The 72,089-nt window shown below is 46.0% G+C and overlaps 1 protein-coding gene across 1 annotated transcript; it reads right to left on the reverse strand.

Moving 5' to 3' along the window:
- Nucleotides 1-8,554: 8,554 nt before the first annotated feature.
- LOC141166915 (neurotrimin-like) lies at nt 8,555-54,596 on the reverse strand. Its single transcript, XM_073654095.1, has 5 exons — nt 54,375-54,596; nt 30,403-30,678; nt 11,945-12,178; nt 10,480-10,752; nt 8,555-8,752 (listed from the first exon to the last, which is right to left on the reverse strand). The coding sequence occupies exons 1-5, from the start codon at nt 54,436-54,438 to the stop codon at nt 8,637-8,639; spliced, it is 963 nt and encodes a 320-aa protein (XP_073510196.1). The 5' UTR covers nt 54,439-54,596; the 3' UTR covers nt 8,555-8,636.
- Nucleotides 54,597-72,089: the final 17,493 nt, after the last annotated feature.

Here is a 72,089-nt window from a genome sequence, read left to right on the forward strand (position 1 = left end):
AGTAACTGCTGTGTGTGTTTCTGGTTGTCAAGAGCCCAGTTCAGGGTTTCTCATATTTTTTTAATCTGCGTTGCCCAAAGAAATTCATTTCCAAATATAAATACAGAAGTTCACCGACGTTCCATGCATGGGAAAGTGATCTACAGTGTGCACCATGACTCCCACATTCTCAGGATCGGTGGGTTTTCATCAGTGGACACTGTATGTCATAACATAACCTAATCTTTGATAATATCCAGTCTTAAAGGGAATCTGCCGTCTGATTCCATGAACCTGGTTTTGTTGCATTATTGCAGCCATGCGCATTCTACTATGAAACTCTGCGGCGTTTCAGAGAAAACATACTGTCTCATCTGATTAGTCCAAGCGGCAGATCCCCGGAGGCTTTCCGCTCCCCGATCACTTTGGCTGAAATCTCTCTATACACCTGTCAGCCTATGGGAGCGGGGTAGGGAGAAACGGCATGTCACCTGCCTCGAACTAGTCAGCAGAGTCAAAAAGTCCTTGTCTGACTTTTCAAAGCTTTTTTTTCTATGAAATGCTGCAGTGTTTTAGAATAAAACATACACAGCATAAAACTCTTGATTCATGCATCCCATGGTTCAGGCAGCATGAATTAGATGACAGGTTCCCTTTACTTGCAACTATGTGAACAGCCATTCACTTAAGCTGCTCTGTATTCCCCTATCATAGCAGGAAGTCACAGCACAACCTGAAGATACAATTACATTCCGGCAAATGTGATTGATGAACTATTGTTGATTTTAGGCTGATCTGATTTTTTTTGTTGTTGCCTGAAGCCAAATATTCCTCTCTCCCTATGAAAATAAACCAGCATAGTATGTCGCCGCTCAATTGTATATCTTACTTCAAGGTAGTTTCTACCGCCTACATGGGATACGCAGTCATCTACCACTTTGAAAGTTGAAATTGTCATTTTTTTTTGTAAAAGTTTTTCTATCATCTATTTTATATGTTAAGTTGTTGTATTCATATCTCAGGGGTGTTTTTTCTTAATTGCCTTTGTCATACATGGAGTTATGAGCTATACAGATCAAAGGCTGGGGGCATTGGATCGCTGCCTGCATACCCAGGTTTTGAAAAGTGTTTTATGAGATTTTTAAAAATGTTCTTCTGGCGTAATCGCTTTGATAAATTGGGGCGTGTACAAGTATTATCATCACTGCCCCCATTGGGACTTGCAATCTAAATCAGTATGTCTTTGGCATGTGGGAGGAAACCCACGCAAACACGGGGTGAACATACGAAATGCACGCAGATGTTGTCCTTGGTGGGGTACATCTAAACAATTATAATATATGCACCTGTTATATATCGGACATATGTGTACAACTGCTTCTATGATCTTTTTAGGTACAAAAAATATGGTCTGAAATGTGGTCAATGTTGGAATATCCCAAAAAAAGATGGGAAATCATGCTCCAAATACTGTGGATGTGGTGGCATTTTCGTATAGAATCAGGTAACTTTATGTTTTGTCTATCTGAGCCCATGTTATACCCTAGGGATTGTGTACTAGCAACTCAAAGAAGACTGACCATAGTAAGTTTTAATGAATTTTATTTTAGTGTCCGACATATCTCTTCTCGGATGTTTCTAAGACAAGCCAGTGCAGCATAAAGGGGCAGTGTCCTGTATAACAATACTTCTGAAGGCCTCCTATGAACCCATAGCTGCCTATAGTGAGAGAAGGTAGTCCTAATGGTGTTCAGTTCTGGGTTGTCACTCTGGGAATAGTAACCTTCCTAGGAGAGTAACCTCTGTAACTTACAGTGTAACTTGCAATGAACTGGACTCTCGATATAATAGGCGATGCCGATTTAAAGAATTTTGCCTCTCTCAGTTGTGGAGAAATTGGTGAACAAATTATTTGGCACCTAACTAGTTAAGTAAAAGTGGGTGTTACCAGAGAGCTTTCACTAGGGGCGTGTACTTCTTGCTCTTTCTGATTCTGACAAGCAAACAGCAACACACAGGGGATAAAAGATCATGCCCTCACAATATCATTGACAGTTTGCTGAGTGATGACTTGTACCAGAACACAGCAGACCTGAGAATGATTTCAACTCTCATCTCTGGCAGTCAGTGTGGGGGGAGGGGCAGTGCTGCCAAAGTTGAGTCTCATTACAAACACTTCTGGTCTCAAATTCAAATGAGCTTTATTGACAGAAGGAAATACACATTTGCATTTCCAAAGTACAGTAAGTGTAGTGCTATCAACTCTGCCCCTCTTCCCACACTGACTGCTGGAGATGAGAGCTGAAAGCTTTCAGTTAATCACACTCCGATCTGCTGTGCTCCAGCACATGTAACTGACGCGCCCCCTGGGACATATTCCTTTCTGAGGGGAATACCCGGCACCGGATCAGATGGGGGGTTGTAGTCTCCGAGCGGCTGTGACCCGGTCCCGTGCCCAGGGCGTCAAGCTCAGTGTTATGTGGCAGTCTTTACTGATGTTGTTAAAGTTCGTTGTGTCGACTACGCCACCCGTTGTGATGCGGTCACTGTGACCGCCGCTGCGGCAGGGTCCGCTGAGGCTGATGGTGGACGCGCAGCTTGGTGGGATAACCCCCAACGGGAGGGGTATAGCCTCAGAGGGGACAGGCGCAGAGGATGGGGGTTGTGGTGGTGCGGTGCAGCCGGTAATGATCACAGACTCGGGTTGTGCAGTTAAGGGTCTTTACTTACTGCAGATGTTCCTGGTCACTCTAGCTCCAAGTGACCTCCCGAGCCGTGCTGCGTCCACCAGGTCCTGGATCCGGCCAACCCCCAAACAAGTCCGGAGCGTGGCCCTGAGCTCTCCCTCTGTCCTTTCTTCTGCCTTCCCCACCAGTGATCCGCCTAGGTCCAGCTCCCTCGGGCCTTCTGTGGGGCAACCTTTGGCCTCAGGTTCCCTGACCCTTCATGTGGTAAGCCTTCAGGGTGGATGTAGTGGGTGGCCGTGGCAGATGCTGCCCACAGCCTCCGGTCTCTGGCTAGGGATGTGTTTTCTGCCCCCACCAGTTTGGGTTCCGGTACCCTTGTGCTGACTCCTCACCCGGTGATCTGATTTGGGTTCTTGGGTCCCTTCTTTGTCTTCCCCCTCTGGGTCCTTCTCACTGCTCCTCTCTCTCTCCAGGGCTGTTGTTTCTTTCTCTCAGCTGCTCCTCTGCCAGCTTCCTCTCTGCGTCTGACTTGTCCTCTGCGTCTCACCCTGATCTTTGATGGTGCCCACCTTATATACACCCTCTATGTGTGAGCTCAGGTGACCAGCACCCAATGAGCTCCTAACACTACCCAGACTGCTCCCCCTATCTGCCCCTACACTACATGGGATGTTCCTCCCCCCTCCCACTCCAGCCAGGAACAGGCTCGGTCGCACCTGCACATTTCCAAGTGGGAGTGCCGTCGGCCTGCTCCTCTGGAATGGGATGTATGTAGTGCATGCAGTCTATCTGAGCTCAGTTCCACACTCCTTCCTTACCCGGGAGTGGAATATCACACCTCTGGGTTGAGGTGCAATACTCCTGTAGCAGCCGAATCCTCAGGGTGCTACATTCCCCCCTGGTAAATCACAGCACGTCCTCGGGCTGCAAAGACAAAAAACACCAAAACATACAACATTTTTATAAACATGTAAAACATATTAAATATTATACGAACTACTATATAAATATATATATAAACTTTTTCAGGTAAACAACATTCTCGTCGTCTCTTTCTCTCTTCTGTTCCTCTGGTCACCGTGCAACTCGTGACCAGGTAGAGTGCGACAGTCTTTTGTAAAACAGTTTCCCAAATAAAACCGGTAGGGGGCGCTTTAGCAAGCGCAACTATGTACAGGGAAATTTTGGCCGTTCTCAGTCCCCGGCCAGGTAAAGGGAAAGGGATGGCTGCTCACAGTCCTCAGCCTGGTATGGAAAGGGTTACAGGTAACAGTTCGCTGGTCCCAACGGGGACTATTTTAGCAGCAACAACAGTTCCAGTTTCAGTTTCAGTTCCGATTCACTGTGCCCCGACAGGCAACTATATACAGTCTCCTGCTCTGCCGCACTCAACGGCGTCTGCCTCCTGCTCTTATCTTACGGCTGGTGGTTTCTTCAGACCCGTCCGGGTCCTCTTGCTCCTCCTCCTCGCACCGCAACTCCTCCTCCGTCAAGCGATGCACGTGGAGGGCGTAAGGTCCCTTGGCACACTTGTGCCGGGTGAACGTTACCTCGTCACCGACGTAGAGGTCACGGCCTTTGTGACCCTCTGGCAGGTGGGACTCGACGTCCCGTCGTGTAACGAAGACATCACCCATGGTGTTCCGGTCCCTTATGAAGCCCCACCCATGCTGCGCATTAAACTTTATTACCGTCCCAATGGTACGGGGACGATCTGCTGCACGGGGGTCCCTTCTGGTCCGACTCTTTTGCTCCGCGCTGCGGGTCTGGGCCCATTGCTCTTTGGCCTGCCTCTCCTCCCGCTCTCTCTTGAACTCTGCCAGCTGTTGACGGCAACACTCTGTGCGCGCTGCTGCAGCTGCCCGAGTCTCTCCGGTGAACCCCATCAAATCTTCTCCCGTGGGGTCCCACACGAACTGGGCTTCCTCGAGTGGAGGCGAGACCCGAGTCACGGGCTTCGGAGCCGGGATTAGGGGCTCACACAGGGGACCTAGTTGCTTCTGCCGCTCCAGCTCCAAGAATCCTTCGGGCCAGATGAAAGGCCGACCGTCCGGCCACGTTAGCTGGCTGAAGGGGTCCTCTCCCAGATGTGGCACCCTAGGTATTACGGGCGCGGGCGCGGTGGTGGTGGCGCCCGGGTTGCCCAGGCCTTGCGGCCAGGCCTGGGGCACCTGGAAGGTGAAGGGCACCGTTAGGACGGCGGCGCCCTGGGTTACCTGGCCTTGCGACCAGGCCGGAGGCTCCGCGGAGGTAGATGGCTCTGCTTTGGATGCGGCGCCCGGAAATGCTAGGCCCTGTGACCAGGCCGGAGGCTCCTCTTCCGGCGCCACGCTCCGGGTCACGATGCGTGACGTCATCGGGGTCGCGACGGCGGCTTCCGGTCGGGGCCTAGTCGGTGGCGGTGTCATGGCGGTCTCGGGTACGGCCGGGGGACCTTCGGGCTCTGCGACGGGGAGCTGGGGCAGGTAAGCGGTCTTCCGGTATGGGGTATAGGCATCCCCCTTACCTGCTGCCATGCGTCTCGCTCCCTCTTCTGCGCCGTCTCCGGCCTTGGGTCCTCCCGCGTCATCCGCAGAGGCAGTCGATGTCTTCTTCCAAGGGAGCGGGTTAGGTGGACAGGTTCCAGCTTGCTGGGCCATCTCCCGGCCCCACTCCGCCAGGATCTCCCTCTGCACTCGGGCCATCCTTCCCGCGAGGCCCTCCAGGGCACTCCGCGCGCACTCCCGATCTCGGGGAAGCTGCGCCAGGATCTCCGCTAAGCCTAGCGGGGTTGTTGACTCTAGCAGGCTCCTGACCATCGGGTCGGTGCTGCTCTGCTCTTCTTCCGGCAGGCTCCTGGCCAGCGGGCCGGTGCTGCTCTGCTCTCCTCCTTCTTCCTTCTGCAGGCTCCTGGCCAGCGGGCCGGTGCTGCTCTGCTGCCGCTCCATTCCCGGGTCCACTCTTTCTCTCCTCAACTCCGGGTGAGCTTCTCCGCTACTCCTCATTAGACCTCTTGCCTCCGGGTGCGCTCGTTCTACACTGCTCCAGGCGACACCCATCTTCTCTCCTTTCTTTCGTCTCCTCCCACTTCGAGGGCGGTCCCGGGGCAACTCGGTGACTGTCAGCTCCAGGGGGAGTTCTTTCACGCTGACAGACACCTCCAGCATCACAGTCTCTGTTGGTGGGGGCGGTTTCCACTTTTGGCGCCATTTTCTGTCCCGGCCCACGATGGGAGGTGGCCTCTTGCTCTCCTTTGGCACGCCCATAATGGCGTCCGCTGCTCTTCCAAGGCGGGAAATCTGCGGTTTTGGCGGGAAGCGTCGCCCAGTGGCGGGAAACTCTGCAGATGGCGGGAACAAGCTGGAAATGGCGGACAATCGGCGGGAAACGACTGGTGATGGAGTCCAATGGCGTGGACCCTCCGGAACCGGCGGGAGACTTCTTTCTGAGGTAAACTTGCACTTTTCTTCAGGCACGCAGTACCCGGGTGTTGCGGGCACGTAATCCTGCCGACTACGCCAAAGTTGACGCGCCCCCTGGGACATATTCCTTTCTGAGGGGAATACCCGGCACCGGATCAGATGGGGGGTTGTAGTCTCCGAGCGGCTGTGACCCGGTCCCGTGCCCAGGGCGTCAAGCTCAGTGTTATGTGGCAGTCTTTACTGATGTTGTTAAAGTTCGTTGTGTCGACTACGCCACCCGTTGTGATGCGGTCACTGTGACCGCCGCTGCGGCAGGGTCCGCTGAGGCTGATGGTGGACGCGCAGCTTGGTGGGATAACCCCCAACGGGAGGGGTATAGCCTCAGAGGGGACAGGCGCAGAGGATGGGGGTTGTGGTGGTGCGGTGCAGCCGGTAATGATCACAGACTCGGGTTGTGCAGTTAAGGGTCTTTACTTACTGCAGATGTTCCTGGTCACTCTAGCTCCAAGTGACCTCCCGAGCCGTGCTGCGTCCACCAGGTCCTGGATCCGGCCAACCCCCAAACAAGTCCGGAGCGTGGCCCTGAGCTCTCCCTCTGTCCTTTCTTCTGCCTTCCCCACCAGTGATCCGCCTAGGTCCAGCTCCCTCGGGCCTTCTGTGGGGCAACCTTTGGCCTCAGGTTCCCTGACCCTTCATGTGGTAAGCCTTCAGGGTGGATGTAGTGGGTGGCCGTGGCAGATGCTGCCCACAGCCTCCGGTCTCTGGCTAGGGATGTGTTTTCTGCCCCCACCAGTTTGGGTTCCGGTACCCTTGTGCTGACTCCTCACCCGGTGATCTGATTTGGGTTCTTGGGTCCCTTCTTTGTCTTCCCCCTCTGGGTCCTTCTCACTGCTCCTCTCTCTCTCCAGGGCTGTTGTTTCTTTCTCTCAGCTGCTCCTCTGCCAGCTTCCTCTCTGCGTCTGACTTGTCCTCTGCGTCTCACCCTGATCTTTGATGGTGCCCACCTTATATACACCCTCTATGTGTGAGCTCAGGTGACCAGCACCCAATGAGCTCCTAACACTACCCAGACTGCTCCCCCTATCTGCCCCTACACTACATGGGATGTTCCTCCCCCCTCCCACTCCAGCCAGGAACAGGCTCGGTCGCACCTGCACATTTCCAAGTGGGAGTGCCGTCGGCCTGCTCCTCTGGAATGGGATGTATGTAGTGCATGCAGTCTATCTGAGCTCAGTTCCACACTCCTTCCTTACCCGGGAGTGGAATATCACACCTCTGGGTTGAGGTGCAATACTCCTGTAGCAGCCGAATCCTCAGGGTGCTACATAACCACTCTGTAGTGGGCAGAACAGACTTTTTGTCAATGGCATAATAGGGGAGCAGTATAATTTTTTTTTTTTAACCAATTTTGTTACTGCCTGCTTATGATTGGTCAGTGTCAGAAAGAGGAAGAAGTACAAGCCCCCAGTGAAATCTCTCTGGTAACACCCATGTGGATGTAAAAAAAAATTAACTGTTTGAGTGCAAAATACTTTGATTGATAATATCTCCACAACAGAGAGGTGAAATGAAGAAAAAAAAAAAGTTTTATTCTGCTCTGCAGCCACTATTACATTGCAAGTCTAGTTCAACATGAAAATATTGGTGAAAAGTCCAAGAGGCACGGTGTGCATAATTGTAATCCTATTTTCCATCTTATTGATTTTAAAAGGGTTTGAATTACCAATGTTGAACGCACAAAGGAAAGTCTTCCACTATTAGCTAGAGAAGAGTGCAGATACAAAAAACATTTTTCACTTTGGAGGACTCAGCGTATCAATGCTTTATTTCCCCTGTGGTGGCGCTGTAGTGTAATTAAACACTTGTTCTCAGGTTCCCCCTCTAATTGATTGATTGATAGAGGTCACAGTAGCAAAAAAGTGTTGTCCAAAGTGACCCCTCTAGGCATTGAGCACTGTTGCACCTTCTCAGTAGTTTTCTATATACCCCGCTACAATTCACTTTTTCCCCAAAAACATTTTTTCTCTTTCCGTTTTAGGAAGACGAAGGCTCCCGTGAATTTTTGAGGCATAATTTGTGTTCTCTTGCTGCTGTTTTACATAAGTTTACAAAAAAAAAGAAGAAAGAACAATAATATGAAACCGAAAAAGCAAATAAAATGTTTAATATCTGTTAATTCTACCAATAAAGTTAATTTATATTGTTATAAATCTCTTCTTCTATACTGACACAAAACTGGAAATATCACCTCTCTTAAGTCACGGGTTGTGTTTCCTTGAGCTGCAATACCAGACAAAGCCTATAGACCTGTGTGGCGCTGTTTCATAAAAACAAAAATAATCCCTTTTTTTTTTTTTTGTAACCTCCTGCAACCCTCTTTATATTCCCAGTGTAACCTTAATTAATGTTACCGTGTACAAATCTCAGGCGTGATCCATGGCACTCTATCAATATTATTCCGTACGCTAAAGAAAAAACGTTGCAAAATATTTTAAGGGAATGTTTAATTCCATTTTGTAGAAATGTAATAGTGCACATCGCTCTGTATGTCAACCAATAACACAAAGGATTAAAGCAAATAATAGACACTTGCACATGTCAGCACCGCTGAGATTCCAAAGTACGCCGCTCTCGTCCTCTCTGCGCCGTTTCCTTTGGTTAATTTGCCGAGATCAGTTTCTGGAACTGAAATAACGAGGACAACTTTAGAGTTTGCACCTCAGAAATACATAATATAGATGCTGCCACTACTTGCTCCCCGCAGGTCCCCCTTTTCAGTACACAGATGGCATAAAATCCCCACTCCCCACTTTTTCCTGCATATTTAATATCCTGCAGCTGCATCATTTCTTGTGCGCTCTCCGCATCTTTCATAGTATTATAGTTATCATAGTACTTGAAACCTGAAACAAGTCTGTGTAGCATGAGGGGGCAGTCAATTGCACAGCAAATAGGTCTTCTTGTGACCACTTCAGTAAACAATGCTAATTGCATGAGACTAATCGCCCCAAAAAATCAGCTGATTTGCGCCCCAATAATTAGAGGGGTTGTCCGGTCTTCTGATAGTCACCTTATGTGACTGCAGACTTCTGAGTCATGACAGCATGAGGATTCACTGATATTGCGAGCAAGAGCAGGCAGTCATTGGACCGCAAGTTTGCGATTTGAATACATGCAGTCACATGCTGACTAGACGTGCTTAGCTTCTCTCAATCCACTTGTATTGAGAGGCTGAGTACATCTAGTTGGAATGTGGCTGGAAATATGTTAATCGCATACTTGCAGTCTCCTGACCACCCACTGTCGCCAGCAATACTGGGAAGTCCTGACAGTGTGTGCGCCGCATGCTGTCATGACTCAGAAGTGTGCAGTCACATAGGGCGACTACAGACTTTTGTGTCAAGGCTGGACAACCCCTTTAAGGGGGTCAATTTCCACTTAGACATAAGATGCAGTCCTTAATGACTTTTTACAATTTCTTTGGTCTGTGGCATCATTGTATGTTTCTTTTTTCTGTACTGTGATGTCACAGCAGACACGGTGACCTTTCTTATATTATAACTGTGCTATGAAGTCATGTCATACATTATACCTGTGACATCACTGTGTGTATTATCCCTGTACTGTGACATCACTGTGTGTATTATCCCTGTACTGTGACATCACTGTGTGTATTATCCCTGTACTGTGACTTGACTGTGTTTATTATCCCTGTACTGTGACATCACTGTGTTTATTATCCCAGTACTGTGACATCACGGTGTATATTATCTCTGTACTGTGACATCACTGTGTGGATTATCTCTGTACTGTGACATCACTGTGTGGATTATCCCTGTACTGTGACATCACTGTGTGGATTACCCCTGTACTGTGACGTCACTGTGTGGATTATCCCTGTACTGTGACGTCACTGTATTTATTATCCCTGTACTGTGACGTCACTGTGTGGATTACCCCTGTACTGTGACGTCACTGTATTTATTATCCCTGTACTGTGACGTCACTGTGTGGATTATCTCTGTGCTGTGACATCACTGTGTGGATTATCTCTGTGCTGTGACATCACTGTGTGGATTATCTCTGTGCTGTGACGTCACTGTGTGTATTATCCCTGTACTGTGACGTCACTGTGTGTATTATCCTTGTACTGTGACATCACTGTGTGTATTATCCCTGTACTGTGACATCACTGTGTATATTATTTCTGTACTGTGACATTACTGTGTGTATTATCCCTGTACTGTGACATCACTGTGTATATTATTTCTGTACTGTGACATTACTGTGTGTATTATCCCTGTACTGTGACATCACTGTGTGTATTATCCCTGTACTGTGACGTCACTGTGTGTATTATCCTTGTACTGTAACTGTTAGGACATATTTGATTGACGTTTCTAAACACTTACCGATCTCCAGTTCATTTACAGTGATTTTCTGTTTTAGCATCTGGATCCCGTGTTTGTTCTGTGCAATGCAGACATAAAATCCATCGTGTTCACTCTTCACATCCTTAATCTGTATGGTCCTGTTGTCCTGATCATAAAGGAGCTTGGCGGCGGGGGTGTGCCAGCTGTAGGATGGAGGGGGCACAGCATCCGCTTCACAAATCAGAGTCAAATTTCCCCCTTCGTCTACCGAGGCCGATGGCTGAACTACGATCAGCGATATTCTGGGCTCATCTGTGTGTAGGAAATATATAAGACACTTATAACTGAGGCTAAGGAAGGGCCCAGCCCCCTTTATAGACTGCTCAGACTTTGTAGATATACTATAGGGTAATGTGATTTGTCAGAACAGACCATAGTGGCCATAAGAAGAAACAAAATGCAAATGTTTTGCTGGGCTTTGAAGTCCCATTAAAAGGCCTGTAATTATCTTTAACTCCTTTTTATAGGCTCTCTAAATATTCATAAACTGCCTCGGTCGCGAAAAATGTCCTCTAATGTAAAATAGTAAATAGGACACACAGAAGAGGGGAGGAGGGAGATGGAGATGCAGCTGCTGATTCTCACTCAGTGTTACAATGAAGCAGTATGAGGAGGAGGCGGTCTGGAAGAAGACAAACCATAAGAATAAGCTGTGCTGCCAGTGTTCAGGAGAATTAAGAACTCTATTTTTGGTTATGTGACTTGTATCCTACATTTTTCACCGGTTTTCCGCTCTGCAGGTGGAGACTAGTTGCTATGATGTCTCCCATGCACAGCACACCCAGACGACAGCGATTCCTACTCTTCGGTCTCTTTTTTTTTAGCACACAATCAGAAGCCTGGAGGACATTATACAGGATTTAGCTGTGAATAAAGTACTAAAGTGAGATGAAACACTTACTAGAAAGAACCAGCATAGGTCTATGTGTGTGTGTCTGCGCTTTTCACTCTGCCCTCTCCCCCCCCCCCCACTCTCCATTGACTTCAATAAGCAGCTGTAACCTGATCTCTCAGTCTCTCTTGTTTTGAGTAAAATTTATTCTAGCTGTTTTTTTGGGAATTTATAATGAGTTTAGGAGGCGGGAAAAAGAAGTAGAAATGGCTTATAAGTGGAGATAGAAGCTGATTTCACTGATAATTTACAAAATGTCTTCTATTCGCCTTTTCTATTGCGTTACGCAGAAGACCGTGACAATTGCGATGTACCATGTAGCCACCATGTTTTTTCTTACTACTATACAGCATATCTGCAAGTAACCAATAAGGCTGGCACCTGTGTGCCTACGTCTAGGTCTTACCTACGTCGTCCTAGGAATCATACCAGGATAGGGTTTTGGAATTGGAGTGATAGGAAATGATGTCCATACTGATCTAGATGCTGGTGCGGTGACTGATCTAGATGCCACCTTCAGCCATAACCCATCTCCGTCATGCAGACACTTACATTGCACAGACACCATTACTTTCTTGGACACGACATCAAAGTTTGCGGCTCTGCAGTAGAAGTCGCCGGACATATTTCTCAATGTGGTGAACGTCTCCCCTTCCATGTACACCATGTTGTCCTTCATGCAGGTCACGGTGGGAGGTGGGTGTCCCGTGGCCTTACAGTGGAAGCTGTTTTCCTCCCCTTCTATCCAAAGCAGCTTGTCGGGACAGTCTGTAAACTCCGGTTCAGCTGGAAAAAAAGAGAATAATAGTGTGATTAGATCGTGTATGGAATTTTTGGTATTTGAGGCTGGCTATAGGTCTCGTAGAGGTCCCCCCGGCCACATCCCAACCAGTCAGATAAGATGGGTCAATACACTTTCTTCATGTACCTGCGCATCCTCAGTGACATCATTGACCCCATCCTCGTCAATATTCACATCCTAGAGGGCTATGAATAGTACGGTGTGTGTATAATGTGTACGTGGACTCTGATGGTAATCCACACATACTCCCCATGACTATATTGAACTGCCTGGGTACAGGCAGGAAGTGTTGTCATGGGGGCTTTAGAGCAGAAGAGCGTTGGTCCTTGTGCTGTTTGTATGCTACCCATTTTGTGTACGGACTGCATTCAGACTCATTATAGCTTTGCTCGTCTGAACAATCCCTAAGAAGTAAAGCAAAGTAGGTTCCAGAGCCCATTGTGCTGGTAGAATGCTGATGAAGAGGAACTGCTCAATCAAAGTGGAAGGCAAGTTACAGAGCTGTAGAATCAGGGCTGTTCCTGGGAATACATTCCTTGTATAATCCATAGGCTTTTCTACTTTGGGGACCCAATGAGGAAACCTGGCAGCAGGTGTTAAATTTCCCTGCAGCGCCACCACAGGGGACATAAAGTAGTGCACAGTTCCTATCGGTATGAATGGCCTCTCTCTTTGGAGCTACTTTCTTTGGGTCCTGATCGCTTTGGTAACTCAGATTTCCCTAACAGGACATTTTTATTTTTTATTAGTTTATTTTATTTTTTTATTAGTTTTATTTTTATTTTATTTACTTTTAGTATTTTTTAATTTCTGTATTTTCTGTTTTTTTTTTTAATTTATTTTTATTGTGGTCCTGTCCCTTAAAGGGACTTTCAGGGTGTAGTTTCATTCCTCATCCGGCACACTTAGATGTTGTTCAAGGGTTTAGTGATATAGGATGAAGAAGTCACAACCGGGTCCTGGTGCCCAGAGGGGCCCCAAAGAGCAGAGCAGTATTATAATTGATGGGTGGCTCAGGATTAATGTCTGGGTCTGGCACTGATAATACAGCATGGTGCACCCCCCCCCCCCTCCCGGTGTCAGTGACGTCGTCTGGCCTTAATCCAACCACTTCATCAAAACCTTTACAAGGAAAGCCGCATCCACAGTGAGTCTTGGCCTTTTTCGGATACGAGCTTTCTCCAAACTAAAGAAATCCTAAAATAACAAAAAAGACTGAGAAAAAAAAAATCTGCAACAGATGAGAAACTGGTCTGCAAACAAGTTGTGCGTGAGTCATGTCCTCTGCTCCGTGCCAAGATTCCCCCACACTGGGGCCGGTGCCCGGCATTGTATGGCACCCTGAGCACTGTAGAGAATAGCAGCGTTGTGCCACCGTGGAGAGAGAGCGACCTAGGGAGGGGGATTCAGGGATATAGCTAAAGGGGGTGCAGAAGTTGCTGTCACACCCTTGTCTCATGTCTTAGGGACCCCAGTGACCCCTCTGCCACAAAACTAGGAATCTATATTATAAAAGGCATAGAAACAGTTAGAGGACCTATTAAAGGCATGAGAAATCCGCAAGCCCATTGATTTGAGTTGGAGCAATGCAGTACTTCTTTTCTCCTGTGGTGGCGCTGCAGGGGAATCAATCACTTGTTAATCAACCTGGACAACAGATTATATCTGATCACTGTGGTTCCCAGCAGTACTGGATAACATAAGTGCACCGGGGGTCTCCAAAGCAGAGAACTCATTTAATTTCTTAAGGAACGGACACATTTTCGTTTTTCTCTCCCCTTTTTTACTCTTCCATCTACATAGCCATGTAAGGGCTTGTTTTTTGAAGAAAAAGTTCTAGTAATATACAGTGGCTTAAAAAAGTATTCACCCCCTTGGCTTTTTACTTATTTTGTTACATTACAACCTGGGTGTAAACATTTTTTGTAATCTGATTTGTGTGTGATGCATCAGCGCTAAATAGTCTAAGGTGGTGAAGTGAGAAAAACATAGGCAGAAATTACATTTATGGGATCAAATAACTAAAAATTGACATGTGCATATGTATTCACCCCTTGTTATTAAGCCCCTAATAATTTCTGGTGCACCTGTGTGCAATATAAGTGTCACATGTCTGTCAGTATATATGTGGCACCCCAGGAGTCCAGTTGCCACAGTGGCATTGCCTCCCTCACAAGAGGTAATGCCATGCCTGGAAGCAAGCAGGGGTCCCCTAGTCAGGTTTTACTAAGCATGCAACACTTTTTTGGCTCCAGACCAGCAAGGGGAGCTCCTCCCCTTAGCAACGGGGATCTGGGGGCGGGGTTAGTTAGTGTGAGGAGAGCAGAGAGGAGTTGAAGTCAGGACATTGATCAGGAAGGACCTAGGGAGTGGAGCTGCACGGCAGTCCACCCCTGAGGATAGGAGCACAGAAGAACCGGACACAGGAGTCCGAGGTTGTGGGGCACCGAAGGCCCAGCAGTAGAAACCAGAGGGCAGGAGACTGCAGGTCTCCTGGTCCCACCAGACGCCCGGAGGCTCAGCAGCACCGCAGGGTCCAGCACCGCCACGTGAGAGCGACGCATCAGCAAGGCCCGAGCTGCCTGCGATACGGGTGAGCACAAGGACGTTGTACTCAGGGACGAGGGCCACAGCACAGCTACAAGCAGCAGGGCCAGAGAGATTAGTGCAAAGGGAAGGCCTCCAACTCCACCTGGTGAGGTGGATTCCTTACTTGCTTCCAGGCTGCCCGGACTTCCACTTCTAGCAGCACCCATGTCCCGGTCTGCCTAATCACCACAAGTAAACATAGGAGGAAACCGCCATTGAGTTGTGGACTGATTATTAACTGCGCCATCACCCCTGCACTACACCGTCCAGCATCATCTACTTCACTACAACATCCACACTGCCCTGGAGCTAAGCTCTACCTGTGGAGAGCCAAACCAACTCTGCTGCATTAAACACCAGCTTCAGAGCACCTGCTCCGCAGCGGCGGCTACCTATAGCCGCATACCACAGGTGGCGTCACGAATTGCATACATAAAAACTATAAAATCCCCCTTTTTACTGACCGCCCTGGGTCACGGACCGGGTCACCGCCACTGTGACATCTCCCCTAGCAACGACCGGCCCGGCACCGAGTACCTCATGGCCCAGGGGGCGCGTCAACTTGGCGTCACAAACAGGATTCATGAAGCCCGGTATAACCGGGTCCTGTGTGCCATAGACTTTACTAAACGGTGTTATCACGTGGTTTGCCGCTCGTCGAGGGGAAGCAAGAAGCCCCGATCCGGAACCGCCGGGTAAGAGATCCTTCCGCCTGCAGGGCAGAATACTGGTACGTCAACAGATGCCCAGGCCCTGGCTGAGGTTCACTAGGGGGGAGGAAGATGCCCAGCATGGGAGAGGATTCAGCCACGGGCGCGGCCACTGCAATGCCATTATCAATGCCATATATACCGGGGGCGGCGTGGTTGCCCCAGTACTCAGGGGAGTCGCACACCCTGACCGACTTTGAGGAGAGACTGCGCAGTTTGTTTAAAGTGTGCCCCCTGTCTGAGGAGCAGAAAGTTTGCATCCTCATAGGCCAGCTAATCGGTGCAGCCCAGAGAGAGGTGAAGTCCTGGCCGGGCAGAGACAAAGGCACTGTAAAAGAAATACTGGCCCGGTTGAAGGATACCTTTGACACCCGCACCGCAGCAGAAATTAAAATGAAGTTCTACGGGTGCAAACAAAGGGTGCAGGACAGTTTACGGGACTATGCTCTAAACCTGCAGGAGGTGCTGCGGGCTATCAAACAGGTAGACCCCGACAGTGTGTGAGATGAGGACAGATTGCTGACTGAGCAGGTTATTGAGGGGCTCCTGTCTAACGCTCACCGGACACAGCTGCGCATTATGGCTCCGCAAAACCCTGATCTGGACTTTGCACAAGTTAAAGACCGAGCCCTTCCGGGTGCTGCGAGAATCAATCCCAAGTGGCACTGCATCCCTCCGGCGTCCAGCTATCACATACCATCAGGAAGTGGCGCCCTTTCCCCCAGCACCTGTGGAGGCTGACGCACAGACCCTAGATAATGATCCGTCTGCGGACCTACGCCTTCAGGTCCAGGGGCTGACCAAAAGTGTGGCTGCGTTAACCAAAACCGTGCAGGCCATGCAAGTGACTCCAAAGGAAAAGATCCAGCTGGTTTCCAGTCCAGATGACGTCCCGTGGCGGCGACAGAGAAGAATTCCACCGACCAGGGGTAGGAACAGCGATCGCTACGACCAGGACGGACAACCCATCTGCCGCCGCTGTCAAAAGGCCGGGGCACTACGCAAGATTCTGTAATTTAAACGAGCAACCCCTAGGGCAGAGGGCCAACCCCCAGGAGTAAGGCGACCAGGCCCTCAAAGCTGGCGAGACAAGTACGTGGGAGGACGACCGGTCTTACCTGTTGTGCTTGATGGCATCCCGATGAACGCACTGTTGGACACTGGCTCCCAGGTGACAAAGATGCCATATATCCTTTATAAACAATACTGGACTGATTCAGACATTATCCGCCGTCCAGATGAACATCTTAGTATCTATGCCAGCTATGGTCAGCCCTTGCCTCAGGTGGGGTATAAAGAGGTGACTATAAAAGTTGACAAAGTAGAAAAGCCATCACAAGGAATGATTATTGTTGATATTGATCGCCGAGAAAGTCACCCTATGATAACCTTAGGCACCAATGTGATAGAAAATTGTCTTGGAGAAATTATTGTTTTGTTACAACAGGTCGCAGAGACTGCCAGTTCCAGTCAGCAGCGAGTTCTGCAGAAGAAGAACAGAGCCCTGATGAAAAGACATCAGGTAGAGCTGTCTGGAGGGGAAGTCGGCAGTGTCAGGATGAGTGATCCGTTCCCCATTGCAATGCCCCCTAGGAGTGAAATGTTGATATGGTGTCGGGCAGCAATAGGTCTCAGGGGTCAAGATTATCAGGCCCTGGTAGAATCCGTGTACTCTGACAGTAGGCCCACCACCTTGACAGCCAGGGGGGTAGTCGATGTCCGCAAGGGGAGAGTATCGATACGCATCCTGAATTGTGGGGAGAAAGAGGTCCATTTACCCCGGTATGCTACCCTTGCTAAGCTGTTCACTGTCTGTAACAACGCAATAAAGGCAGTGGAACCCTTGCCTCCGTCCAAACCGGCGGAGGATAATGGCTCCAAGGGGCAGATGGAGGATTGGTGTCAGAAGCTACAAGTGGGCACTGACTCCACCCCTTTGCACCAAAAGCATGGTGTATACCGGGTGGTTCAAGAATATGAGCGAGTCTTCAGCAAACACCCACTAGACTTTGGGCAGGTAAAAGGGATCCAACATCATATCCCCACGGGAGAACATCCGCCCATTAAAGAGAGGTACCGGCCTGTACCCCCAGCTCACTATCAATGAGCCAAAGAAATGTTACAGCAGATGAAGGAGGCTGGGGTGATCAGAGATAGTTGTAGCCCCTGGGCAGCTCCATTAGTTCTCGTCAGAAAGAAAGATGGTACAATGAGGATGTGTGTTGATTACAGGCAGATTAACCGCATTATACATAAGGACGCCTACCCATTACTCAGAATTGAGGAATCATTAGCTGCACTAAGATCTGCTAATTATTTCTCCACTTTGGATCTCACCAGTGGGTACTGGCAGGTTCCAGTGGCAGAGGCGGACAGAGAAAAGACCACGTTTACAACACCAATGTGGGCCTCAGCGAGTTCAACTGCATGCAATTCGGGCTCTGCAACACCCCAGGAACCTTCCAGCGGTTAATGGAGTGTTGCCTAGGACACAAAAACTTCGAAACTGTCCTGCTGTACCTAGATGATGTAATTGTCTACTCAAAGACATAGGAAGACCACCTGGAGCACCTGACCGAGGTGTTCGAAGCCCTATCTGGTTATGGCCTGAAAGTAAAGCCGTCCAAGTGCCACCTGTTGAAGCCCAAGGTGCAGTACCTAGGTCATGTGGTAAGCGCCGAAGGTGTAGCACCAGACCCTGAAAAAGTCACCGTGATCAAGGACTGGCCAAGACCCTCCACTATCAAGGAAGTGCGGCAGTTCCTCGGGCTGGTAGGCTACTACAGGAGATTCATCAAGGGTTTCACCAAGATAGCGGCACCCATGCAGGACCTCTTAGTGGGCCAGTCCAAGAAGGCCAAGAAACCTCTGTTCAGATGAGGTAAACCAGAAGACGAATCTTTCACTCGACTGAAAATGGCTCTTACTGGAGACGAAGTCCTGGCCTACCCAGACTATGGCCAACCCTTTATACTTCATACTGATGCCAGCAACATGGGATTGGGAGCGGTGCTGTCCCAGGTACAGCAAGGCAGAGAGAGAGTGATTGCCTGCGCAAGCAGGAAGCTCCGGCCCACGGAAAGGAACCCCGACAACTATAGTTCCTTCAAGTTGGAGTTTTTAGCCATAGTCTGGGCTGTAACAAAGCGCTTTAAACATTACCTCGCCTCCACCAGATTTACAGTCTTCACCGATAACAACCTGCTGACGCACCTGGAGACTGCGAAGCTTGGTGACCCCAGAGCAACGATGGATGGCCCGACTGTCTAACTACAAGTTTACCATCAAGTATTGGGCGGGGCATAAAAACACTAATGCTGATGCGCTGTCCAGGATGCCCAACTTGCCAGATGGGGGAGAAGACCCGGAAGATCTGGAGGAGATAGAGCTACCCGCTTTCCATCGTCACGAGGTGACCCAGTGCTCCCACTGTGTGAGGGACAAGCGCTCCGCCAGCAGAGAGGCCACGTTCAACGCATTGCCCCATCATGGATGGGCAGAGACGCAGGATAGCGACCCAGCTTTCCGCCTGGTAAAGGAGTTGCTGACACAAGCTGACTCGCACCCTGATCCAGATGCTCCACAGGAGACCCAACAGTTGTGGAAGGAGAAGGGCAAACATCTACGAGGGAAAGCTGTGTCAAAGAAGTATCAACTCCTGGACACACGAACTGGTCTGGCAGGTGGTAGTCCCGAGGCGGGATGCGCCAATGGTCTTAGAAGCGTACCACGATGGAGCTGGACACTTCGGGTGGAAGAAGTTGGAAGTCCTGCTACGTGAGCGATTCTACTGGGTTGGCATGAGGAAAGCAATCGAGAGATGGTGTCGAGAATGTGGTCCATGCAACCTGAGACTGAAAGACCGTGATAGCCAGAGGGCTCCCCTGCAGCCCATAATCACCAAACAACCACTTGAACTGGTAGCCTTGGACCACGTGAAGCTAGCCCCAAGCCAGTCAGGCTATGTCTATGCTCTCACTATAGTAGACCACTACTCCCGGTTCTTGGTAGTAGTGCCAGTGAAAGACCAGACAGCTCAGACGGCAGCCAAAGCATTCCAACAGCACTTTTGTCGCCCGCACGGTTACCCTGAACGGGTGCTTACCGACCAAGGTCCAGCGTTTGAAGCAGAGGTGTTCCAGGAATTCTGTAACTTGTACGGCTGCAAGAAAATCAGGACGATGCCGTATCATCCCCAGACCAACGGGTTGTGTGAGAAGATGAACCAGGTGGTAATAGACCTGTTGAAGACGTTGCCCCTTGAAGAACGTAGCCTGTGGCCAGAGAAGTTAGCAGATTTGGTGGACCTATATAACCACATCCCGGTGAACTCCACCAACTGTACACCCGCGTACCTGATGAGAGCAAGACCTGGTAAGCTACCCATCGACTTAGACATGGGAGTCTTAACACCAGGGACGACATCACCAGATGCAGATTGGGATACAGAGTGGCAGCAACAATACCGTAAGGTGCAAGAATGTGGGGAGAGAAGTTTGTCCCAGGCGAGACAGAAGCAGGAGAAAACTTACAATCAGCACGCACCTGCCGTTCCCTTATCACCTGGAGAACAAGTACTCAAGAGGAAGAGACGAGGCCATAAATTAGATGACCAGTGGGAGGTTGAGCCATACACCGTCCTACCTTCGAATTACGATAACCACAAAGTGTGCCTCATCAGTAAGGATGGAGGAGTAACTTCAGCGGCAGTCTCAAGAGATCACTTGAAGATATGTCCTGAACAGTTGAAACACACAGAAGAAGATCAAGGCAGCCCTCGGCCCACAGAAAAAGTGGAAGAAACGGTCCAGACAGTCCTCGGAGAATTTTCCCGGTCTTGGACGCAGGTGAACAAAGCAATTGTGGTACCTGTCCTAACCTTTCTCCAAGCGGCCTCACCGGAAACTGCAGAGGCTTCAGAACATCTGGAAGACCAGTTGGCCCCAGAGACAGATGCTTCATCAGCAGCAGATCAGGAGAATCTACCCTCTGCTAGCAGTGAACCTGTCATACCCATGGTGAGTCAAAGAATTCGTAGGAGATTACCCAGCCTACCCGTGTTACCTCAGACTACCCGTAGTGTAGTTCACACTGAACCCACCACACCAGGGGTAGACACTAGGGACCAGCGTAGGTCAGTGACAATAAATGTACTACGTAGATCGACCCGGAGTACTAAAGGTCAGCTCCCTGCCCGCTGGAGGAACTAAAGTGTATGTTATAAATAGCTGTAATCGTTAAATGATGTTAGAAATATATATTTGTTAAATTTATGGACAATTGGACCACAGGACTAGGTGTGGTCAGGACAATATTGAAAATAGTTAATAAGTGGCCTTGAAAATAAACAACAGGCGTGGCCGAAGACCAGGCCCCACGACAGAGTGCCCTGAAGCCACGCCCAGGGACGATACACAAAGTGGGTTGATGCGGTTCCCACCAGCCAAATTTCGGTTACCCGGGTTGTGGTGTAAAGATTAAGCGCCGCAAAGACTGTTTTCAATTCTAGTTTGGTTTTTGTAATTTTTGACTTGTTACACTTTTTGTAATGTGAATTATTGACTGTTAATTTTAAAAGGTATCCTCAGTCAGGGAGTACTGAAGTTAACTAGGGGGGAATGTGGCACCCCAGGAGTCCGGTTGCCTCCCTCACAAGAGGTAATGCCATGCCTGGAAGCAAGCAGGGGTCCCCTAGTCAGGTATACTAACATGCAACATGTTCCTGGCTCCAGACCAGCAAGGGGAGCTCCTCCCCTTAGCAACTGGGATCTGGAGGCGGGGTTAGTTAGTCTGAGGAGAGCAGACAGGAGTTGAAGTCAGGACGTTGAAGAGGAAAGGCCTAGGGAGTGGAGCTGCACAGCAGTTCACCCCTGAGGATAGGAGCACGGAAGAACCGGAGTCCGAGGTTGTGGGGCACTGAAGGCCCAGCAGCAGAAACCGGAAGGCAGGGGACTGCAGGTCTCCTGGTCCCATCAGACGCCCGGAGGCTCAGAAGCACCGCAGGGCCCAGCACCACCACGTGGGAGCGACCCATCAGCAAGGCCCGAGCTGCCTGCCATATGGGTGAGCACAAGGAGGTTGTACTCAGGGACGAGGGCCACAGCACAGCTACAAGCAGCAGGGCCAGAGAGATTAGTGCAAAAGAGAAGGCCTACAACTCCACCGGGCGAGGTGGATTCCTTACTTGCTTCTAGGCTGCCCGGACTTCCACTTCTAGCCAGCACCCGTGTCCCGGTCTGCCTAATCACCACAAGTAAACATAAGAGGAAACCGCCATTGAGTTGTGGACTGATTATTAACTGCGCCATCACCCCTGCACTACACCGCCCAGCATCATCTACTTCACTACAACATCTACACTGCCCTGGCACTAAGCTCTACCTGTGGAGAGCCAAACCAACTCTGCTGCATTAAACACCAGCTTCAGAGGACCTGCGCTGCAGCGGCGGCTACTTATAGCCGCATACCACAGGTGGCGTCAAGAATTGCATACATAAAAACTATAAAATCCCCCTTTTTACTGACCGCCCTGGGTCACGGACCGGGTCACCGCCACTGTGACATCTCCCCTAGCAACGACCGACCCGGCACCGAGTGCCCCACGGCCCAGGGGGCGCGTCATATACACTTTACCTTTTCTGAAAGGCCACATAGGCTGCAACGCCATTAACAAGAGGCACCACTAACCAAACACCATGAAGACCAAGAAGATCTCCGAATAACACCATGAAAACCAAGGAGATCTCCAAACGACACCATGAAGACCAATGAGATTTCCAAACGACACCATGAAGACCAATGAGATCTCCAAACGACACCATGAAGACCAAGGAGATCTCCAAACGACACCGTGAAGACCAAGGAGATCTCCAAACGACACCATGAAGGCCAAGGAGATCTACAAACAACACCATGAAAACCAAGGAGATCTACAAACAACACCATGAAGACCAAGGAGATCTCCAAACAAGTCAGGGACAAAGTTGTTGAGAAGTACAAGTCAGGGTTGGGTTATAAAAAAATATCCCAATTTGATGACCCCCCTGAGCACCATCAAACCCATTATAATCAAATGGAAAGAACATGGTATTGCAACAAAACTGCCAAGAGAGGGCGCCCACCAAAACTCTCAGCCCAGAGAGGTGAGTATTGTATTTTTTTAAATCAGTGAGCATATGGTTGGCATAATACTTTATATTCTATGGGGGCTGCATTTTACTATATGGGGGCTGCATTATACTCTATGGGCGCTGTATTATACTCTATCAAGGACTATGGGGTGTGCATTATACTATATGTACTATATGGGGGCTGCATTATGCTCTATGGTTGAATATGAGGAGCGCATTATACTATATGGAAGACTATGGAGATTGCATTATACTGTATGGAGGACTAAGCGTGTGCATTATACTATATGGAGTACTATGGGGAATGCATTATACTATATGGAGGACTATGGGGAGTGCATTATACTATATGGAGGACTATGGGGAGTGCATTATACTGTATGGAGAACTATGGACTGTGCATTATACTATATGGAGGACAATGGGGAGTGTATTATACTATATGGAGGACTATGGGGAGTGCATTATACTAAATGGAGGACTAAGCGCGTGCATTATACTATACGGAGGACTATGGGGAGTGCATTATTCTGTATGGAGGACTATGGGGAGTGTATTAGTTATTGGATTGTTTATGCTGGAACAAAAATCATTGTTCTCAGCAGCACACCTCTGGGTGAAAACTGCAGATGTGCTGCTGATACCATGATACCGACCCAGCACCGAGTGCCCCACGGCCCAGGGGGCGCGTCATATACACTTTACCTTTTCTGAAAGGCCACATAGGCTGCAACGCCATTAACAAGAGGCACCACTAACCAAACACCATGAAGACCAAGAAGATCTCCAAATAACACCATGAAGACCATGGGGTGTGCATTATACTATATGTACTATATGGGGGCTGCATTATGCTCTATGGTTGAATATGAGGAATGCATTATACTATATGGAAGACTATGGGGGGTGCATTATACTATCTGGAGGACTATGGAGAGTGCATTATACTGTATAAAGGACTAAGCGTGTGCATTATACTATATGGAGGACTATGGGGAATGCATTATACTATATGGAGGACTTTGGGGAGTGCATTATACTATATGGAGGACTATGGGGAGTGCATTATACTGTATGGAGAACTATGGACTGTGCATTATACTATATGGAGGACAATGGGGAGTGTATTATACTATATGGAGGACTATGGGGAGTGCATTATACTAAATGGAGGACTAAGCGCGCGCATTATACTATACGGAGGACTATGGGGAGTGCATTATTCTGTATGGAGGACTATGGGGAGTGTATTATACTATATGGAGGACTATGGGGAGCGCATTATACTATATGGAGAACTATGGGGAGTGCATTATACTATATGGCGGACTATGGGGAGTACATTATACTATATGGAGGACTATGGGGAGTGCATTATACTATACGGAGGACTATGGGGAGTGTATTATATGGAGGACTATGGGGAGCATATTATACTGTATGGAGGACTATGGGGGTGCATTAACCTATATGGAGGACTATGGAGAGTGCATTATACTATATGTAGAACTATGGGGGGTGCATTATATTAAACGGAGGACTATGTTGAGTGCATTATACTATATGGAGGACTATGGGGAGTACATTATACTATACGGAGGACTATGGGGAGTGCATTATACTATATGGAGGACTGGGGATCATATTATACTGTATGGAGGACTATGGTGAGTGCATTATACTATATGGAGGTCTATGGGGAGTGTATTATACTATATGTAGAACTATGGGGAGTACATTATACTATATGGAGGACTATGGGGAGTGCATTATACTATATGGAGGACTGGGGATCATATTATACTGTATGGAGGACTATGGTGAGTGCATTATACTATATGGAGGACTATGGGGAGTGTATTATACTATATGTAGAACTATGGGGGGTGCATTATACTATATGGAGGACTATGGGGAGTGCATTATACTATATGGAGGACTATGGGGAGTGTATTATACTATATGTAGAACTATGGGGAGTACATTATACTATATGGAGGACTATGGGGAGTGCATTATACTATATGGAGGACTGGGGATCATATTATTCTGTATGGAGGACTATGGGGAGTGTATTATACTATATGTAGAACTATGGGGGGTGCATTATACTATATGGAGGACTATGGGGAGTGCATTATACTATATGGAGGACTATGGGGAGTGTATTATACTATATGTAGAACTATGGGGAGTGCAAAAAACTGTATGAAGAACTATTGGGCACATTATACTATGTGGAGGACTATGGGGCACATTATACTATATGGAGGACTATGGTATACATTATACTAAACAAGCAAAATGCTGCCTATTCATCGAGTTATTGGATTGTTTATGCTGGAACAAAAATCATTGTTCTCAGCAGCACACCTCTGGGTGAAAACTGCAGATGTGCTGCTGATACCATGATACCGACCCAGCACCGAGTGCCCCACGGCCCAGGGGGCGCGTCATATACACTTTACCTTTTCTGAAAGGCCACATAGGCTGCAACGCCATTAACAAGAGGCACCACTAACCAAACACCATGAAGACCAAGAAGATCTCCAAATAACACCATGAAGACCAAGGAGATCTCCAAACTACACCATGAAGACCAAGGAGATCTCCAAACAACCCCATAAAGACCAATGAGATCTCGAAACGACACCATGAAGACCAAGGAGATCTACAAACAACACCATGAAAACCAAGGAGATCTGCAAACAACACCATGAAGACCAAGGAGATCTCCAAACAAGTCAGGGACAAAGTTGTTGAGAAGTACAAGTCAGGGTTGGGCTATAAAAAAATATCCCAATCTGATGACCCCCCTGAGCACCATCAAACCCATTATAATAAAATGGAAAGAACATGGTATTGCAACAAAACTGCCAAGAGAGGGCGCCCACCAAAACTCTCAGCCCAGAGAGGTGAGTATTGTATTTTTTTTAAATCAGTGAGAATATGGTTGCCATAATACTTTATATTCTATGGGGGCTGAATTTTACTCTATGGGGGCGGCATTATACCCTATGGGCGCTGTATTATACTCTATCAAGGACTATGGGGTGTGCATTATACTATATGTACTATATGGGGGCTGCATTATGCTCTATGGTTGAATATGAGGAATGCATTATACTATATGGAAGACTATGGGGGGTGCATTATACTATCTGGAGGACTATGGAGAGTGCATTATACTGTATGAAGGACTAAGCGTGTGCATTATACTATATGGAGGACTATGGGGAATGCATTATACTATATGGAGGACTTTGGGGAGTGCATTATACTATATGGAGGACTATGGGGAGTGCATTATACTGTATGGAGAACTATGGACTGTGCATTATACTATATGTAGGACTATGGGGAGTGTATTATACTATAAGGAGGACTATGGGGAGCGCATTATATTATATGGAGGACTATGGGGAGTGCATTATACTAAATGGAGGACTAAGCGCGTGCATTATACTATACGGAGGACTATGGGGAGTGCATTATATTGTATGGAGGACTATGGAGAGTGCATTATACTATATGGAGGACTATGGGGAGCGCATTATACTATATGGAGAACTATGGGGAGTGCATTATACTATATGGAGGACTATGGGGAGTACATTATACTATATAGAGGACTATGGGGAGTGCATTATACTATACGGAGGACTATGGGGAGTGTATTATACTATATGGAGGACTATGGGGAGCATATTATACTGTATGGAGGACTATGGTGAGTGCATTATACTATATGGAGGACTATGGGATGCATTATACTATATGGAGAACTATGGAGGTGCATTATACTATATGAAGGACTATGGAGAGTGCATTATACTATATGTAGAACTATGGGGGGTGCATTATACTATACGGAGGACTATGGGGAGTGCATTATACTATATGGAGGACTATGGGGAGTGCATTATACTATACGGAGGACTATGGGGAGTGCATTATACTATATGGAGGACTGGGGATCATATTATACTGTATGGAGGCCTATGGTGAGTGCATTATACTATATGGAGGACTATGGGGAGTGTATTATACTATATGTAGAACTATGGGGGGTGCATTATACTATATGGAGGACTATGGGGTGTATTATACTGTATAGAGGACTATGGGGAGAGCAAAAAAACTGTATGAAGAACTATTGGGCACATTATACTACGTGGAGGACTATGGGGCACATTATACTATATGGAGGACTATGGTATACATTATACTAAACAAGCAAAATGCTGCCTATTCATCAAGTGATTGGATTGTTTATGCTGGAACAAAAATCATTGTTCTCAGCAGCACATCGCCAGGTGAAAACTGCAGATGTGCTGCTGATACCATGATACAGTATGGAGACAAACTGATCTACTAGTGATCGTCCTGTGACCATCATTCTTCCTCAGCCGGTGTAAAGAGGCCGGGAAACAAGCACCGAACGACTTCAATATTGTTGATCGCGCTTGTTTAACAGCCTGAACTCAGCCCATGTAAATACAACCAAAATGTATCTGTGATGATGCAATATGTGAGCGTTTGGGGCCCCACTATAAACTTTTGCCCATGGCCCCACTTTGTCTAAAACTGGCCCTGGCAGCAGGGACAGGGAAAATAGTCAGAGTTGAGGAGAAGATGGATGGTGTGAAATAAATGGATATTCTTGCGCAAAACCTGTTTCAATCTCTTGGAGATTTGAGCCTGGGACGGAGGTTCACCTTCCAACAAGACAATGACCCAAAGCATACTGCTAAAGCAACACTCCAGTGGTTTAAGGGGAAATATGTAAATCTGTTGGAGTTGCCTAGTCAAAGCCCAGAGCTTACTCCAATTGAGAATCTGTGGTCAGACTTGAAGATTGCTGTTCACCAGAGGAAACCATCTAACTTGAAGGAGCTGGAACAGTTTTTCCTTGAAGAATGGGCAGAAATCCTAGTGGTAAGATGTGGAAAGCTCATAGAGACTTATGCAAAGCGACTTGCAGCTGTATTTGCTGCAAAATGAGGCTCCACAAAGTACTGACTTTAAAGGGGGTGAATAGTTATCCACTCTGAAGTTTTCAGTTATTTTGTCCTATTTGTTGTTTGTTTCACAATAAAAAAAAAACAAATGTTCACAGTTGTAGGCATGTTCTTTACATGAACTGATGCAAACCCTAAAAAAAACAGTGAAATTCCAGGTTGTGAGGTAGAAAATCACGAAAAATCTCAAGGGGGTGAATTATTTCGCAAGCCACTATAGAAAAAAATACGATGTACTTCTATGAAGTTAAGCCTATGGTTGGGCTTCACAGGAGGTGTAAGATGGCAGTGACAGGGGCCTACAGGAGGCCTTTGACTGCCCTGACAACCTAATGATAACATTACAGGGTGCAAATGGAAGCAGGCACACCAGCAATTGTGTCATTTAAATGCAATTGTCAGTGATTGACAGTGGCATTTATATGGTTAAAGAGCAGTAGTCAGAGCTAGCTCCGGTCTCTGCTGTTACAGGCAGATGCTGGCAGTGTAATACTACCAGCATCTACCTGGTATAATGTGGCCTCTGCTCCTTAGTCCACTGTATACATGGGGACCCGATGTAGGACATTCAATGTATGACATACTATTACATTCTTTGTCAGGAAAGTGTCAAAGGCTGCTGTCACGCTTGTCAAAATTTCAGAGGAGTAACAGTTCTAATCGGAGCTAGCTCCAATCGTAGCAGTTTCTCTCAGGTGCCAGCTGTATAGCACAGCCTGCACCAACACTGTATGGAACAGGCTCAATAAGTGGCGTTACTAGAGTCCAATGGGTCCAGTACAAAATTTGGACCCTGGCTCCCACCTGCATATTAGTTAGATGTATGGGCCCTTGTTCCATTCTTGATACTATAGAGACATATGTGTTCACCCCCATATAATGATGTCCCCATATTGTCACCTTCCTGTAATAATTTCCCCCATCCTGGGCCGCTTCTTGGTATAATGTCTCCAATCTTAAGCCCGTTCCTGGTGTAATGTCCCCCATCCTGAGCCATTTCCAGTATTAATATTCCCCATACTCGGCCCCTTCTTGGCATAGTGTCCCCCATCCTGGATTTCTTATTGATATAATGTCCACCATCCTGGGATCCTTCATGGTATAATATCCTCCATCCTGTTCTCTTTCTTGGTATACTGTCTCTCATCCTGGTTACTTCCTATAATAATGTCCCCCATCCTGGTCCCTTTCCAGTAATAATGTCCCCCATCCTGAGCCCCTTTCTGGTATAATATCCTCCATCCTGGACTCTTTCTTGGTATACTGTCTCCCATCCTGGCCACTTCCTATAAAAATGTCCCCCATCCTGGGCCCCTTCCTGGTATAATATCCTCCATCCTGTTCTCTTTCTTGGTATACTGTCTCTCATCCTGGTTACTTCCTATAATAATGTCCCCCATCCTGGTCCCTTGCTATAATAATGTCCTCCATCCTGGGCCCCTTCCAGTAATAATGTCCCCCATCCTTGTCCCCTTCTTGGTGTAATATCCTCCATCTTGGGCTCTCTCTTGGTTAATGTCCCCCATCCTGGCCCCTTCCAGTAATAATGTTCCCTGCTGAATTAGGCACTGGCGTCGGCGGGCCCCCTGGGCTCAGCCTCTGAGCCTGCTTCATACAAGTAGTGCACACAGCAGCAGTGCATGTACATCACCAATGAGTTAATTACTACATAGAACGTAAGTGTATCCTTTTGTTACCACCATTGCTGTTGTGAAAGTTTCAGTTCTGGGAACATTAAGAGAACATTGAAGGAAAATCCTTTCCAGAGGATTGAGGTACTAGTTGGCATTTGGGCACTGATGTGATCATTTCTTCCATGAAAGGCAAAATGCACTATGGGACCTAGCAAAGGAAATTTTAGGGCTTCCATTTATTTCAATGGAAAATGTGTGATATTTTGGACACCTGAAACTCCCTTTACAAAATGCTTGCCCCTGGCAGTGGTATGGACTGCTATGGACCACCCTGCATCCTCCTCGGCTTGGGTTACTGTAATGTAAACATTAAAATGGATATTTTGAGTCCATACTGAAATATAGAGAATGCATTCAAACCAGCATTGGTCTGGATAGATATTCACAGATAGATAAGGCTCATTCTGTTTTAGCCTTACCTGATGTTTAGACACACATTGTCTGAAAGTTCAACTATCAAATAGTGCTGTTTATTGTTTGTTATTGTAAAACATGAAGATTTGTTTAACCTTTGTCTACAGTTTACTTAGGAGACTCCTGAGAGCTTTTGAATTGTGTAGGTTTATTGACCCCATTGTCTGATGATAGCCTGTATCTCTCATTCATCTTATGCCGAAGGCCGGCCACTGGAGGTTAAAGGTGAACTAGACTTACTAGTGTAGATTCACAATTTATGGGGCCGGAGAAATATTAATGAGACAGAAGCCTTGTTCCTGCACTGATGTGTAGTGTTGAATGTGATACCTGCCCATGCAGTGTTGGGATATTTCCAGGGGTTCTCTGTCTTGGTGGTTTCTTCTCTGATATTCCAGACAGATGATGTTTAAAAGCTCCTTGGTGATGACGTGAGTATAATATATATATATATGTACTTAACCTTTGTATGTTAACATATACAAAAGTGTACGCAATATCATAATATCATACTATTCCTTTAATTGTGTATTTTATCTTTTAAATCAACTATTATAAATAAAATGGCGTTATATTGCAAATGGTTGCCTTCTTTAAAACCGTATCCAAACCTTAGTGTTAAAAACTTGGCAAAACGGTTACATACATACTCTGAATGTTCAGCCTTTGAGGTTTGCTCTTGGTCCTGAACTGAGCCTCGCAGGATAACTCCACCTCGCGCATGTCTTTGGTGACTTCCAGTGTGCAGGTGACATTCGGTAAATTTCCCTTGTGAGAGACACAGTTTGTGAGATTTTCCTTGGTGATGATCTTTAATTCCACCTCCAGACATTGGCATTCGCTGGATGGCAGCATGCAGGTCACCTTCGTTTCATTATTCATTTTTGTCCTGTCTTCCAAGCTTACGATGGGAATTGGAAGTATAGCTGTCGGAACAAAATAAAATGGAAATAATAAAAGTATAAAGTAATAATACACATAACGTTTACAGTAAAAAACATCAAAAGTTATTTGGCAATTAAAGGGAATTTATCAGCAGGTTTTTGCTATGCAATCTCAGAGCACCATTTTGTAGGGGCAGAGACCCTGATTTCATCAATGAATCACTTACTGGTCTGCTTTCCGTTATTTTGATAAAATCACAGTTTTCTCTGCTGCAGATCCCGTAGAGCTCAGAATGCTGAGCCCTGTATAACTCCACCTCCACCACTGATTGGCTGCTTTCTATGTGACAATGGACAGAAAGCTGCCAATCAGTGGCGGAGGCGTGGTAGCTCTAGGAGGCACAAGACACTGAGTCCTGTAGTGATAATCTCCTGCTGAAAAAACACTGATTGTATTGAAACAGCAAAAACACAGCCTAGTAGGTGACACATCACTGGAATCAGCATTTCTGTCTTTACATTATGCTGCTCTCGGATTACATAGCAAAAACCTGCTGACATATTCCGGGCCATTTTTACCTCTTTCATTACCAGACATTTTATTTTTTATCATTCATGTAGGTTTTAAAGCTTTTAGTTTCAAATTTTTTCTTGTTCGGTAAGCCAAATAATTTTTGTGTCTTATTTAGTAAATAAAAAAGGAAATATATGCCTGTTTTTACATTTTTTTTATAGTACTAGGTGATACTATAATTATATTTTAGGGAACCTGTTAGCAGCAGCAGCAAAAAAAAAGATGTCCGTCACCTGCAGACTTGGAGGAAAACTGTAGGTAAATAGAATTTTAAACATGTGCAGCAGAAAGTGGAAATGCAGCTGCAGGGAGAACATGAAGTTATATTCTCCTTGCAGCTGCATTGGTGAAAAGTGCACAGGGAGTAATCACTCTGCCCAGTGTTTGTGCCGGTCAGGATGTCAATCGAGGTGCAAGAGAAATGATTACTGCGTGCTGTTACAGTTCACTGCCCCGTTGACTGGGAGAAAGCGGCTGCAGGGAGGATATAACTTCATTTTCTCCCTGTAGCTGCACTTCCATGTAGACTGCTGCACATGTATGAAACAGTATTTGCCTGCAGATTTTTAATGTGTCTGCAGGTAAATGCCGTTTTTCTTATGACAGGTTCCCTTTAAGTTATGATCATTTTTATATAGATGATATATAGTTAAGTATCATCAATTGTGGGGCTATAAACTGCAGTTTGGACAAGCAGTGGTGTCTTCTTCTTTCAATTTGTTTTATTTCTTTTTTTACTTTTTGAGATTTTATTTATTGCTTATTAGCCCCAGTTACAGGGAGAACACCACCTCCTGATTGTACCTGCATTTTTTGTCCTGAAGAAGAATTATGTAAACTTCGAAACGCATCAACAAAACAAAACCGCATACCTATCCTGTGTGCACCTGGATTTGTTATTTTACCCACCGACAGCGCGGAACATCCACAATTCCTTCATGTTTTTATCTGGTCTCCGGACCCGTGGATCTGCAGCTGCTGGGAATTTATGCTCTAATATTGTTGTGTGATCACAACTTAACTAGGTTAGCATAACCTTTATATCTCTTTAAAAATTTATCCGGATAAAACCCTATTGCACTTTTTTTCCTGCTCCCTAGTTTTCTATCAAAGCCGAATCCGAACATCTGTGTTTCGTAGTATGGACCACAATGCACGGACCAGCCGTGGTTCTCCTGACCTGATTTCGGCATCCTAATGGACCACGAGACACGGATGTGTGAATCTGGCCAAAAGACCCGGCAGCTTCTCCAGTTTTCCGCCAGCCCGTGATCCCCAGAACTTGAGAAGGAAGTGTCATGGTTGCTTCTTAAACCGTATACACAGGACTTAGTGATCAGTGTGCACACAGCGATCAGGAAGGGAGAAAGGGTAATAAATAGTGATGAGCGAGCACTAAATTGCTCAGGTACTCGTTGCTCGGGTCGAGCACATTGGAATACTCGACCCGAGCAACGAGCCCAATGTAAGTCTATGGGAAACTCGAACATTTTTCTGGCGGCTTCCCCCGGCGGTCTGCAGAGGGCCTAAAAATTGCCCAAATCGATGGGAACAGTGCTCAAATGACATGGGAACAGCATGGGGAAGACCCCTGGAAGCAGCTCTGACTCCCAGATCACTGCTGTCAACAACGTGGTCAGAGTATTACGCCACTTTTACGGACTCACAATAAAACATACAAAAACGCAACCAAAATGGATTTTCCTGGGAAATATGTTAAGGAACATCCTTTCCAGGGTAATGACTTGTATATAAGGCAAAATAAATAACCAAAACAAAAATACTCCTCCACACCTTGGGCTATGTTCGCATGTAGTGTTTTTGATGCGTTTTTGCATTGCTTTCAACCAAGACAAATGCATTCACCAGGAAATGTAATTTTAACATTTTACAACCTTATCTGGCTATGTGGTGTGTGACACATCATCAGACACATGCATACAGTGCCGAAAAGACATGGGAACAGCATGGGGAAAACCTCTGGAAGCATCTCTGACTCCCAGGTCGCTGCCTAAAAGTGTGCCCATCATAAGTGATCCTTGGCGCATGCGAAGATGCCTCCCGCCATGCACCTGTCGTTGCAGACAGCAATCACCGTCCACGTCCTTGTCCCAGTGCAGCGTTCAGTTGTTCCTGCCAATTTTTTGACAGCTGCTTGCACTTGAAATGTGGCCTTTTAGGCTCGTGGAGGCGGAAGCTTTTCATAACCTCATGCCGGCAGCGGCCGGGTGTCCATACTCGATCCCCAGCCGCCACTGTTTCTCCCGGTGTCGTCTCCGCCTTCCACAAGCACGGGTCCCACAACATTACTCATGCCCACCCCAGTGCACTTACTGGGAAGGACTGCCTAACCACAAACACGTGGACAGGTGAATGTGGCCAGGGACGGTACGGAGCCAGTCCACAGCTTTTTTTGCTGAGAGTTGTATTTAGCTCGGTGAAAGGACTGGCATAGAGGGAAACCGTATCTACTCTAGGTGTCATTTCTCCATCACCAGGTTCCGCCCATTGTCACACACGACCATGCCTGGCTGTATGTTCATCGGTGAGAGCCACAGATCAGGCTGCTGTGTTACAGCTTTCAACAACTCTGCAGTGCTGGGCGGTTTGTCAATTAAGCATTAAGCATGTTATCTTCAGCACAGCCTGTTGCCGCTTGGGCAAGGCAGTGCTGCAGTGCTGTCAGCTTGTGAATGATGTGGTCATTTCGGAGATGGAGGAGGAGGTGCAGGAGCTGAACAATGTGATTACATTGAGGTTAAATTGGTGACGCTGTTTTTTATACTAAAGAAAGATCCTATTGTTTTGTTTTTTTTATGTTAATTTTTAACACATGCATTCACCAGGAAATGTTATTTTAACATTTTACAACCTTATCTGGCAATGTGGGGGCATTTATGCATATAGCATTTATGCATACTTTATCGAAGTGCCATAATTTAGCAAAGTGCCCTGGCAGTTAGAAAATGGCACTGCTAATATTCATCTTTCTTCTCTTCTTACAGGTATATATTTTTCACTGCTTGTGTGATCTGTCCTGAAAACTGCATTATATCTCCATGCAATGCTCTGCAGCCTATCAATTTCTGGTATATATTTTTCACTGCTTGTGTGATCTGTCCTGAAAACTGCATTATATCTCCATGCAATGCTCTGCAGCCTATCAATTTCTGGTATATATTTTTCACTGCTTGTGTGATCTGTCCTGAAAACTGCATTATATCTCCATGCAATGCTCTGCAGCCTATCAATTTCTGGTATATATTTTTCACTGCTTGTGTGATCTGTCCTGAAAACTGCATTATATCTCCATGCAATGCTCTGCAGCCTATCAATTTCTGGTATATATTTTTCACTGCTTGTGTGATCTGTCCTGAAAACTGCATTATATCTCCATGCAATGCTCTGCAGCCTATCAATTTCTGGTATATATTTTTCACTGCTTGTGTGATCTGTCCTGAAAACTGCATTATATCTCCATGCAATGCTCTGCAGCCTATCAATTTCTGGTATATATTTTTCACTGCTTGTGTGATCTCTCCTGAAAACTGCATTATATCTCCATGCAATGCTCTGCAGCCTATCAATTTCTGGTATATATTTTTCACTGCTTGTGTGATCTGTCCTGAAAACTGCATTATATCTCCATGCAATGCTCTGCAGCCTATCAATTTCTTGTATATATTTTCTCACTCCTCTAGCTTTTTTATTCCATGATACTTAAAGGTCATCACACTTACTTTAAGAGTTTATGATCCATGCCGAGTTTACTAGTCTGTTTTTTTTTTTTTTTTTTTTTTTTTTTTCCCTGCACTTTATGGTCTCCTGTTGTCTTTTAAGCTAGTGATTGATTGTTAATGAGTTAAATCTGTGCAGATCTAAGCAGATACGTCCCTATATATTGAGACTTAGTTAAGGGGAGGCATTTATGCGGGGGCATTTATGCATATAGCATTTATGCATACTTTATCGAAGTGCCATAATTTAGCAAAGTGCCCTGGCAGTTAGAAAATGGCAGTTGGACAGGGCAGGAGACAGGTAAGACATGCAAGACAATTAAACAAACTTGCTTCCAGGTCATCTTTTTGGCAAACAGTATTCACCATTTGTATCTGTGCCATTTATACTCTGGTTGCTACAATCATCCACATTCACCGTTCACCCACAAATGCGGCACACTTCATCCATATTAATCCCTCACTCCTCTCTTCTCCTATGTACAGTTGTCATGCTCTCTTCACAATGTTATACCACGCAGATCCATTCATTCCCACCATACAACGCAGGAAACGCTCTCACAAATCACTCGATCATCTGCTCACTCTCTGTATCTTCCTTCTATTAGTCGCAGGTGATATTTCTCCCAACCCAGGACCCTCCAGTAATAATAACACTAACTCTTTCCCTGTTACATTCAGAAACCCTGCTAATCTCATTAATATTCCCTGCATATCTTCTGTCTCATTCAACTGTGCCCTTTGGAATGCACGCTCAGCTTGTAATAAACTCTCTTACATCCATGACTTTTTCCTCTCTAATTCCCTCAACCTTCTGGCTCTCACTGAAACCTGGATCCAGCAGTCGGACACCACCGCCGCTGCAGCTCTCTCCTATGGTGGCCTACATTTCTCTCATACCCCGCGACCTGACAACAGATCAGGTGGAGGTGTTGGTCTGCTTCTTTCAACAAAATGTACTTTTCAGGTTATCCCCCCTGTACCCTCCCTTATCTTCCCGTCCTTTGAGGCCCACACAGTCAGACTCTACCGGCCCTTCTCCCTGCGAGTGGCGGTTGTCTATCGCCCCCCAGGTCCCCCCCGTCAATTCCTGGATCACTTTGCTGCCTGGCTTACAAATTTTCTATCCTGCGACATCCCCACGATAATCATGGGAGACTTTAACATCCCAATTGGCGATCCTCTTTCCCCATCTGCCACGCATCTTTTATCATTAACCTCCTCCTTCGGCCTTTCACAGCTTGCTAATTCTCCTACACATGAGGACGGGAACACATTGGACCTGATCTTCTCCCGGCTTTGCTCAGTACATGACTTTACGAACTCTCCCCTTCCACTCTCTGACCATAATCTTCTTTCATTCTCTGTCAAGAACTGTGACTCTACTCAAGACACTCCCACCGTCCACACTTATAGAAATTTACGCGCCATTAACACCCAGAAATTTATAAAAAGGTTGCAATCATCATTGGCCCCAATCTCCTCCCTCTCATGTCCCGAATCTGCATTGAAGCATTATAACAAAATAATGCTATGCGCCCTGGATGAAGCCGCACCTCCTACACAAAGAACAATTCGGCATAGACGGCGACAACCCTGGCACACGCCTCAAACACGTCTTCTCCAGAGGTACTCCAGGTGCGCTGAACGGCTGTGGAGAAAATCAAATCTGCCCGAAGATTTCCTCCACTATAAATTTATGCTGAAAACATATAACTCTGCCCTTCACCTCTCCAAACAAACCTACTTTAACAACCTCATCATCTCACTTTCCAATAATCCTAAACGACTCTTTGACACGTTTCATTCTCTCCTCAATCAAACAGCACAGGCCCCGACCACCGACCTCAGCGCTGACGATCTGGCTAACTATTTCAAAGAAAAAATTGACCATATCCGACAGGAAATTTTCTCCCAATCCCCAAATGTTATGCATGCTCCCCCCCGCCACATTGTATCTTGCTCATTTTCTGACTTCGAACCAGTCACGGAAGATGAAGTGATCAGGCTCCTTGCATCTTCTCGCCCTACCACCTGCACCAGCGACCCTATTCCCTCACATCTCCTTCAGTCCCTTGCTCCAGCTGTCACCTCTCACCTAACTAAAATTTTCAACCTTTCCCTCTCATCTGGTATCTTTCCCTCTTCTTTTAAACACGCCAGCATACAACCATTACTTAAAAAACCATCCCTCGACCAGAACTGCACAGCCAACTACAGACCTGTTTCCAATCTTCCCTTTATCTCTAAACTCCTGGAACGCCTGGTCCACTCCCGTCTAATCCGCTATCTCTCAGACAACTCTCTTCTTGACCCTTTACAATCTGGTTTCCGCTCTTTACATTCTACTGAAACTGCCCTCACTAAAGTCTCTAATGATCTACTAACAGCTAAATCTAATGGTCACTACTCCCTGCTGATTCTCCTGGATCTCTCTGCAGCATTTGACACTGTGGATCACCAGCTCCTCCTCACTATGCTCCGCACTATTGGCCTCAAGGACACTGTTCTCTCCTGGTTCTCCTCTTATCTCTCTGACCGCTCCTTCTCTGTGTCTTTTGCCGGCTCCTCCTCCTCCCTACTTCCTCTTACTGTCGGGGTTCCTCAAGGATCAGTCCTAGGCCCCCTTCTTTTCTCCTTATACACCGCTCCTATTGGACAAACAATCAGTAGATTCGGTTTTCAGTACCATCTCTATGCTGATGACACCCAATTATACACCTCTGCTCCGGACATCACCCCTGCATTACTACAAAAGACCAGTGATTGTCTTTCTGCTGTGTCTAACATTATGTCCTCCCTCTACCTAAAACTGAATCTGTCAAAAACTGAACTACTCGTCTTTCCTCCCTCCATTAATCTACCTGTGCCCGATATTGCCATCTCCGTTTGTGGCTCAACCATTACTCCCCAGCTACAAGCCCGCTGTCTTGGGGTCATTTTTGATTCAGATCTTTCTTTCACTCCTCACATCAAATCACTCGCTCGTTCATGTCATCTACACCTCAAAAACATCTCAAGAATCAGGACTTTTCTCACCTTTGACTCGGCAAAAACTCTTACTGTCGCTCTTATTCATTCTCGTCTTGACTATTGCAACGCTCTACTAATCGGTCTCCCTCTTACTAAACTCTCCCCTCTCCAATCCGTCCTGAACGCAGCAGCCAGGATCATATTCCTCGCCAACCGCTACTCAGATGCCTCTTCCCTGTGCCAGTCATTGCATTGGTTGCCCATCCAATATAGAGTTCGTTTTAAACTTATCACGCTTACCCACAAAGCGCTCCATGCTTCAGTACCCCCCTACATCTCCTCCCTTGTCTCAGTCTACCACCCTACACGTGCCCTCCGTTCTGCAAATGACTTGAAACTAAAATCCTCCATAATCCGAACTTCCCACTCCCGTCTCCAAGATTTCTCGCGTGCTGCGCCAATTCTCTGGAATGCACTACCCAGGACAGTTCGATTAATTCCCAATACCCATAGTTTCAAGCGAACCCTAAAAACACATTTCTTTAGACTGGCGTATCACCTAAACACACTCTGTCCATCCCAGCTTTCCCCCATATTAAAATCTTCTTCAACTTCGGGTTCAAACCAACCATGCACATAAAAGCCTCTGTCAGGACTGCACACATACTGGCTGGCGACCAGTCCATGTATTATTATTTATCCTATTCAGTATATCAAGGCTGCATTATACAATATATGTACTTTTTACCTTTTGTGTCTCCCCCACTTCCTCATAGACTGTAAGCTCGCGAGCAGGGCCCTCACTCCGTGAGATATGCTTATTCTGTATTGTCTGTATAAGTCCCCCCTAAAATTTGTAAAGTGCTGCGGAATATGTTGGCGCTATAAAAAATAAACTATTATTATTATTATTATTATTATTAATGTGGTGTGTGACACATCATCAGACACATCCTGTTTTGTTTATGATGGAGGGACCATGAAAGTCATCAAGCCTATTTTTATAGGGCCATCAGACAGCCCTTACTATTCTTAAAAGGCCAGCAGTCGGCCCTCGCTATTGTTAGAGAGCCATCAGCCGGCTATGCTTTGTTGTTCTCATTATTAACAAGTGGGTCTCTTATACTGTTATTGCGTATCCAGTGACTGCAAGGGCTGCCAAAAATTTGGACGCAACCCAATACCCCTTTGAAGATACAAGAGACCTGTAGGAGGGTCTCAGTAAAAAAAAATGTTCCCATTATAAAGGAGCGGGTCTCCAATTGTGGTAATGCCCATGCTGTGACTGCAAGGGCTGCCAAAATTTGGGAAAAACTCCGCTAAGAATTTAAAGACACATAGAGCAGGGCCTCGGTAATGACAAATTCCCATTAGAAAGGAGAGGGTCTGCTATACAGTTATAGGGTATGCAGTGAGTCCAACATCTGAACAATTTTAGGAAAAACCCCACTAAGAAATTAAAGACACACAGAGCAGGGCCACACTAACAAGTACGACATGTTCTCATTAGAAAGGAGAGGGTCTGCTATACAGTTATAGCATATGCAGTGAGTCCAACGGCTGAACAAATTTAGGAAAAGCCCCACTAAGAAATTAAAGACACACAGAGCAGGGCCACAGTAACAAGTAAGACATGTTTCCATTAGAAAGGAGAGGGTCTGCTATACAGTTATCAGGGTATGCAGTGAGTCCAACGGCTGACCGATTTTAGGAAAAACCCCACTAAGAATTTAAAGACACACAGAGCAGGGCCACACTAACAAGTAAGACATGTTCTCATTAGAAAGGAGAGGGTCTGCTATACAGTTATAGGGTATGCAGTGAGTCCAACGGCTGAACAATTTTAGGAAAAGCCCCACTAAGAAATTAAAGACACATAGAGCAGGGCCACAGTAACAAGTACGACATGTTCCCACTAGAAAGGAGAGGGTCTGCTATACAGTTATAGGGTATGCAGTGAGTCCAACAGCTGACCAATTTTAGGAAAAGCCCCAATAAGAATTTAAAGACACACAGAGCAGGGCCACAGTAAAGACAAATTCCCATTAGAAAGGAGAGGGTCTGCTATACAGTTATAGGGAATGCAGTGAGTCCAACGGCTGACCAAATTTAGGAAAAACCCCACTAAGAAATTAAAGACACATAGAGCAGGGCCACAGTAACAAGTATGACATGTTCCCATTAGAAAGGAGAGGGTCTGCTATACAGTTATCGGGTATGCAGTGAGTCCAACGGCTGACCAATTTTAGGAAAAACCCCACTAAGAATTTAAAGACACACAGAGCAGGGCCACAGTAACAAGTAGGACATGTTCCCATTAGAAAGGAGAGGGTCTGCTATACAGTTATAGGGTATGCAGTGAGTCCAACGGCTGAACAATTTTAGGAAAAGCCCCACTAAGAAATTAAAAACACATAGAGCAAGGCCACAGTAACGACAAATTCCCATTAGAAAGGAGAGGGTCTGCTATACAGTTATAGGGTATGCAGTGACTCCAACGGCTGACCAAATTTAGGAAAAACCCCACTAAGAAATTAAAGACACATAGAGCAGGGCCACAGTAATAAGTACGACATGTTCCCATTAGAAAGGAGAAGGTCTGTTATACAGTTATAGGGTATGCAGTGAGTCCAAAGGCTGAAAAATTTGAGGAAAAACCCCACTAAGAATTTAAAGACACACGGAGCAGGGCCACAGTAACAACAAATTCCCATTAGAAAGGAGAGGGTCTGCTATACAGTTATAGGGTATGCAGTGAGTCCAACGGCTGACCAAATTTAGGAAAAACCCCACTAAGAAATTAAAGACACATAGAGCAGGGCCACAGTAACAAGTACGACATGTTCCCATTAGAAAGGAGAGGGTCTGCTATACAGTTATCGGGTATGCAGTGAGTCCAATGGCTGACCAAATTTAGGAAAAACCCCTCTAACAATTTAAAGAGACATAGAGCAGGGCCACAGTAACGACAAATTCCCATTAGAAAGGAGAGAGTCGCCCATAGTGTTGGCCTATGCAGTGAATGCAAGGGCTGCCAAAAATTTGGAGGCACTTCAATGCCCCTTGGAAGAGACATGGAGGTCAGAGGGCCTCCTCAAAACAATGTTCCCATTATTAGGAAGTGGGTCTCTCATAGTGTTGGCTTATGCAGTGAATGCAAGGGTTGCCAAAAATTTGGAGGCACTCCAATGCCCCTTGGAATAGACGTGGAAGTGGGCCTCATAAAAAATGTTCCCATTAGAAAGGAGCGGGCCTCCTATACTTGTAATGCCCATGCACTAAGTGTATGGGCTGACAAACATTTACCCCTGGGGGGTATACATGAAGATACTGTATCATTTTTTTTTTTTACGGCCATCATAAACACCCCTAAAAAAATTATGTGGGTGTTGCATCACGGACCACGGTCACCCTGGTGATACGGTGGTGGAGGATGAGGAGAAGGAGGAGGACAAGAGCAAATAGACAAAATCAGGAAGCGTATACCCATGTCTGGGTGTGAAGAGGTGCATGGGAATACACCTCCCAGAAAAGACACTGGATTTGAGTTTATGTTACGCTGCTATCATTCGGTGGTGTTGAGAAGTCTGGCCCAATCCAGCCCTTGTTCATTTTTATAAGAGTCAGCCTGTCAGCATTTTCAGTTGACAGGCGGATGCGCTTATCAGTTATAATTTCACCAGTGGCACTAAAAACCCACTCTGATAAAACGCTAGCGGCAGGGCAGGTCAGGACCTCCAAGGCATAGAGAGCCAGTTCATTCCACGTATTCAGCTTGGATACCCAATAATTATAAAGCACAGAGGAATCACGGAGGACGTTGGTACAATCGGCAAGGTACTCCCTCAGCATCTTCCCAAACTTTCCACTCCTTGTGAGAGTACCCCGTGCCTCAGGGCCTGTCCGATGGGAGGGTCTGAGAAAACTCTCCCAGAACTTTGACAGTGTTCCCCTGCTTCTGCTAGATTGAAGTTGTGTCTCTCTCGCCTGTACTCCTTGGTTGTCCAACGAAGTGTGCCCTCTGCCGCCAGCGTTTTCAGATGGGAATTTTTTTAATAATTCCGCATCAAGGGCCTTCTGGTACAGCCCCATTTTTGCAGACCTGTCCGCCTCAGGAATAAGAGATATAAAGTTCTTCTTGTAGCGTGGGTCTAGAAGTGTCACCAACCAGTAATGACTGTCACCCAAAATTTTGAGAACGCGAGGGTCATGGGAAAGGCAGCGTAACATAAACTCAGCCATGCGTGCCAGACTACTAACAGGCAAGACTTCCGTGTCCTCACCAAGAGGATGACTGACCATGCTCTCCTCCTCCTCCTCCTCCTCTCTGTCCTCTGGCCATCCACGCTGAACAGACGGTATGACAGCTGTGCAGGTAGTACTGTCTATAGTGCATGAAACTAGCTCTTGTCCTTGGGATGAGATGAGGCTTGGCTGTGTGTAATCACCCTGTATGGTTCCTTGCTCCATCTCATCGTGCTCCGCCTGCAATGCATCCTCTTTGATTGTGAGCAGAGAGCGTTTCAGAAGACAGAGAAGCGGGATGGTGACGCTAATTATGGCGTCATCACCGCTCACCATCTTGGTGGAGTCCTCAAAGTTTTGGAGGATGGTACATATGTCTGACATCCATGTCCACTCCTGAGGTCTTATGTGTATAATCTGAACTGAATACCGACGGCCTTGTTGATGCTGGTACTCAACAACTGCCCTCTTCTGCTCACAAATCCTTCCCAACATCTGCAGTGTAGAGTTCCAACGTGTGGGGACATCACACACCAGTCTGTGAGCCGGAAGCTGCAAACGCTGCTGAAACACGGCAAGGGCGGCGGAAGCTGTAGATGACTTTCTAAAATGGGCACACAGGTGGCATACTTTAACAAGCAGATCCGGCAGCTCCAGGTAGGATGTTAGAAACCGCTGAACCACGAGGTTAAGCACATGGGCCAGGCATGGTATGTGTGTGAGCTCGCCTCGCCTCAGAGCCGCCACCAGATTCCAGCCATTGTCACACACGACCATGCCTGGCTGTAGGTTCAGCGGTGTGAGCCACAGATCTGCCTGCTCTTTCAGAGCTGTCCACAACTCTTCAGCATTGTGGGTATGTCACCTAAGCATATTAGCTTCAGCACAGCCTGTTGCCGCTTGGCCGAGGCAGTGCTGCAGTGCTTCCAGCTTGTGACTGATGTGGACATTTCAGAGATGGAGGCTGAAGAGGAGGAGGAGGCTGAGGAGGATGAGGTGCAGGAGCTGTAGACCGTGGGGGCAACCCTGATTGACCTAGGGCCCGCAATCTTTGGTGTCGGGAGGACGTGTTCTGTCCCAAGGTCCGACTGGGTCCCGGCTTCCACTATGTTAACCCAGTGTGCAGTCAGCGAGATGTACCATCCCTGCCCACAAGCACTTGTCCACGTGTCCGTGGTTAGGTGGACTTTCCCGGTAACTGTGTTGTTGAGGGCACGGCTAATGTTTTGGGACACGTGCTTGTGTAATGCGGGGACGGCACACCGGGAGAAATAGTGGCGGCTGGGGACCGAGTACCGAGGGACGGCCGCCGCCATCAGGTTGCAAAATGCTTCCGTCTCCACGAGCCTAAAAGCCAACATTTCGAGCGCAAGCAGTCGTGAAATGTGAGAATTTAGTAGTGTGGCCTGTGGGGCGTTGGCTGCATATTTGCTCTTACGTTCCAAGGACTGGGGTATGGACAACTGAACGCTGTGCTGGGAAAAGGACATGGACGTGCTTCCTGATGCTGCTACTTGAGAGTGTGCAACGACAGGTGCAGGGCAGGAGACGTCTTCGCATGCACCATGGACAGGGGATTGGCTTGCATGCACAACAGCGGAAGAAGCAATGGTTTCACCTGCAGACACTGTTCCTGGACCCTGAGGTTCGGCCCACAAAGTCGGGTGCTTTGCTGCCATGTGCCTGATCATGCTGGTGGTGGTCAGGCTGATCGTTTTGCCACCCCTGCGATGCTGGCCTGGCAGGTGGTGCAAATGGCACAGACTCGGGAAGACCTAACAGTTGTACTGGCAACTTCCTTTGTGTTGGTGTTACGGGGAACGGTTGCCTGCCCTCTGTCTGCGGCCACCATACTGCTTCTTCCTGCCTGTTGGGGTGCTCTGCCTCCCTCCCCCTGTGTGCTGCTGTCCTCGCTCTGCATGTCCTCCTGACAGGTTGGGTCAGTTACTATATCATCCACCACCTCGTCTTCCATTTCCGCACCCTGGTCCTCCTCCTGACTTTCTGGCAATTGTGTCTCATCATCGTCCACCTCTTGTGACACTTTCCCACCGTCGCCTTCGTGTGACAGTGGCTGCTCAAATATTTGAGCATCGCGATCTCCTCTTGCCCCGCTTCAAGTGGACCAGGCGAGAGGCCCGAATCTATAACTGGAAAAGTGAACAGCTCTTCAGAATGTCCAAGTGTGGGATCAGTTGTCTCCGGGCACTCGGCATGTTGGGAGGAAGGAGGATCAGGGTGAGGAATATGCGGTCCAGACTCACGGCTACTGAGACTTGACCGTGTGGAAGACAGGCTGGTGGTGGTGGTTAAGTGACTGGAAGCATTATCCGCTATCCAAACAACAACCTTTTGACACTGCTCTGGGTTCAATAGTGGTGTGCTGCGGTCCCCTAGAAATTGGGACAGGAAGGTCAGGCGAGAAGATGTGGGTGTTTCTTGTGGCACAATTTCGGCTTGCCCATGGCCTTGTCCTCAGCCTCTGCATGCACCATTACCATCACGTCCAGTTCCTTGTCCCTTGCCACGTGCCTTGCCCATTTTAAATGGAGGACAGTATCTTCCACGCTCACTACAAATGACTGAGTTTGGAGCGAACTTATGTGATCCGTGTGATGGAGAAAACAGAGTTATAAATACCTGGCCTGTAGGTAAGTAGTTTGAACAGCAAACTGGTGTGAATTGCTTCACTGATACACTAAAGGAAATTTTTAATGGAGGCCAGAAATGGCAGTATTTTCTGACAACGTATATGTGATCCGTTTGACAGAGAAAACTCAGTTTTAAATAGCTGGATTTCTAGCGCTGTAATATGGAAAGGACCTGGCTGTATTCTGCAGTGCCAACAAGCAAATGGCACAGAAAAATTGTGTTCTCTGGATTGGTTTTTAAGCAAATAATGACGATTAAGAACCAAAAGAAAAGTATTCCTGGCCCCTGAGACCTGGGCCTTTGTATAGAAATATCTAACAGTAGCAGAAAGCAGAATTGGAATGGAGCCTCTTGTGCTATATGCACTGCAGTCTACTATATACACCGCCTGCCTATATACACTGCCTGCCTGATATCTCTGCAGATGGATTAGTCCTCAGAAGGACTGTTTGTTGAGATGGATATGTGTAATGTACGGTTTTTCTCCCTACACTACCTAATACACAAGCAAATCTCTCCCTGACGCAGCAGCAGCTCTCCCTACACTGTCTGATCCGGAGTGACTGTGACGAGCATGGTGGCACCAGGTCTGATATAGACCTGATGACGCTATGCAGCCAGCCAATCACTGTAATGCCACAACCAACATGGCTGCGGCATTACATTGCATGGCAGTCAATCCCTGCATGTTCATTGGCTCTGTAAAGAGCGCCAAACATGCAGGGAGGGGACCCGAGCTCCCGGTGAGCAACCCGGAAATACTCGGCGAGCGCCGAGCATCTCGAGCAGTGAGATGCTCGGGCGAGTACCGAGCAGTGGCGAGCACGCTCGCTCATCACTAGTAATAAATCATCTCTGCCACCTCTTTGGAGAGTCCGTCTGTCTCTGCTCCCCACTTTTGCAGCTGCAGACTAAGTAAGGACACTCACAAACATCCTTACGGAGTCATGTGTTGTCCATCCAGGCAATTAAAGATTAGGGGCTTGTAGGTGGGCAATTTATCTTCATAGTGGTCCAAGCTTTTTATAAACAGAGCACCCAATCCTCTGCAAAATTGGACTATAATTCCATAGACCAGGTATATTTGCAATTCCATTTTTTTTTAAAGATTCAGGAGGATATCCAAGTTTATAAAGTAGTGATTGATGTTCACACCCAAATACTCTGTTATACCAGGTATCTTTTCCAGGGCGTTGCCAGGACTTGTTGGCAGAGGAGGATGGTTACACAGTCTCTGTGGTATTAAAACAATGCACTAGACGAGCCCTCGGGCCAAACATATAATTACCAGTAGAGTCTTGTTATACCCAATGGTGCATTTGATAAGAAGATGCTATTATGTAGAGGTTCTGCATAGCAGGTCTAGAGTTTGGGTATGTGCACACGTTCAGGATTGGAAGCAGAAATTTCCTGAGCGTTTTTGCCTCTTCCTGGCAGAAAAAACACATGCGTTTTTTACATGCGGTTTTGAAGCGTTTTTTGAAGCATTTTTGTACCTCAATAAATGCTTTTTGGAGCTAAATAAAGTTATTTGGTGGGACATTGCTTAAACCCTTGGATTACCATAGAACTGGGGTGCGTATATTGGTTCATTTAAATGATTAAAGAATGTGTCTGCTGTAATTCAAGTAAAGTGTTTGCTCTGTGTCTGTGTGTTTATTTAACTCTTTACTTTACTTTAATTAAGTTTGGTCATGAAAAGGTCTGATTGACACCTTGACATAACCAAACAAAAGAGCTGTGTGTCAGCTAGTCCAATTCGCCCAATCTTCATTAACATTTCTATTCATGTAATTTATGTGGCAGCTGTGAACTGTTAATTTTAGCCTGGGAAGGTGCCATTAGGCAAACATTTTCCCTGGCCATAATTAACATTTCACAGCTGGTTCATTAGCCACTATGTCCCCCGATCATCACCCGATCTTGCGAATGTTCCAAGGGTGATCATCAGCTGATGGTCACGTGACCATCAGCTGATAAGTGCCGGCAGCGATCACCTGATGAGCACTTGACCATCAGCTGATAGCTATAGAGCAGAAAAACTTGGCACTCTTTGAAAATAAATTCCTTTTATTTGCATTCATATAGCATTAAACGTTTTCGGTCCTGATACAGACCTTCATCAGAACTGAATGCTTTAGGTATGGAACTCTCAGAAAAATGCGCTTGTGTGTACGACCGACATCGCTTGAGGAGAGCGCTCTGACGGCACTTATCAGCTGATGGTCATGTGATCTCACGACCATCAGCTGATTCGTGACGTCACTGCAGGTCCTGGCAGCTCGGCACATTGAGGGGCGCGAGCCCGCACCCTGCAGTGTACCGCTGGCCGCCGGGGAGACAGGACAGCATCACTGCCAGGGACCAGGAGGACACTGGGGGGCCACTGGACAGGTGAGTATAAAGCTTTATTTTTTTATTTTTACTTTTTCATTCCTTTTTTTTTTTTTTACTACCGCGGGCACGCGGGCTGGGAAGGGCAGGCTGCTGCTCCTCCCATCCACGCTGCTCTCGCTGTTATCAGACAGAGCAGTGGTTGGATGAGAGGAGTAGCAGGCTCCTCTCCCGACCCGGGTACCACCCGCAGTGTGATTCCGCTGCGATTTTGCGCCTATTGATTTTCATTGAAATGCAGCACCTGCGGGTTTGCTGCGATTCAATGCAAGTCAATGAGCGCAAATTCGCATCGGAATCGCGATAGAAATGGTAATGCTGCAGATTTTGCCGCAATGGTAATCCGGAGGGGAAATTTACGCATCATGTGCACAGCACATGCGGATTACCATTGCTATACATGGCAGACCTATTAACATGCGGTTTTAAAGTGTTTCCGCGGCATAAAAAACGCATCGTGTGCACATGCCCTAATAGATGAGATCATTGATTTGCTTTTTGTACCTATGGATGTCCCCTACTCTACAGTATTGTATCTGAATAGTTTTAGCTCTCTCACTCACATTATGGCCCCATAACCTACTGGGGCTAGCATTAGGAAGGATCTTGACAACATGCTACTCAGACTTTCCATGACCAGGTTCTAGTTCATGGTCTTCTTCTTTAGAGCAGTTTTCTGCAAACTATGGTGGCATTGTGGCTCACTGTGCGAAATTGCAGTCATCAAAGCCATGGTTGCAAATTTTACCAAAACTTGCATGGACTATGTTTGTTGCCACAGGGTATATGGGAAGACATGTCCTCTGTGGTTCAGTAAGAAATTACACCGAGTTAGTGAAATTAATATAAAATCTGTAATGGGAACAGGACTCAGTCAAAAGCTTTCAACACATTCAAGAGGAAAATTACTACAGACCTATAGGCAATACTTGAACAATTTGGCATGTGACAGAGCATTGCACTTTTATTTCACAATTTTATAGGAATCAGTGCCAAAAAACTTCCATGGAACTAAAATTGGAAGCATATTGTGACATGCAGAAGTGGTGCTGTTGCTTTAAGAGCATTCAGCAATTATTGGAAATGACACAAGCACATGAGACAGGAAGTGTTGTGCTCCAGAAGCATCCAGCAACTAGAGGGGTTAACACAGTCACAGGAGAAGGGGAGTTTTTTAGCAGACCCCACGGGGATTGTGGGGAAGTTGTTTACTGTCTGGCTGGAGCCGAAGAAAAAGGTGGTGTGTGTGTTCAGTATCTCACAGAAGAGCCCCTGCAAGTGAAAAGGATTCAAGTCAGGAGTGAAGCTAAGCACATGTCAGGTAGAGTTCCTGAACTAGCAGTGCAGAGCATTGTCAGACAGAAAGATAAGGACTGGAAGAAATGGTGTCACAGGGATCATCTCCCTCAGCAAACCTCCATCTCACTGTGCTGTAAGGAATGCTGTGTTCATTAATGTGCCTTTGCATTAGAACTGTGCTGTTCTGTACTACTGGGAAGACTGTGAACTGCTGTGCTGCTAAGGAAACTGTACTGTTTGTCACTGGAGCCTGTTGCTCATAAGACTTAACTTGCACTGGCTATGTGGCTTCTTATTGAATGCTGCTGTTCTACCATTTATGAGGACTCTTGTCAAGTGTGTCTGGTCAGCAAATGAAACAACGTGTCTATGCCTGAGGGTCAATACCCCTGTGTGCCTGAGAGAAGCTGGAGCACATGGTCTATAGTCGCCCTGATTAACGGTTCCCCCAGGATTCCAAAGAATTCATGTAACCTGTCTCGCCCCTTTCTGAACCTAGCAGCGTGCATGTAACAATATGACAGTATAGTATAGTAGTACAACATTGATTCATGATATCGCCATATCCTTGAGGCCTAATATACATATGATATTGCTGAAACTATGGTATGAACTTTGCCTAAATAATACCACCAGTGCAATTATCTATAGTGCCCATATAAGACCATGCTGTAATGTTGATTGATATGGGAAGGTAACAAAGGATATTTTTTTTACCTTTTTTTTGTATGTACATTATAAAAACAAGGTCTCCATGGCACTAGAAATTTGTACGAATAACAGACTGAGTCATAAAATGGGAACAGTTACAAAGGAGTGCTAGATTTTTTCCAGAATATGGTCTATGAATATCCTGGATTTTTCTTTAAATTGCTGTGGAATAATATAGACATGATCCATCCATTGTTTATGATGACAGATTTCCACTGCCTGACTCACACCACTAATGATTTGATCACACACTATTATATCTTCCTATCAATGCACCTGCATGTCAACAAGGGTTGGAACAGACCCCATTGCGGTCCCTTTTGAATGTAACATAATACTTTTCATGTTTATTAAATTCCAGTGTTGAACTTTCTCTAGAAGATACAGTGCACGTAAAAGGAAAAAACAGGGATGGACAGAGTTATTTAGATCTGTGTGCAATAAAGGTCATGGGCCTTTGACCAACCATAATAATCGTGACTCAATGGAGGGAGGTTGTGCTCGAGCAGTATTTTCATATGAAAGTGCTGCACCTACATTTTAACAAGTGCTGAATCTTACCTAACAGATGTGATATGGGCCTCTTTAGTCACGAGGGAAATGCCTGAAAAAATTCTCCACCTTTCCATTCTGACAGTCCAAGTTTTGTCTGGTATTTTCAATGACCCACTGATTTGCATTGCTGATTTTAATCCAACCCCTGGGGTTCCTCAGACCACTTTAAAGATTTTATTTTTAAATAAAGCATGTTCACTTCATAAATGAGACTTTCTACACCTTTCTAATATATTTAACTATAATGTCTCATTTATTTTCCAAAACTTTAGTGAAAGAGAAAACGTATTTTCTATCTGGTCCTGCTCTCAGCTGAGAAGTAGATACCAATGTATCCAGTCTAGACAATCTCCTGTGCTTTAGATACATTACAGTTGTACCAATCTGTCTGATACTTGGCTACAATGTATCAGTCTGGAGTCCAGAGAGCATTCCCATAGATGGGATATATATGTATTCACTTTTCAGCAGGACTGTTTATGTGCAGGTTTTCCTATCTCTGAAATTAAAGGGAAACTGTCATTAGATTCATGCATCCTGAACCGCAGGCAGCATGAATCAGAACCTGCAGCCAGACAAGTGTTTCTCCGAAATGCTGCAGTGTTTCAGAGAAAATATAGTTGGGAAAAGTCGGCTGTCCTGGCCGACTTCTCCCCACTCAACATCAGTTGATTGACAAGTCTCTCCCTATGTACACACATAGTAGAGACCTGATAATCATCTGCAGCGGAGCAGGGAGAAACCCAACTGAGGGCCACAGCTGACTAGTCAGGTCTCTCCCTATAGGCTTTTCCAACTATGGGGCCGATTCCTTAAAGAGAACCTGTCACCAGGTTTTCCCAATATAAAGTAGGGCCAGCACCTGTAATCCCTATGCCATAGAATTCTAGTAAGCTGTATAATGAAGTCTTAATGAAGGGGCTCGCTGGAGTATGATATGCCGAATTCATGAAGAGGCGCATGCCATTTAAGAATTCAGCGGATCTGTTCAGTTGTGTGCGTCTCCATGCATCTTGCCAGAAATGTTACTCCAGTCAGTAACTTTTGATGAATTCAGTGAGCGCCGCTATTTCCCATCCCACCCATGCTCTTCCTATTTTGGTGGCTGGAGCGAAAATGCAAAAAGTTGTAAAATTTTTGTGCAACTTCACGTTGAGCAAAACTGTTGTGACTTTGATGAATCGGCCCCTATATTATCTCTGAAACTCCGTAGCATTTCAGAAAAATACATACCTGGCTGCAATCATGTAGGCAGGATTATAGTCATGCTGCCTGGCGTTTAGTGTGGGCAAAATGTCACGCAAGGTGTGGGAAAGACTAAGTGCAACACGAAGGGAAGAGGGGAAGGGAGCTCAGACGCTAGGGAAGGGGGAGTGGAGACCTCCTATGCTGATCTGATATCACCCTGTCTCCCCTATCGTCCCTATATTGGATTCTCACCAATCGCTGCACAGGAACCTAAACCCTGTATTTCCCTACTGCTTAGCCCTGGATAGGGAAGGGGGTGGATGAGCACTAGTCAGTCCCCACTAACAACTAAAGACAACAAGGGAGACAAACACGGAGGAAAGTAACTTAGCTTGAGCCGACTTTAGAGAGATTACACCACACGTCCTCCTAACACCAGAGAGGAGGTAAGCAGACTGCAATAGCTCCAAGCCTTCACAAGCAAACATGTGAATATCACCGGCACATCCCTGTAACAAACAGAAAGTATTTAAAACACCCAGGCCTTAGTGCCAAATAGCAGGATGGAGGTCGCCGCTGGGTCCAAGAGTGAAACAGATCTAAGAAGGTGTCTGTAATACCAAATGAAGAGATCTTTTGCAACCAACTGCAGGGAGACTGTCTGTCACAGCTGACACACCTGTGACACAAAACCCTCCAAAAAATACTGTTTACAGATGGTTATTTTGTTTGACTGTCATGAGTCTGATGGGCCCCTGGGCAAAATTTAGACTACTGCCCTCACCTACATGGGGAGATGTATGGGCTTTGTAGCGTTCTAGATCCTATAAAGACATGCGTGTTCACCCTCAATGTAATAATGTCCCCATCCTGGCTGCTTCCTGTAATAATATCCTCCATCCTGGCGCCTTTCTGTATTAATGTCCCCATCCTGGCCCCTTCTTGTAATAATGTCCCTTGTCCTGATCCCTTCTTGATATAATGTACCCCATCCTGGCCCCTTCCTGTAATAATGTCCCCCATCCTAGCCCCTTCCTGTAATAATGTCCCCATCTTGGCCCCTTCCTGTAATAATGTCCCTTGTCCTGATCGCTTCTTCTTATATATAATGTCCCCCATCCCGGCCCTTTCCTGTAATAATGTCCCAACCTTGGCCCCTTCCTGTAATAATGTCCCTTGTCCTGATACCTTCTTGTTATATATAATGTCCCCCATCCTGGCCCCTTACTGTAATAATGTCCCCCTCCTGTAATTATGTCCCTTGTACTGATCCCTTTCCTGTAATAATGTCCCCACCCTGGCCCCTTCCTGTAATAATGTCCCCATCCTGGCCCCTTCCTGTAATAATGTCCCCATCCTGGCCCCTTCCTGTAATAATGTCCCCACCCTGGCCCCTTCCTGTAATAATGTCCCCATCCTGGGCCCCTTCCTGTAATAATGTCCCTTGTCCTGATCCCTTCCAGTTATAATGTCCCCCATCCTGGGCCCTTTCCTGGTATAACAATTTTTTTTCCGTACATGCCTCCGCTCCCATAACGTGCAGCGTCCTCTTCTCTCGACTGCAGATGTCTTTGATACGCGCTTAACGGGCACGTCGACATCAGCTGCTGTTCTCTGATTAGCCGGTGGTGCGTATTGCGGTGCAGGGAGCCAGCGGATCTCTGTGCAACAATACATTTCAGCTGAATTTGTGTCCTAGGATGATCATCAAGCTGAAAAAAGGTGTTAGCATCGGCAGGCCCCTTCCCTCATGGACTTAGTTGTGGTCGCACCCTTTGCGACTGCGATCTTTATGCCCCTGCTTGGGTCTCTTCAATAAAAGCCACTTTTCACCCTGAGCTGCTCTAAAACCAGAAACCCTTAAGGCTATAATCATACAGAATTTCTTTTTGAGGTTTTTAAACACAACAAATTTTTCAAGCAAAAACTGCTCCACTTTTGCTGAGTTTTTGGAGTAGATTTCTTGTAGAAATTTGTAGGGGTATGTGCACACAACTTTTTTTTTTCAGGCGGATTACGCTCAGAAAGTGAAATCAAAAGTTCTCAGAAAATGTTCAACAGAATGTTCCAATTCATTTTTATGCAAAAACGACAATGCTGTTCATATGATCAGGCTTTTGAGACTCTTTTAACCTCTTCATGTTTCCAAAGACGTCTACTGGCTATGTGCACACGATACAGTTTAGACACCAGCGCAGCCACTGAGTTTTCCCAAGTGAAACCGTTTAAGGAATAAGCTAGACAGAATCCACCTGAAAAAACGCCATATCAACCATAGCCAGTGGTTAAAACGAGTGACCTGACCCTTTCTGCTCAGAAGACACTACACATTATGTAATATATATCAATGATCAATGATAAGGTTAAAAATACTCCTCAAAAAATCCTAAAAAAAATCGCCTAGGAAACAACCAAAAATAAAGTTTCAGCACAGAGGATGCGGAAACTTGTGATTCGGGTTTGAAATCTGCAATATGTTAAATTTTCTTGCGAATACGGTGAGTTTCATGTGCGGATTTTCCCCCTAAAATTGCATTAGATGCGTAAAATCCGCATGTAAAAAACGCATTTAATACACATAGGACCGTATAAATTTTTCTTTTCTCAAAGTCAAATACCACAAAGCTGTTATATGTACAACATGAAATACAAATAAGAGACAAAAACCGCAGCGTCAAAAACGTGATAAAAACGTATGTAAAAAAAGGCAATCAAAAACGCAAGGTGACTTGATTAAGCAAATTGGTGCAGAAAATATCCAAAAAGTCACCAAATACTCAATGTGGGAACATAGCTTTGGAGCTCTGGAGGAATATTTTTTCCTTAGGTGTTTTTTTTTAATTTTTTTACAGCCTTTAGGTTGGCCAGTACCCAGTTTGGAGAGGTTGTCCTTCAGACCAGCTCTTTTACCACCAGAAATTTTTCAAAACCTCTTCATGAAAAACACTTCAAAAACTCCTCATGTGAAGAGCAAAGTGGTTTTCCGAGCATTTGTAAAGCAAATCATCCCCCAAAAAGTGTGAACACTGCATAAAAATAGAAATCAGGTCTTCAGATGAGTCTGACTCTTCACTAATGATCTAAGTAGACTTAGTACTAAGTGGAACCAGCCCTGTACCAAGGAGGTTTCTATTTGACTCTAAGCCAACTTTGACTTTTTTCATCTTTTTTCTTCCCCTCATTCCCACAAAACAATCTTTTCAGAAACCTAAGAAGTTTTGACATTCCTCTTTACAGTGTTACATGGCGTCTTACAGACTGGGAAAGACCTGTCAACTGCAGGATACGGGGATAAAGAGCTTTCAATACCACAAAGTTACCAAACTTTGCTCTGCTCATCTGTCATCTGGAAAAATATATTCCCATCATGTATTAACCCCACAGATTCTGCATGCCAGGAAAAAACCTACCATGTATTCTGCAAATCCTGAGAAGGGATATGACGATTAGGGGCCAGAGACAAGACATCTCCATAGTGAGAAGATTGAAGAAGGTCTAGGATGTCAGAGAAGAGCTTGATTGATGGCCGTCAGAGGTGGATCAGGACGATCTGCTGGTCTCAGAGCAGTCGGGAGGTTCCAGTGCTGCGGGCTACGGAATAAACTGCTAGGAAAACTGTTGGAAGAGGTTTATTATGACACGTGTTATGATGAATGGGTGGGATTGTTTAGAGCAACAGTAACCATTTATGGTTCATAGACAGAAAAGCTAGAGGGAGATGTGGTGTAATGAGTCACATAGGACCATAATATGGAGTAATAGGAGGATATATAGGGGGGATATATGGAGTAATAGGGTGAGATATAGGGAGGATATATGGAGTAATAGGAGGAGATATAGGGAGGATATATGGAGTAATAGGGGGAGATATAGGGAGGATATATGGAGTAATAGGAGGAGATATAGGAAGGATATATGGAGTAATAGGGGGAGATATAGGGGGATATATAGAGTAATAGGAGGAGATATAGGGAGGATATATGGAGTAATAGGAGGAGATATAGGGAGGATATATGGAGTAATAGGAGGAGATATAGGGGGGATATATGGAGTAATAGGAGGAGATATAGGGGGGATATATGGAGTAATAGGAGGAGATATAGGGAGGATATATGGAGTAATAGGAGGAGATATAGGGGGATATATGGAGTAATAGGAGGAGATATAGGGAGGATATATGGAGTAATAGGAGGAGATATAGGGGGGATATATGGAGTAATAGGAGGAGATATAGGGAGGGTATATGAAGTAATAGGAGGATATATAGGGGGGATATATGGAGTAATAGGAGGAGATATAGGGGGGATATATGGAGTAATAGGAGGAGATATAGGGGGGATATATGGAGTAATAGGAGGAGATATAGGGAGGATATATGGAGTAATAGGAGGAGATATAGGGAGGATATATGAAGTAATAGGAGGATATATAGGGGGGATATATGGAGTAATAGGGTGAGATATAGGGAGGATATATGGGGTAATAGGAGGAGATATAGGAAGGATATATGGAGTAATAGGAGGAGATATAGGAGGATATATGGAGTAATAGGAGGAAATATAGGAAGGATATATGGAGTAATAGGAGGAGATATAGGGAGGATATAAGGAGTAATAGGAGGAGATATAGGGAGGATATAAGGAGTAATAGGAGGAGATATAGGGGGATATACAGTGCTGGCCAAAAGTATTGGCACCCCTGCAATTCTGTCAGATAATACTCAGTTTCTTCCTGAAAATGATTGCAATCACAAATTCTTTGGTATTATTATCTTCATTTAATTTGCTTGCAAGGAAAAAACACAAAAGAGAATGAAGCAAAAATCAAATCATTGATCATTTCACACAAAACTCCAAAAATGGACCAGACAAAAGTATTGGCACCCTCAGCCTAATACTTGGTTGCACAAACTTTAGCCAAAATTACTGTGAACAACCACTTCCGGTAACCATCAATGAGTTTCTTACAATGCTCTGCTGGAATTGTAGACCATTCTTCTTTGGCAAACTGCTCCAGGTCCCTGATATTTGAAGGGTGCCTTCTCCAAACTGCCATTTTGAGATCTCTCCACAGGTGTTCTATGGGATTTAGGTCTGGACTCATTGCTGGCCACCTTAGAAGTCTCCAGTGCTTTCTCTCAAACCATTTTATAGTGCTTTTGGAAGTGTGTTTTGGGTCATTGTCCTGCTGGAAGACCCAGGACCTCTGAGGGAGACCCAGCTTTCTCACACTGGGCCCTACATTATGCTGCAAAATTTGTTGATAGTCTTCAGACTTCATAATGCCATGCACACGGTCAAGCAGTCCAGTGCCAGAGGCAGCAAAGCAACCCCAAAACATCAGGGAACCTCCGCCATGTTTGACTGTAGGGACCGTGTTCTTTTCTTTGAATGCCTCTTTTTTTTCCTGCACACTCTATGTTGATGCTTTTTGCCAAAAAGCTCTACTTTTGTCTCATCTGACCAGAGAACATTCTTCCAAAATGTTTTAGGCTTTCTCAGGTAAGTTTTGGCAAACTCCAGCCTGGCTTTTTTTATGTCTCAGGGTAAGAAGTGGGGTCTTCCTGGGTATCCTACCATACAGTCCCTTTTCATTCAGACGCCGACGGATAGTACGGGTTGACACTGTTGTACCCTCGGACTGCAGGGCAGCTTGAACTTGCTTGGATGTTAGTCGAGCTTCTTTATCCACCATCCGCACAATCTTGTGTTGAAATCTCTTGTCAATTTTTCTTTTACGTCCACATCTAGGGAGGTTAGCCACAGTGCCATAGGCTTTACACTTCTTGATGACATTGCGCACGGAAGACACAGGTCTTTGGAGATGGACTTGTAGCCTTGAGATTGCTCATGCTTCCTCACAATTTGGTTTCTCAAGTCCTCAGACAGTTCTTTGGTCTTCTTTCTTTTCTCCATGCTCAATGTGGTACACACAAGGACACAGGACAGAGGTTGAGTCAACTTTAATCCATGTTAACTGGCTGCAAGTGTGATTTAGTTATTGCCAACACCTATTAGGTGCCACAGGTAAGTTACAGGTGCTGTTAATTACACGAATTAGAGAAGTGACGCGCCCCCTGGGACATATTCCTTTTTGAGGGGAATACCCGGCACCGGATCAGATGGGGGGTTGTAGTCTCCGAGCGGCTGTGACCCGGCCCCGTGCCCAGGGCGTCAAACTCAGTGTTATGTGGCAGTCCTACAGATGTTATTAAGAGTTCTTTTGTGTCGACTACGCCACCCGTTGTGATGCGGTCACTGTGGCCGCCGCTGCAGCAGGGTCCGCTGAGGCTGATGGTGCAGGTGCAGCTTGAGATGGTATAACCCCCAACGGGTGGGGTATAGCCTCAGGGGGGACAGGTGCAGAGGATGGGGGTTGTGGTGGTGCAGTGCAGACGGCAGTGAAGACAGAGTCGGGTTGTGCAGTTAAGGGTGTTTACTTACTGCAGATGTTGTACTGGTCACTCCAGCTTCGAGTGACCACCCGAGCCGTGCTGCGTCCACCAGGTCCTGGATCCAGCCAACCCCCAAATAAGTCCGGAGCGTGGCCCTGAGCTCTCCTTCTGTCCCGTTCTCTGGCCGTCCCCACCAGTGATCCACCTAGGTCCAGCTCACTCGGGCCTTCTGTTGGGACACCCTTGGCCTTGGGTTCCCTGACCCTTCATGTGGTGTGCCTTCGGGGTGGATGTGGTGGGTGACCGTGGCAAACGCTGCCCACGGTCTCCGGTCTCTGGCTGGGGAGTGTTTTTACCCCCACCAGCTTGGGTTCCGGTACCCTGTGCCGACTCTTCACCCGGGGATTTAGTTTGGGATCTTAGAGTCCTTTTCTTCTGTGCCTCTGGGTCTCTCTCTTCTCCTCTCTCACTCTGGGTCTTTCTTCTCCTCTGCTCCTGACTTGTTCTCTCTGCATCTGACCCTGTTCTTAGTTGGTGCCCACCTTATATACACCCTCTATGTGTGAGCTCAGGTGACCAGCACCCAATGAGCTCCTAACTTTACCCAGGCTGCTCCCCCTATCTGCCCCTACACTACTTGGGATGTACCACCCCCCTCCCACTCCAGCCAGGAACAGACTCGGTCGTACCTGCACATTTCTAAGTGGGAGTACTGTCGGTCTGCTCCTCGGAAATGGGATGTGTGTAGTGCATGCAGCCTACCGAGCTCAGATCCACACTCCATCCTTACCCGGGAGTGGAATATCACACCTCTGGGTTGAGGTGCAATACCCCTGTAGCAGCCGAATCCTCAGGGTGCTACATTCCCCCCTGGTAAATCACAGCACGTCCTCGGGCTGTAAGACATAAAACATCACCAAAACATACAAATTTTTCATATGAACATATAAAACATATAAAACATTATATATATATAAAACTTTTCATATAACATTCTCGTCGTCTCTTGTTCCTGGTTCCTCCTCCGGACACTGTGCAACGTGTGTCCGGGAAAAGTGCGACAGTCTCTTAGAAAAACTGGTTTTCTATAAAACCGGTAGGGGGCGCTTTAGGAAGCGCAACTATATACAGGGGAAGTTGGCCGCTCTCAGTCCTCGGCCAGGTAAAGGGAAGGGAATGGCTGCTCACAGTCCTCAGCCTGTGGGATTAAGGGTAAACGGGTAAACAGTTCACTCATGCTGGTCCCAACGGGGACTATATATATGTAGCAACAGTTTCTTTGGTACCCGGTCGGGTAACTATTTACATCTACTGCTCTGCCGCACTCAACGGCGTCTTCCTCCTGCTCTTTGCTTGTAGCTGGTTGTAACTTCAGACCCGTCCGGGTCCTCTTGCTCCTCCTCCTCGCACCGCAACTCCTCCTCCGTCAGGCGGTGTACGTGGAGGGCGTAAGGTCCTTTGGCACACTTGTGCCGGGTGAAGGTGACCTCGTCTCCGATGTAGAGGTCACGACCTCTGTGCCCCTCCGGCAGATGGGACTCAACGTCTCTGCGCGTTACAAAAACGTCGCCGGGGGTGTTGTGGTCTCTGATGAAGCCCCACCCATGCTGCTGGTTGAACTTGATCACTGTCCCGATGGTGCGGGGACAATGCGCTGCACGGGGGTCCCTCCTGGTTCGGCTCTTCTGCTCGGCGCTCCGTACTTGGGCCTGTTGCTCTCGGACCCGCCTCTCTCTCCGCTCCCTCGCAAACTCTTCGAGCTGCTGTCGGCAACACTCAGCACGCTCCGCTGCAGCTGCCCTGGTTTCCTGAGTGAACCCCATTAGGTCTTCTCCGGTGGGGTCCCACTCAAATTGGGCTTCTTCCAGAGGAGGCGAGATCCTTGTCACGGGCTTCGGAGCCGGAATCAGGGGTGCACACATGGCCCCAACTCTCCTCTGGTGCTCCAGTTCATAATATTTCTGGGGCCAGATGAAAGGCTGCCTGTCCGGCCACGTGTGCTGGGCAAACAAGTCCTCTCCCAGACGCGGCACCCTTGGTTTTACGGGTGCGGGCGCGGTGGTGGTGGCGCCCGGGTTGCCCAGGCCTTGCGGCCAGGCCTGGGGCACCTGGAAGGTGAAGGGCACCGTTAGTACGGCGGCACCCTGGGCTACCTGGCCTTGCGGCCAGGCCGGAGGCTCCGCGGAGGTAGGGGGCGCTGTTGGTATTGCGGCGCCCGGGGTTACTAGGCCTTGCGACCAGGCTGGTGGTACTTCCTGCTTGGTCACGCTCGGGGTCGAGGCGTGTGACGTCACAGGGGTCGCGGCGGCGGCTTCCGGTTGGGGCCTAGTCTGCGTCGGTGACATGGCGTTTTCGGGCACAGCAGGGGGACTTTCGGGCTCTGCGACGGGGAGCTGGGGCAGGTGGGCGGTGTCCCGGCTTGGGGTGTAGACGTCCCCTTTACCTGCCTCCATGCGTTCGGCTCCCTTCTCGGCGCCGTTTCCGGCCTTTGGTCCTCCCGCGCCATCCTCAGAGGCGGTCTGTCTCCTCATCTTGGCTGGCGTGCTCCGGGTCTTGGTTTCAGCTTGCTGGGCCATCTCCCGGCTCCATTCCGCCAATATCTCGCGCTGTACCCGGGCCATCCTCCGTGCGAGGCCCTCCAGGGCAGTCTGTGCACACTCCCGGTCTCGGGGGAGCTGTGCAAGGACCTCCACTAGGCCTAGTGGGGTCGTGGTGTCTAGCAGGCTCCTGACCAACGGGTCGGTGCTGCTCTGCTCTTCTTCCAGCAGGCTCCTGGCCAGCGGGCCGGTGCTGCTCTGCTCTCTGGACATCTCCGGGTGAGCTTCTCTGCTACTCCTCTCCAGGCTTCTTGCCTCCGGGTGCGCTCGCTCTAGACTGCTCCAGGCGACACCCATCTTTGTTCTCTTCTTTCGTCTCCTCCCACCTCGAGGGCGGTCCCGGGGCCACTTGGTGATTGTCAGCTCCAGGGGCTGTTCTTTCACGCTGACAGACACCTCTAGCATCACAGTCTCTGTTGGTGGGGGCGGTTTCCACTTTTGGCGCCATTTTCGGTCCTGGCCCACGATGGGAGGCGGCCTCTCACCACCCTCTGGCACGCCCATAATGGCGTCCGCTCTGACAAGGCGGGAAACCTTTGGAAATGGCGGGAATCGTCTCCCAGTGGCGGGAAACTCTGCAGATGGCGGGAAAAAGCTGTTAATGGCGGACAACCGGCTGGAATCGACCTGTGATGGAGTCCGATGGCATGGACCCTCCGGAACCGGCAGGAGACTTCTTTTTGAGGTAAACTCGTTCTTTTCTTCAGGCACGCAGTACCCGGATGTTGCGGGCACGTAATCCTGCCGACTACGCCAAAGTTGACGCGCCCCCTGGGACATATTCCTTTTTGAGGGGAATACCCGGCACCGGATCAGATGGGGGGTTGTAGTCTCCGAGCGGCTGTGACCCGGCCCCGTGCCCAGGGCGTCAAACTCAGTGTTATGTGGCAGTCCTACAGATGTTATTAAGAGTTCTTTTGTGTCGACTACGCCACCCGTTGTGATGCGGTCACTGTGGCCGCCGCTGCAGCAGGGTCCGCTGAGGCTGATGGTGCAGGTGCAGCTTGAGATGGTATAACCCCCAACGGGTGGGGTATAGCCTCAGGGGGGACAGGTGCAGAGGATGGGGGTTGTGGTGGTGCAGTGCAGACGGCAGTGAAGACAGAGTCGGGTTGTGCAGTTAAGGGTGTTTACTTACTGCAGATGTTGTACTGGTCACTCCAGCTTCGAGTGACCACCCGAGCCGTGCTGCGTCCACCAGGTCCTGGATCCAGCCAACCCCCAAATAAGTCCGGAGCGTGGCCCTGAGCTCTCCTTCTGTCCCGTTCTCTGGCCGTCCCCACCAGTGATCCACCTAGGTCCAGCTCCCTCGGGCCTTCTGTTGGGACACCCTTGGCCTTGGGTTCCCTGACCCTTCATGTGGTGTGCCTTCGGGGTGGATGTGGTGGGTGACCGTGGCAAACGCTGCCCACGGTCTCCGGTCTCTGGCTGGGGAGTGTTTTTACCCCCACCAGCTTGGGTTCCGGTACCCTGTGCCGACTCTTCACCCGGGGATTTAGTTTGGGATCTTAGAGTCCTTTTCTTCTGTGCCTCTGGGTCTCTCTCTTCTCCTCTCTCACTCTGGGTCTTTCTTCTCCTCTGCTCCTGACTTGTTCTCTCTGCATCTGACCCTGTTCTTAGTTGGTGCCCACCTTATATACACCCTCTATGTGTGAGCTCAGGTGACCAGCACCCAATGAGCTCCTAACTTTACCCAGGCTGCTCCCCTATCTGCCCCTACACTACTTGGGATGTACCACCCCCCTCCCACTCCAGCCAGGAACAGACTCGGTCGTACCTGCACATTTCTAAGTGGGAGTACTGTCGGTCTGCTCCTCGGAAATGGGATGTGTGTAGTGCATGCAGCCTACCGAGCTCAGATCCACACTCCATCCTTACCCGGGAGTGGAATATCACACCTCTGGGTTGAGGTGCAATACTCCTGTAGCAGCCGAATCCTCAGGGTGCTACAGAAGCATCACATGATTTTTCAAAGGGTGCCAATACTTTTGTCCACCCCCTTTTTATAGGTTTGGTGTGGAATTATATCCAATTTGGCTTTAGGACAATTCTTTTTGTGTTTTTTTTCATTGAAGACAAATTAAATGAAGAGAATAATACCAAAGAATTTGTGATTGCAATCATTTTCAGGAAGAAACTGAGTATTACCTGACAGAATTGCAGGGGTGCCAATACTTTTGGCCAGCACTGTATGGAGTAATAGGTAGAGATATAGGGAGGACATATGGAGTAATAGGAGGAGATATAGGGAGGATATATGGAGCAATAGGAGGAGATATAGGGAGGATATATGGAGTAATAGGAGGAGATATGGGGAGGATATATGGAGTAATAGGAGGAGATATGGGGAGGATATATGGAGAAATAGGAGGAGATATAGGAGGATATATGGAGCAATAGGAGGAGATATAGGGAGGATATATGGAGCAATAGGAGGAGATATAGGGAGGATATATGGAGCAATAGGAGGAGATATAGGGAGGATATATGGAGTAATAGGAGGAGATATAGGGAGGATATATGGAGCAATAGGAGGAGATATAGGGAGGATATATGGAGTAATAGGAGGAGATATAGGGAGGATATATGGAGCAATAGGAGGAGATATAGGGAGGATATATGGAGTAATAGGAGGAGATATGGCGAGGATATATGGAGTAATAGGAGGAGATATAGGGAGGATATATGGAGCAATAGGAGGAGATATAGGGAGGATATATGGAGTAATAGGAGGAGATATAGGAGGATATATGGAGTAATAGGGTGAGATATAGGGAGGATATATGGGGTAATAGGAGGAGATATAGGGGATATATGGAGTAATAGGAGGAGATATAGGGGGGATATATGGAGTAATATGAGGAGATATAGGGAGGATATATGGAGTAATAGGAGGAGATATAGGGAGGATATATGGAGTAATAGAAGGAGATATAGGAGGATATATGGAGTAATAGGAGGATAGGAGGAGATATAGGGGGATATATGGAGTAATAGGAGGAGATAAAGGGAAGATATATAGAGTAATAGGAGGAGATATAGGGAGGATATATGGAGTAATAGGAGATATAGGAGGATATATGGAGTAATAGGAGGAGATATAGGGGGGATATATGGAGTAATAGGAGGAAATATAGGGAGGATATATGAAGTAATAGGAGGAGATATAGGGAGGATATATCGAGAAATAGGAAGAGATATAGGGAGGATATATGGAGTAATAGGAGGAGATATAGGGGGATTATGGAGTAATAGGAGGAGATATAGGGGGATATATGGAGTAATAGGAGGAGATATAGGGAGGATATATGCAGTAATAGGAGGAGATATAGGGAGGATATATGAGTAATAGGAGGAGATATAGGGAGGATATATTGAGTAATAGGAGGAGATATAGGGGGATTATGGAGTAATAGGAGGAGATATAGGGGGATATATGGAGTAATAGGAGGAGATATAGGGGAATATATGGAGTAATAGCAGGAGATATAGGGACGATATATGCAGTAATAGGGGGAGATATAGGGAGGATATATGAGTAATAGAGGAGATATAGGGGGATATATGGAGTAATTGGTGAGATAAAAGGAAGATATATGGAGTAATAGGAGGAGAATATAGGGAGGATATATGGAGTAACAGGAGATATAGGAGGATATATGGAGTAATAGGAGGAGATATAGGGGGATATATGGAGTAATAGGAGGAGATATAGGGAGGATATATGGAGTAATGGGAGGAGATATAGGGAGGATATATGGAGTAATAGGAGGAGATATAGGGGGATATATGGAGTAATAGGAGGAGATATAGGGGATATATGGAGCAATAGGAGGAGATATAGGGAGGATATATGCAGTAATAGGGGGAGATATAGGGAGGATATATGAAGTAATAGGAGGAGATATAGGGGGGATATATGGAGTAATAGGAGGAGATAAAGGGAAGATATATGGAGTAATAGGAGGAGATATAGGGAGGATATATGGAGTAATAGGAGATATAGGAGGATATATGGAGTAATAGGAGGAGATATAGGGAGGATATATGGAGTAATAGGGGGGGATATAGGGAGGATATATGGAGTAATAGGATGAGATATAGGGGGATATATGGAGTAATAGGACGAGATATAGGGAGGATATATGGAGTAATAGGGGGAGATATAGGGGGATATATGGAGTAATAGGAGGAGATATAGGGAGGATATATGGAGTAATAGGAGGAGATATAGGGAGGATATATGGAGCAATAGGAGGAGATATAGGGGATTTATGGAGTAATAGGAGGAGATATAGGGAGGATATATGGAGTAATAGGAGGAGATATAGGGAGGATATATGGAGTAATAGGAGGAGATATAGGAAGGATATATGGAGTAATAGGAGGAGATATAGGGGGATATATGGAGTAATAGGAGGAGATATAGGGAGGAATATATGGAGTAATAGGGGGAGATATAGGGAGGATATATGGAGTAATAGGAGGAGATATAGGGAGGATATATGGAGTAATAGGAGATATAGGAGGATATATGGAGTAATAGGAGGAGATATAGGGGGGATATATGGAGCAATAGGAGGAGATATAGGGAGGATATATGGAGTAATAGGAGGAGATATAGGGAGGATATATGGAGTAATAGGAGGAGATATAGGGAGGATATATGGAGTAATAGGAGGAGATATAGGGGGATATATGGAGTAATAGGAGGAGATATAGGGGGATATATGGAGTAATAGGAGGAGATATAGGGAGGATATATGCAGTAATAGGGGGAGATATAGGGAGGATATATAAAGTAATAGGAGGAGATATAGGGGGATATATGGAGTAATAAAAGGAGATAAAGGGAAGATATATGGAGTAATAGGAGGAGATATAGGGAGGATATAGGGAGTAATAGGAGATATAGGAGGATATATGGAGTAATAGGAGGAGATATAGGGAGGATATATGGAGTATAGGGGGGATATAGGGAGGATATATGGAGTAATAGGATGAGATATAGGGGGATATATGGAGTATAGGACGAGATATAGGGAGGATATATGGAGTAATAGTGGGAGATAAAGGGGGATATATGGAGTAATAGGAGGAGATATAGGGAGGATATATGGAGTAATAGGAGGAGATATAGGGAGGATATATGGAGTAATAGGAGGAGATATAGGGGAATATATGGAGTAATAGCAGGAGATATAGGGACGATATATGCAGTAATAGGGGGAGATATAGGGAGGATATATGGAGTAATAGGAGGAGATATAGGGGGATATATGGAGTAATTGGAGAGATAAAGGGAAGATATATGGAGTAATAGGAGGAGATATAGGGAGGATATATGGAGTAACAGGAGATATAGGAGGATATATGGAGTAATAGGAGGAGATATAGGGGGGATATATGGAGTAATAGGAGGAGATATAGGGAGGATATATGGAGTAATGGGAGGAGATATAGGGAGGATATATGGAGTAATAGGAGGAGATATAGGGGGATATATGGAGTAATAGGAGGAGATATAGGGGGATATATGGAGCAATAGGAGGAGATATAGGGAGGATATATGCAGTAATAGGGGGAGATATAGGGAGGATATATGAAGTAATAGGAGGAGATATAGGGGGGATATATGGAGTAATAGGAGGAGTAAAGGGAAGATATATGGAGTAATAGGAGGAGATATAGGGAGGATATATGGAGTATAGGAGATATAGGAGGATATATGGAGTAATAGGAGGAGATATAGGGAGGATATATGGAGTAATAGGGGGGGATATAGGGAGGATATATGGAGTAATAGGATGAGATATAGGGGGATATATGGAGTAATAGGAGAGTTATAGGGAGGATATATGGAGTAATAGGGGGAGATATAGGGGGATATATGGAGTAATAGGAGGAGATATAGGGAGGATATATGGAGTAATAGGAGGAGATATAGGGAGGATATATGGAGCAATAGGAGGAGATATAGGGGGAATTTATGGAGTAATAGGAGGAGATATAGGAGGCTATATGGAGTAATAGGAGGAGATATAGGGAGGATATATGGAGTAATAGGAGGAGATATAGAAGGATATATGGAGTAATAGGAGGAGATATAGGGGGATATATGGAGTAATAGGAGGAGATATAGGGAGGATATATGGAGTAATAGGGGGAGATATAGGGAGGATATATGAGTAATAGGAGGAGATATAGGGAGGATATATGGAGTAATAGGAGATATAGGAGGATATATGGAGTAATAGGAGGAGATATAGGGGGGATATATGGAGCAATAGGAGGAGATATAGGGAGGATATATGGAGTAATAGGAGGAGATATAGGGAGGATATATGGAGTAATAGGAGGAGATATAGGGGGATATATGGAGTAATAGGAGGAGATATAGGGGGATATATGGAGTAATAGGAGGAGATATAGGGAGGATATATGCAGTAATAGGGGGAGATATAGGGAGGATATATAAAGTAATAGGAGGAGATATAGGGGGATATATGGAGTAATAAAAGGAGATAAAGGGAAGATATATGGAGTAATAGGAGGAGATATAGGGAGGATATAGGGAGTAATAGGAGATATAGGAGGATATATGGAGTAATAGGAGGAGATATAGGGAGGATATATGGAGTAATAGGGGGGGATATAGGGAGGATATATGGAGTAATAGGATGAGATATAGGGGGATATATGGAGTAATAGGACGAGATATAGGGAGGATATATGGAGTAATAGGGGGAGATAAAGGGGGATATATGGAGTAATAGGAGGAGATATAGGGAGGATATATGGAGTAATAGGAGGAGATATAGGGAGGATATATGGAGTAATAGGAGGAGATATAGGGGGATATATGGAGTAATAGGAGGAGATATAGGGAGGATATATGAGTAATAGGAGGAGATATAGGGAGGATATATGGAGTAATAGGAGGAGATATAGGAAGGATATATGGAGAAATAGGAGGAGATATAGGGGGATATATGGAGTAATAGGAGGAGATATAGGGAGGATATATGGAGTAATAGGAGATATAGGAGGATATATGGAGTAATAGGAGGAGATATAGGGGGGATTTATGGAGTAATAGGAGGAGATATAGGGAGGATATATGGAGTAATAGGAGGAGATATAGGGAGGATATATGGAGTAATAGGAGGAGATATAGGGGGATATATGGAGTAATAGGAGGAGATATAGGGAGGATATATGCAGTAATAGGGGAGATATAGGGAGGATATATGAAGTAATAGTAGGAGATATAGGGGGATATATGGAGTAATAGGAGGAGATAAAGGAAGATATATGGATTAATAGGAGAAGATATAGGGAGGATATATGGAGTAATAGGGGGGGATATAGGGAGGATATATGGAGTAATAGGAGGAGATATAGGGAGGATATATGGAGTAATAGGATGAGATATAGGGGGATATATGGAGTAATAGGAGGAGATATAGGAAGGATATATGGAGTAATAGAGGGAGATATAGGGAGGATATATGGAGTAATAGGAGGAGATATAGGGGGATATATGGAGTAATAGGAGGAGATATAGGGAGGATATATGGAGTAATAGGAGGAGATATAGGGAGGATATATGGAGTAATAGGAGGAGGTATAGGAAGGATATATCGAGTAATAGGAGGAGATATAGGGGGATATATGGAGTAAGAGGAGGAGATATAGGGAAGATATATGGAGTAATAGGAGGAGATATAGGGGGATATATGGAGTAATAGGAGGAGATATAGGGAGGATATATGGAGTAATAGGGGGAGAATATAGGGAGGATATATGGAGTAATAGGAGGAGATATAGGGAGGATATATGGAGTAATAGAAGGAGATATAGGAAGGATATATGGAGTAATAGGAGGAGATATAGGGAGGATATATGGAGTAATAGGAGGAAATATAGGGGGATATATGGAGTAATAGGAAGAGATATAGGGAGGATATATGGAGTAATAGGATGAGATATAGGGGGATATATGGAGTAAGAGGAGGAGATATAGGGAGGATATATGGAGTAATAGGATGAGATATAGGGGGATATATGGAGTAATAGGAGGAGATATGGGAGGATATATGGAGTAATAGGGGGAGATATAGGGAGGATATATGGAGTAATAGGAGGAGATATAGGGAGGATATATGGAATAATAGGAGGAGATTTAGGGAGGATATATGGAGTAATAGGAGGAGATATAGGGGGATATATGAAGTAATAGGAGGAGATATAGCGGGAATATATGGAGTAATAGGAGGAGATATAGGGAGGATATATGGAGTAATAGGATGAGATATAGGGGGATATATGGAGTAATAGGAGGAGATATAGTGAGGATATATGGAGTAATACCATGAGATATAGGGGGATATATGGAGTAATAGAAGGAGATATAGGAAGGATATATGGAGTAATATGGGGAGATATAGGGAGGATATATGGACTAATAGGAGGAGATATAGGGAGGATATATGGAGTAATAGGATGAGATATAGGGGATATATGGAGTAATAGGAGGAGATATAGGGAGGATATATGGAGTAATAGGGGGAGATATATGGAGGATATATGGAGTAATAGAGGAGATATAGGAAGGATATATGGAGTAATAGGAGATATAGGAGGGATATATGGAGTAATAGGAGGAGATATAGGGGGAATATATGGAGTAAAAGGAGGAGATATAGGGAGGATATATGGAGAAATAGGAGGAGATATAGGGAGGATATATGGAGTAATAGGTGGAGATATAGGGGTATATATGGAGTAATAGGAGGAGATATAGGGGGATATATGGAGTAATAGGAGGAGATATAGGGAGGATATATGAAGTAATAGAAGGAGATAAAGGGGGATATATTGAGTAATAGGAGGAGATAAAGGGAAGATATATGGAGTAATAGGAGCAGATATAGGGAGGATATATGGAGTAATAGGGGGGATATAGGGAGGAAATATGGAGTAATAGGAGGAGATATAGGGAGGATATATGGAGTAATAGGATGAGATATAGGGGGATATATGGAGAAATAGGAGGAGATATAGGGAGGATATATGGAGTAATAGGATGAGATATAGGGGGATATATGGAGTAATAGGAGGAGATATAGGGAGGATATATGGAGTAATAGGGGGAGATATAGGGAGGATATATGGAGTAATAGGAGGAGATATAGGGAGGATATATGGAATAATAGGAGGAGATATAGGGAGGATATATGGAGTAATAGGAGGAGATATAGGGGGATATATGGAGTAATAGGAGGAGATATAGCGGGAATATATGGAGTAATAGGAGTAGATATAGGGAGGATATATGGAGTAATAGGATGAGATATAGGGGGATATATGGAGTAATAGGAGGAGATATAGTTAGGATATATTGAGTAATAGGATGAGATATAGGGGGATATATGGAGTAATAGGAGGAGATATGGGGAGGATATATGGAGTAATAGGGGGAGATATAGGGAGGATATATGGAGTAATAGGAGGAGATATAGGGAGGATATATGGAGTAATAGGATGAGATATAGGGGGATATATGGAGTAATAGGAGGAGATATAGGGAGGATATATGGAGTAATAGGGGGAGATATAGGGAGGATATATGGAGAAATAGGAGGAGATATAGGGAGGATATATGGAGTAATAGGATGAGATATAAGGGGATATATGGAGTAATAGGAGGAGATATAGGGAGGATATATGGAGTAATAGGAGGAGATATAGGGAGGATATATGGAGTACTAGGATGAGATATAGGGGGATATATGGAGTAATAGGAGGAGATATAGGGAGGATATATGGAGTAAAAGGAGGAGATATAGGGAGGATATATGAGTAATAGGAGATATAGGAGGATATATGGAGTAATAGGAGGAGATATAGGGGGATATATGGAGTAATAGGAGGAGATATAGGGAGGATATTTGGAGTAATAGGAGGAGATATAGGGAGGATATATGGAGTAATAGGAGGATATATAGTGAGGATATATAGGTAATATGTGGAGATATATGGAGGATATATGGAGTAATAGGAGGAGATATAGGGAGGATATATGGAGTAATAGGAGGAGATATAGGGAGGATATATGGAGTAATAGGAGGAGATATAGGGAGGAAATATGGAGTAATAGGAGGAGATATAGGTTGGATATATGGAGTAATAGGAGGAGATATAGGGAGGATATATGGAGTAATAGGAGGAGATATAGGTGGATATATGGAGTAATAGGAGGAGATATAGGGAGGATATATGGAGTAATAGGAGGAGATATAGGGAGATATATGGAGTAATAGGAGGAGATATAGGGAGGATATATGGAGTAATAGGATGAGATATAGGGGGATATATGGAGTAATAGGAGGAGATATAGGGAGGATATATGGAGTAATAGGATGAGATATAGGAGGATATATGGAATAATAGGAGGAGATATAGGGAGGATATATGGAGTAATAGGGGGAGATATAGGGAGGATATATGGAGTAATAGGAGGAGATATAGGGAGGATATATGAAGTAATAGGATGAGATATAGGGGGATATATGGAGTAACAGGAGGAGATATAGGGAGGATATATGAAGTAATAGGGGGAGATATAGGGAGGATATATGGAGTAATAGGAGGAGATATAGGTAGGATATATGGAATAATAGGAGGAGATATAGGGAGGATATATGGAGTAATAGGAGGAGATATAGGGGGATATATGGAGTAATAGGAGGAGATATAGCGGGAATATATGGAGTAATAGGAGGAGATATAGGGAGGATACATGGAGTAATAGGATGAGATATAGGGGGAATATAGGAGTAATAGGAGGAGATATAGGGAGGATATATGGAGTAATAGGATGAGATATAGGGGGATATATGGAGTAATAGGAGGAGATATAGGGAGGATATATGGAGTAATAGGGGGAGATATAGGGAGGATATATGGAGTAATAAGAGGACATATAGGGAGAATATATGGAGTAATAGGATGAGATATAGGGGGATATATGGAGTAATGGGAGGAGATAAAGGGAGGATATATGGAGTAATAGGAGGAGATGTAGGGAGGATATATGGAGTAATAGGATGAAATATAGGGGGATATATGGAGTAATAGGAGGAGATATAGGGAGGATATATGGAGTAATAGGAGGAGATATAGGGAGGATATATGGAGTAATAGGAGATATAGGAGGATATATAGAGTATTAGGAGGAGATATAGGGGGGATATATGGAGTAATAGGAGGAGATATAGGGAGGATATATGGAGTAATAGGAGGAGATATAGGGAGGATATATGGAGTATTAGGAGGAGATATAGGGAGGATATATGGAGTAATAGGAGGAGATATAGGGAGGAAATATGGAGTAATAGGAGGAGATATAGGTTGGATATATGGAGTAATAGGAGGAGATATAGGGAGGATTTATGGAGTAATAGGAGGAGATATAGGGGGATATATGGAGTAATAGGAGGAGATATAGGGAGGATATATGGAGTAATTGGATGAGATATAGGGGGATATATGGAGTATTAGGAGTAGATATAGGGAGGATATATGGAGTAATAGGATGAGATATAGGGGGATATATGGAGTAATAGGAGGAGATATAGGGAGGATATATGGAGTAATAGGGGGAGATATAGGGAGGATATCTGGAGTAATAGGAGGAGATATAGGGAGGATATATGGATAATAGGAGGAGATATAGGGAAGATATATGGAGTAATAGGAGGAGATATAGGGGGATATATGGAGTAATAGGAGGAGATATAGCGGGAATATATGGAGTAATAGGAGGAGATATAGGGAGGATATATGGAGTAATAGGATGAGATATAGGGGGATATATGGAATAAAAGGAGGAGATATAGGGAGGATATATGGAGTAATAGGAGGAGATATAGGGAGGATATATGGAGTAATAGGATGAGATGTAGGGGGATATATGGAGTAATAGGACGAGATATAGGGAGGATATATGGAGTAATAGGAGGAGATATAGGGAGGATATGTGGAGCAATAGGAGATATAGGAGGATATATGGAGTAATAGGAGGAGATATAGGGGGATATATGGAGTAATAGGAGGAGATATAGGGAGGA

This window comes from Phyllobates terribilis, unplaced genomic scaffold (assembly GCF_046119375.1).
Source record: "Phyllobates terribilis strain yellow unplaced genomic scaffold, ASM4611937v1 Scaffold_11__3_contigs__length_659146591, whole genome shotgun sequence".
Classification (NCBI taxonomy): Eukaryota; Metazoa; Chordata; class Amphibia; order Anura; family Dendrobatidae; genus Phyllobates; species Phyllobates terribilis.

Excerpts from the sequence above, each read along its gene's own strand:
- LOC141166915 (XM_073654095.1), bottom strand. The coding sequence starts at position 54,438 with ATGGAGATGTCTTGTCTCTGGCCCCTAATCGTCATATCCCTTCTCAGG. Across the intron at positions 10,753-11,944 it reads AGTAATGGTGTCTGTGCAAT|ATGAGCCCAGAATATCGCTG; the intron begins GTAAGTGTCTGC and ends TCCTACACACAG. Across the intron at positions 8,753-10,479 it reads TGTAAATGAACTGGAGATCG|TTCCAGAAACTGATCTCGGC; the intron begins GTAAGTGTTTAG and ends TCGTTATTTCAG.